At 32.8% G+C, this 71767-nt stretch overlaps 2 protein-coding genes across 3 annotated transcripts; both read left to right on the top strand.

Moving 5' to 3' along the window:
• The first annotated feature begins 45180 nt into the window (after window positions 1-45180).
• LOC149905258 (uncharacterized) lies at window positions 45181-46122 on the top strand. Its single transcript, XM_090106559.1, has one exon. It carries the CDS (start codon window positions 45181-45183, stop codon window positions 46120-46122), a length of 942 nt encoding a protein of 313 aa, XP_089962685.1.
• A 6444-nt stretch (window positions 46123-52566) lies between these two features.
• Window positions 52567-68988, top strand: mAChR-B (muscarinic acetylcholine receptor). Of its 2 annotated transcripts, XM_090106202.1 has the most exons (5): window positions 52594-52673; window positions 55746-55875; window positions 65386-65569; window positions 66899-67938; window positions 68335-68988. In XM_090106202.1, the coding sequence occupies exons 1-5, from the start codon at window positions 52594-52596 to the stop codon at window positions 68986-68988; spliced, it is 2088 nt and encodes a 695-aa protein (XP_089962328.1). The 2 variants fall into 2 exon arrangements, with proteins under 2 accessions (XP_089962327.1, XP_089962328.1); XM_090106201.1 differs by having other exon boundaries at window positions 52567-52673; window positions 55746-55878; window positions 66899-68988.
• Window positions 68989-71767: the final 2779 nt, after the last annotated feature.

Genomic DNA, 71767 nt, shown 5'->3' with positions numbered 1-71767 from the left:
CGATATAATATTTAATCCTAATCTTATCTTGCTTATCAGGTATGGATAAAACTTGTCTTTATTTTTTGATGGGAAAAGTTTGGTTATTCTATATTTTACATTTTTTACGTAAAATTAACTTTTACAAAATAGGATATGGGCTTTGAAAAAATTTTTAATTCATCAATAGACACAAAGTTTTTAATTATAAACACAGTAATCAATTTTCATATTTTTATAGCTTTTTACTTTAATAAAATCTTTATTAAATTATTATATTTGAAAATTCTTTAATTTATTTTATAGCAAGTAGCTTACAACAAACCTTCTAACTTAATCGAAAGTATGGTGTCGCAATTAATTTACAATCTCATTTATTTAATAAAAATTTAATTATAAAAGAAATAGAAAAGTTTTAAAAAGTAAAATTTATTGTTTAGATATTCCAAAAATATAAGGATAATTTCTCTGCTAAAATACACCGAAATCTAAATTTTCATGGGGAATGGATCATTATTAATTATATGTTTAATTTTATAAAATACTAGCGGTCCGCCCCGGCTTCGCCCGTGGTACATATTTACGTTTTCTCTACATAAAAACCATCCTCGTACTTCAAGGAATATAATAAAAAAAGAATTATCGAAATCGGTTCAACCGTTCTCGAGTTATGCGCTTACCAACACATTTTGCGATACATTTTTATATATAAAGATAACTATTAGTTGCATTATTATTAGACACACATAATATATATAGGTAAAAAAAATACTTTACCTGCATTTACGAGTAAACTTAATCTAAACCAAACACTAAATGATCTACTAATTAGGACAATACAATATTTATAATATCTTATCATTGTTTTTCCAAAGTTATCAAAAGGAATGTAGGTATATAAATTTAGCGATTTGATAACGACGATTATTTTTTGGAATCTAACATTTGTTATTATATTTTTTACAATAAAAAAATGTAAATCAAAGTTTTCGTTGTACCTATGACCATGTAATTATCTCAATTTTAGGAACTTTAAAGTTTTTCTGAGCTTTCTTTGTAGATTTGCGGTAAGTTTTATTTTATCTCAACATGAATTAGAGCCCATGAATGTATTGTTGTTATAATATCACAATAATCCAATATTAGTTAAGCAATTATAATCTATATTAATTCTAATACTTACAGGTGCAGAAGTGATGAATGAGCCCTTGTCATTTTTGTCACCCGACGAGTCGACTAAAACTAGAAGTTAAAAAAAATTTGGAAAATCCAAAAGTGCACGCCTCATAATTTTTTTTAATAAATATTTATTAATTATTATTTTTGTTTATTTAATAACAATTAAACCACATCGAATCAGACCCTGAAAAATGAAAGGGTTCTATTCCTGAGCATACTCAAGCGTAAGAGAAAAAAAAAGACTCGATTAGTAAAGTATTTCGGTCGCTATCGTGTTAACAAGAAAAAGGATCCGCACATACAGACACACGGACGTCCAAGACAGAACTTTTTTAAACTGTTTTTTAACTAGTTTAAATAAAAAAAATGACATCAAAAATATCATGAACGTTAAAAATAGTGTTTTTTCTTAATATGTGTGTGTATGTATTATCTTACAAGTGCAATGTATGATACATAAAGACATTTTAAGTTTGAAAAATCAGATGTTTTGCGCGAAGTGACAGTAGTACCCACCTCAACGCTTCGCTTATGAGGCGTGCAATAATAATTTGATGGTTTTACTTCCATTAAAGATAAGGTACATTTATTAACTTAAAATGCTTATTACTGTACTTTTAAAACTAATTTTAGTATATAACTAACAGACAAATATCTGTATACAGACAAATATTATGTGTATCATATAATATACAGTGCCCCGTATCAAATACAAAATCTCACAATTTGATCCTTTAGGTACAAAATATTTTGAAACACGCTCTAATCTGAATTTAGAAGTGACTACAAGTTTGCGCTATGTTTTTTTTAAATAAAGCGGCATTTAGTTTTTATAACGAATAACTGGTGCTATATCAGCCTCACTACGCGCAATAATATATATATAATATTATGTTTTATTGTCGAAATAATTAACTTTCAACATATAAATATATCAATATATTCCAATCACTTACAACCAATACAAACATAACAACCAATTCGGATTAATTCGATTCTTATCAATTATTATTCAGCTTTAAGTGAAATGTGCTAATCCTAAATAATCTTTATAGATATTATTATTATATTATGTAGCAAGAAAAGGTCAAAAGTGCATGTTATTAAAACGGCACACAGCTTATTGATATAACAAAACCTCAAAGAAAAATTGTACCCATTCAGTTAGGAAGTTTTCTTTACGATTTAGATCTTACTCTGCTTTAAACTTTCCAACTAGGTATTCCTAGGATCGACTTAGCGCCATAATTTGACGTCACTATTTATAGTAACACTAGCGAAAAGCTTATTATGGAAACAGATGGTGCCGTATGAAAAATTATGTCAATGTCCTGAAATTAGTTGAAATTAACTACTTACACATTAATGTAAAATGGAATTCAATTGAGTTGAGTTATTTACAATGACGTTCGTTGATACAAGAAGCAATTTTCGTGAAAATTATTATTATTTTTTGGCTAAAATTCACTTGAATTATACTTAAAAATGATGTTATTTTCTACTAGTATGCTACTGTGACGTTTTTGAAGATAAATACGATTATTCATTATCAATAATACGTAAGTTTTTTAATCGTTAGATTATTATGTCCTTAGATTAAATATTATTATTACATCTTATTAATCTCTGCTGTTGTCTTCAAGGTTGGGACTTCTTTTTACGGCCACTATTCTAAGTTCTACTAATAATATTTTAAATCCAAGATAAATAGAAGATTATAAGATATGGCGATAATGGTTATTTTACTTTCTAACCACGTGTAGAACGGTAGAACCGTGGTTCTACCGTTCTCAGATCGTGATCTGTAGAGGTTAAATCTGGTTTTGTATGCAATTAATCTTAACTTTACTTTGTCGTATAACACAACACTAACTAGCTTATTAATGTGAAAATAAAAAATGTATTATTTTTAAATTGATAGTGTTATATTTTTTGTATCCTTACTTATGAGTTACTTGCTATTCCATTCCTCATAAATTTTATATTACATAGGTAAACCTACTGAACAAATAGCTGTGTTTTACCTGAAAATAAAACACATATTAAATACTTACCTATATTTGAAGCTTACTTCATTGGAGAAGGTACCTAGCTTTTTCCGCCTATTTTTCCCTCTCTTTCCGTTGTATATATGCTATCTCTCTCGCACACCTCTCCACCAGGTGGCGGGGCGCACGATAATGTCGGGCGCTGGATGTTTTTCATTGAGTCGAAATCCACAACAGGTGGACGTTAAGTGTAAGCTTCAAATATAGGTAAGTATTTAATATGTGTTTTATTTTCAGGTAAAACACAGCTATTAAACACTTGACCGTAATTTGAAGCTTACTTCATTGAGACCTGTTTGTTACCCACCTGGTGTACAATATATGGACGCCAATGTGAATTTGAATACAAAAGTAATTACTTATTTCTTTATTTGAAAGAGTAAGGTGTGCAGATAGTATACCTACCAATAAATCACACAAATTTTTATATTATATAATATATTAACAATCCCAGATGAAAAGTTAATCAAATAAGAACCAAAAAGTTAATCATAATGATTAAAAGTATTAGAACTTATGAGATTGGTTCAAGCGTACCTTAGTTAACCTTTTGGGCTTGAAAAGTTAAAGTTACTACAATTTTCACTATCTTTAGCGTAAATCTGCGAAAGCGCCAGTAACGACTTTCAATTACGCATTTAGATGTTACTTACAAAATGAAGCAACAGCTGATCCCGACGAGGCAAAAATACCTCAAACTCAAACCTTTATTTATTCAATTAGAACTCTGTAGAAGCACAATTGAATCATCTTTACATAGAATTACCACCTGTCTCAACTCACACAGTTTTAACCCAACCTGCTACAAGCGGACAAGAAGAGAACTTGGTCCTTACTTTTGGGGTCAGAAATAAATTTAAAAGGTCACCCCTTGAATAAGGCAATAAAATATCAAAACAGGTAAACGGTTTTAATTATAATACAGATTTTTAACATCAAACCAAACCGTGCGGTATCTATTAATGTTTAGAGCCAACGCCACCAATCATAATCTAAACATGGCTAGTACTTTCAGTACAATGCATGAATTATTTATTTAAAACTGATAGGTCATAAACTCTGTACTGGAAACAAATATACTGAACTTAACTCTTAAGAGACTAAAATGATAAGGAGCTTATCTGTGTCCCAAAACTGCAATTACTACAGCCAAGTACGTTACTTTTAATCAATTCGGTTTTAAGATATAATTATGATTTACATAAGAACTTATATACCGAAAGCCTCGGGACTACATAACGTGACTTATCTTCTTATATATAAAAATGAATCGCAAAATGTGTTGGTAAGCGCATAACTCGAGAACGGCTGAACCGATTTCGATAATTCTTTTATTATATTCCTTGAAGTACGAGGATGGTTTTTATGTAGAGAAAACGTAAGTACCACGAGCGAAGCCGGGGTGGACCGCTAGTTTATAATAATAGTGTTTGTGCACAACACTAGGCAGTCAACAGCTATATGAACGTCAGATAGGAAAAGAGCCAAATTTATCCAGTCAGTAACAAAGGATTTTAACTATAGTTACTTTATTCTAATTCAACCAACTACTACTAGCTACTCCGTATGTCTTTTGGATAGACGGAGGCAAATAGGATTTTTATTCCAACTATATCATTTGATATTTTGAAAATGTACTCCACATTTTCATACCGTCAGAGTCATTTTGCAGATTATAGTGGTGCAGCACTGAACACTGTCTATTAGGTGGCTGATGCTGCTGACCGGGCCTTCAGTTCCGCTTTCCAGAATACCTTCACCCTTCTAGGTGTTACTACCTACTACTGAAATAGCGGTACTCTATCGCGTCGTTCAGGTCTCTAACTGACTAGGATTTCTCATATTATCGTAACAACCCTCGCTCGTTCTAACGAGGATAAATTATCGCCAAGGAATTCTGCTGCAGGATAATGGCAAGAGAGATTATAAGCTTAACTATGCAATATTATGTTAAGGAATATGGTGGGTTTTGAATATTATCGTCGTCTGAAAGTATCTCCTTTCGATTAACTGCATTAAGGATGCAGATCTGATCCCATCTTTGTTCCGTAGGAATGCTACGACAGTCTAAACGTTACACTGAACAAAGAAAATTGCCCTGAATATAGTCGGTTGTTCCAACATCCGTAATATGGCTAGCCTAAGGTTAGTTATCCCTTGATTGTAACTGCTACCAATGGAGGCATTGCTCTTGTGTTGTCCACAGTTGTGCGAGTGCAAAAATGAAGAACTGAGCTCGTGGGGAGCTATGTCGAATGAATCTGTGTTAAGATTATGACAGTATAGGACAGTTAGCTGTGGATGCGAAGACAGGACATTACTTTATTCATCCGTAAACACGCGAGGCAGCCACGGACAGCGATATAGTAAGAACTAAACTAGCAAAGTTTAGTTCGCTTACCAGACTTTGTCATGTTTTAAATGCAGTATATCCTCTGAATAGCATTGCATTTATGACTATTGATAAACTTAATTCACCCGTAAACACGAGAAGCAGGCACGGATAGCGATATAGCAAGAACTAAACCAGCAAAGTTTAGTTCGCTTACCAGACTTATATTTTAAAAGCCGTATAGCCTGTACATTTCATTTATTGCCCCCCCCCCCCCCCTCAAAGCAAAGAAATGAGAAGTCATTTGGCAGAGCTTTCTCGTTAAGGGTAGGGGTTCCAAGTAATATCTAATAATAAGAGGCTTTTGTTTGGAAAGATTGACTTTCCGTTATTTATCCTCTATCCTATGTAACTCAACAGTCAGTATTCTCAGCATTCGTTGAGTACTTAAACGTTTTACGTTAATAGTTGTATATAACTTTATTATACAATATAATAATCCTGGTGGGATGACAAAAAACTTGTCTAACAAACGATTATCCTAAGTAATCCCTCAGCGATTTATTGTTTGAGCCCCGAAGAAAAATCTCATGGGTGCAATAATGAGGTCAAATGGGTTGAAAAACGAGTCAAATAAATTGCCTACAAGACCGGGCAACTAAAATAGGCCTATGAGAGGTCAACTATACGTAATCAATCGTCATATGTTACATTCAATCGCTTTGCGATTAAAAAATCTCTTCCGATGTTTGTATATGTAAATTGGTCGGCTAGTGCCATTTAATTACGATACCAAACATACCGTTGACACAAGGCTTGGTGACAATCCTCGAAACCACCGCCACAAATCATCTGCGAGATGATATTTGATCCGACTCGCCTTCCTTTGTTGTGATTAGGCTTTGCATTGGTAAATACAATTTGTTCAATTCCAATTTCCATAATTGGTAAACCAATGGTGGTTTCCTGATTCCTGAAGCGTAAACTTTTAGGATACGAAGTATCAATTTCATGCGCCCATTATTTGACGTATCTAACCTTTATTGTATTTATTAGGTCATTTACTATACTGCCCACTGTGAAGTAGATTTCAAAACCTTTTTCTACCTACCTTAGAAGAGTGAAGATCCGATACGGTCATATCCAAAACTTCTTTCGTGGGTCCTCGTTGACAAAAGCAAATATCTATGATCATTTTAATGATCAATCCTTTGTATATTTGCACCAATCGCCATTAAAGCCCCGCGAGGGCTGATATATATTTGCACCATTTCCCCGTGGGGACGGTTGTTATCAAAGCCCCGCGAAGGCTGATATATATTTGCACCATGTCTCCGTGAGGTACTGTTGTAATCAAAGCCCCGCGAGGGCTGATATATATTTGCACCATTTCTCCATGAGGGACGGTTGTAATCAAAGCCCCGCGAGGGCTGATATATATTCGCACCATCTTTTCCGCGAGGGACGATTGTAATCAAAGCCCCGCGAGGGCCGATATATATTTGCACCATTTCCCTGCGAGCGACAGCTGCGCGAGGGATGTTTGTAACTAGAAATAAGTAGGGCCTGCCAAAAAATGCTTAAGAGACACCCTGCGAGGGTGAATTTGACCTGGCTAACCCCTGCGAGGAGTAGTGGCCACATTTATGTATTCTGCTTCGAGCAAGAATACACCTTAGTGCTAATATAAAAATAGCAGTAAATAATCATTTAAATAATATAGCAATTAACAAGGTCCTTTAACTTATTTTCCAATGTTAGCGACATTTAATAAATTCATAATTCAAATCAATTCACTAAATTTTAAAATGAACTTCGATTCATATTTATTTTTGTTCATGCAATCGATGTAACATTTAGTTGCTTTATATCCGTTAACATTCCTTACGAACGCAACCATACCGTCGTAGGACGTTATATTTAATTGCACAAAATAATCTCCACTCACCCGCAATTTTTTACTTTTTGTCAAGGTGTACAAGTTTATAATATTATTCTAAAACGTTAGAAGTGAATTGTAAATCCTTTGAAATAAGTGTATCTAAATCTAATTTATATTAAGATATGTCGATAATTATTATACGATAACCCTTTCAGCACAAGTTCAGTAAACCAAAGAATTTAATTGTAAAATTTTGGTACTTACTCGTTTTAACAAAAAAGTTGCATCATTTGAACATAGGAAACGTAATTTTCAATCAAATTAGCCGTGTGTAATATGTCTATTTTCACATAAAAACGGATCAGAATAATACTCATAAAAGGACACGTATAGACTACGGATAGTTTTGAATGTGTGGAACATTCATGGTACGTATCTACTATACATGAGCGAATTCCATCATTATTCAGTTGAGCGGTAACTCCCGTACGATTTATAAAATAAAATCACAACATGTTCTGACATGTCGTGACTTCTTGGAGCTGACTCATCTCGTTCGATAATTTTTAGTAATAAACTATGATAGGAATTCCGAACCGTTCCTAGCGATAACGACAATGTAATAAAGTCGTAGCAATGGATTGTATGCCTGTAAAGCTTTGAGTTGGCTCATATCCATACTAAGTATTAATTGTAATTTTTCCACGAAAAATTCACTTGTACCCTTGTAATAAAAACACATTATTAAAAATGAAATAAAATATTAAAAATATCTATATACAAGAGAGGGTATTTGATATATCTAGTAATATCAAATAATCACAAAAGTAATATTAACGATTCGAGTAAAGCCGAACGGTAACACCGTTAAAATAGCTTTACTCACAGTATTAAAAATTCAAATATTAATTAGTACATATTGCATAATGAAATATTTCAAAAGAAAAGTTACTATTTCAAGTAAAATGTAACGGTTGTATCGTTAATTTTAAATATCTTTATTCATGCTATTAAGTATTTAAGCATATTGAAAAATAAACTATTGCTGAAGGATTCATTAAAAACCTCAGCATTTTAAATAAAGTCCAACGATTATACCGTTGACTTTAAAGATTTTTACTCATTTTTAAGTAAAATATTATTAGAATAGATGTAAAAATAACTCACTGTACCGATCCGACGGGATACACTTTTTAACACTTTTAGCACTTGCTTTAAGCAATACTTAATACTTAATAGCACCAAGGTTGTAGTCTTGTAGACAACCTTCTCGCGGCGGAAGCTAGACGCCAATGAAAAACATCCAGCGCCCGACATTATCGTGCGCCCCGCCACCTGGTGGAGAGGTGTGCGAGAGAGATAGCATATATACAACGGAAAGAGAGGGAAAAATAGGCGGAAAAAGCTAGGTACCTTCTCCAATGAAGTAAGCTTCAAATTACGGTCAAGTGTTTAATTTTATGTTACAGTTTTAAGGTATGCAATTCGATTTTGAGTAATCAACATCGCATTTGACACGCGTCTGCTAAAATAATCTTTAGTTAATCGATAAGATTTAAAATAATATATTATCATATCATAATAATTTTTTGGTTGTACAAAATATCTGAAAATACAGAATGAAAAACATAACACTAACCCATATTACGACATAATTATAAGTACCTATTATTATGGGCCGATTTTTCAATCTTCAGTTAAAAATTATACTTCGAATATCTTATTGTACAACCATTTCAAAAATGTGGGGCTTACCCGTATTTTGGCAGTTTATTTTATATTATTTTTATATTGTTGTGTGATACTTTATTGGACAGATAAGTTTTAACCAATGATTGAAAAATCGGCCCTAAAATAACTTATCACCCACAAGCGGTTGCGTAACTTTACCATTTACTTTTTAAATTAACAAAAATTGATAGTACTCAATACTTAGCAGTTTCATTGATAGTACTCAATACTTAGCAGTTTCATTGCAAAAAATATGAATTAACCAAATGACGGTTCAAAGGTAGAAAGATTTAAGAGGGCTGTAAATTTAACCCCACATTCATTGTGAAACGGGTGATACTGACAGCTAATTTACATTATTTATTAAACTAGAGCAGACGCGATTCTTATGTCGAGCCTCTTATGTAATTTGTACGAGAGAAAAATTGGTTAAATAACTCCGAGTTGATACAAATTAACATTAAGTTTGGTAGAACCACAGACTAATAATAATATACTAAGTAGAACCTATCAATAATCAAAATATCACATGTACAGCAGAAAGGTAATATCTGAAAGTGAAAAATAAATAAATGAACAACTTCAAACAGACATATAAAATCGAAAGAATAGAATCAATTCGATCGCTTTGGCGGGTCACGAGTGGCCTAGTTGGTTAGGCATCCGCCCCGGATTGGCGTGAAGTTGGCGTAAGGTTGGAGTCCTGCTTCGAGATCGATTTTTTTCTGTTCTTTATAAATTTAAACTTCATAGTACAATTTAGATGTATCATAAAAATCCTATGCGACTAGGTGATAAATCTTCCTTCCAAGTTATGACAAGAGAAAAGCTAATTAATATAATAAGAAAAATGTGTGTATGCGTGTGTGTGTAGGTATTAACTAATAATATGTGTTTTAAAGGGTACATGCTCGAAAATATATGAAATGCCTGTATTTCCGAGCATGATTACTCCCTATAACCAAATAAAAAATGTAATATGAATTACCATTTCATAATAATAAAAAAAAATTAAGGTTATTTCACGTATGAACCTAGGTAGTACGTAAGTAAACTGTAGCAAAATATTACGAAAAATGTCAATTTTTGTAATTTTTTTTATACTAAGTGGTTTTAGTACATCAGTAGTTACTAAATATTATTGTTATTGATGTAAATGTAGATATTTTAAATTTTATGTTGATAATATATGTAACAGCACGATAATATGATAACTCACGTGTTTAGCAAAATTATTAATCAAATTACCTAATTAGTAATAGTCTGGAGATTTCATTCTAAAAGATAGTTAATCTATGTTTTGTTGATAATATCGTCACAAACTATTGCTATCGACTAATTGATTTAATCATAATTCGACAAAAAATACTGCTTATGCAGAGTAAAGATAAGGAATTCTTATTTCTTAGTATAATATAATTTCATATTTTCATTGTAAATATTCAAAATACGATAATGTTTGCTTTGATTTAATAACCCAGTAAAATAATAATCTTGTTATTTATTATTAACTAGCGAAACAAAGATCGAAGATATAGAACAAAGTCGTGGGCGGAACCCACGACTTTGTTCGTGCATCCCCGTTTTTCCCCGTTCCCGCAATAATTTCGGAAAATCCTTTCTTAGCGGATGCCTAACATCTACCTGCATGCCAAATTTCAGGCCGATACGTCCAGTGGTTTGGGCTGTGCGTTGATAGATCACTATATCAGTCACCTTTGAGTTTTATATATGTTACGGCTAAAGGTAGGTGAGAACATAAACTTAAGATTAGCCGGCTAAACTTAGGTTTATTTTCGACGAGGTGTTAATGTTAGTTTGTTCTATCTTTAGCCGGCTAAACTTAAGTGTAACCGCAGGCCCGTGGCTAAAAATGTCGGGGTGGGTAGATTTGGTTACTATAATACATGTAAGGAACAGGGCGAGTGTTTTCTGGCACTTCGCCGGCTGCTGCCGCAGCACGCTCGCTGCGCTCGCTCGGCTCGTGCGGGTCTTAAGAGTTCTAACCTAACCTAACCTAGCCACCAGCTTTCTGCCCTGAGTCGGGGTGGGTAGATTTGGTTACTATAATACATGTAAGGAACAGGGCGAGTGTTTTCTGGCACTGTGCGGGCCCCTCAAGCCCTCCACCGGCCCGGCGCTAACCAAATCTACCCACCCCGACATTTTTAGCCACGGGCCTGCGGTTACACTTAAGTTTAGCCGGCTAAAGATAGAACAAACTAACATTAACACCTCGTCGAAAATAAACCTAAGTTTAGCCGGCTAATCTTAAGTTTATGTTCTCACCTACCTTTAGCCGTGACATATATATAGATAAATAGGTACTCCCTTTCCGCACGCGGTTTCGCCCGCTCTGTCGAAAACCTAATAAATTATATACCTACTAAAACCTTCCTCTTAAATCGATTAAAAGATAGCTGATATCTATTAAGATATCTACTATAGATAAGATTTATTTATTTTATTTATATATTTTTATTTATTATAGATAAGATATCTATTAAAAAAAACTGCATCAAAATCCGTTGCGTAGTTTTAAAGATTTAAAAGCATTCATAGGGACAGAGAAAGCGACTTTGTTTTATACTATGTAGTGATCTTTCTAGTCAATTAAAATCATCAAAGTATTTTTGGCAGCTATATAATTATATTATACATATATGTATATAGCTAAAAAAACTTACTGAAAAACACACACAACCACCACAAATTTTACTAATTGCAGTACTCATTAAATTAAAACATATTCTTATTATTTTAGTATGCAAAGGGAGGACTCAGTAGATATTTTGACATATACCATTTTTTCCCTCAAGAGGCAATCTTGTTGCGAGGTCGTGTGTGAATTTCCGAGTGCTCTACAAATATCTACGTTTCAAATATTACATTAAATAATTTTAGAGATCCTCGTGTTTTATTAAAAGGAAAAAAATTAAATTTTCTTCTTCACTAATAAAAATTATCCTACTGATATTATAAACGCGAATTTTTGTAATATGTATAGATGTATGTTTGTTATTCTTTCACGTAAAAACAGCTGATTGGATTTTCATGAAAATATAGTTAAATTTAAAACAACGACTGTACATAACAGCTGGTTGAAAAAACACTTTAAAAATATATTAAAACTAAACCATAATTATTAACAATATAATGAGGCTTTGAAGTAGCTCTTTATATTTGTGTCTGAACTATATACACAACTAAGGTTGGTTTTAGGTTAGCCAGAGTAAATTAATTTAAATTCAAATGTTTACAGAAAGCGCTGTATGCGAAAGGAAGAAAAATATTGTCGTGACGTGATTTGAATTATTCACTTATGTTTTCTCTCTTCCATCCTTATGTAGCATAGTATTATTAAATTAATATCTATGTCTTCATAAATGATATACATTTTTTTAAATTTCTAATTTACCCATATAAAATGAGTGGTGAACTAAACTATATTCAGTTGAAACTTTGCTTAGTTTGAAACTAGATGGCGCTACTGTCTAAGACTGTTTAGTTATGTAAAGCTGTAGGCTGTTGCATTTTGCTTGTGAGCGTCTATAGAATATCCTCAAAGGGACTCCACAAAGCCAAGCTATCCAACGACACGTTGTACATCCTTATACATTATGAACTTATCGCTTAAAGCGCTTTACTAGCAATTGTGCTATCTGTAATCATGCTAGCAAAGCTTCTGGTGCTCATAAGACTTACTGACTGTAACTAACTAGAACAATTCACGAACGTTGATACGTATATAGATCAATAAAAATCCAACTAATGTTATAAATGCGAAAGTTTGTGAGTATAGATGGATGCTCGTTATTCTTTCTCGAAAAAATTGCTGGACGGATTAGGATGAAACTTAACAGTAAAGTTATATATTTATGTTATACATGAGCTATAGAAATACATGAATTTGACCGCGGGATCTTCCGCGCGGTACAGCTAGTATTTAATAAAATCCACATCGCACCCGCTCTAGAGTTAATTAAATTATCCTCAATAAAAGTAAATAAGACAATATTCAAAAAAATATATTTTTATTTCGGACTTAAATTTTCGCTTCGGTCTTATTTTAATTAATTTTAATGTAACTCAACATTTTTAAGAGCTTGATATAAAAACGACGAGGTGTTATAATTTTGACGTGATTGTGTGTTTTTAAGGGTATGTATTCATGTGCTATCTATAATCATGCTATATGTGGCATCGTAGCTCCTGACAAAGATAGTCGCCTCCACAAAAATGGCGAACTAAATATTTTTTATCCTCATATGATTTCAAATAAAGAGGCAAAGACAAAATGTTTTTTTATCTAATTTTCCAGTTAACAGTAAGAATATTCGTATTGCAATAGATTTTTAAGAGACAAAACGAACTACCAATAATATACTAACATAACATAACACAACAATAGAACGATCTATAATAAAGGGTCACTATCCAATCAGTAATCGTGATCATACAGTTTACTATCAAATTAATCCGTGTACTAAATAAATTTACCCGCCACTGCAATTTAAGCTTCACTTAAGAACTTAAATAAACATTCTAGTTGATTTAGTTTAGTGGGAGTGCTCTTGGACACTAATTTTTCTCTAGCCCTGTATATAATACGCTTCTTTTAACTGTATAGACTTGTGTCTGCGGTTTGTAACTAGTCATTTAGGTTATCTAAATATGATGTTTTTCTTTGTAATGGATAACATTAATGTATAGAATTAATCAACCGTTTTTTAAAACCATTCAACAGTATAAGCGGATTACATTTCTATTTAATACCTATAGCTCTTTGAATAAGTAGACAAGAGCTTTATTAATATTAAACTACAAGCGAATAAAGACAAAATCTATATAAATAAACTACACTGTTTATTCAGGAATACCCAAATGATTGTAACTTTTTATGATTGTTTAAATTACCATTTACATTATTTCCACTAAACTTTTCAGCTAAAACGTAATATGAGTCACTTCCTACATATTATTATTTTATCGAATATATTGTTTTACTTACCTATTAATTTATGTACTCGTATGTTAGTAATTTGGGAGAAACCAGTGCGTAAAATATTATTAGATACGATTTGGTTTGATATACACCTTTGTGAGATAATTCTGTCTCGCCTCTACGTAGAACACGATATCACCTGTTTAAAGGTTAATTACACACATAAATTAAGTCTATCCAATTTTCAGACTATCTCCAATTTTGTCACTTTTAAAATATTTTGTTCTATCTATATCTTTAACTTGTAAACACTTTTTATTTAAAAATACTCTTTTCCAATTATAAATATAAATAAATAAAAAATAAATAACGTGTAAGTACTATTTAATCATAAGCGACGGACATTACCGTCATTATCCCACTTTAGTAATAAAACTTATGTCATTATCCCACTTTAGTAACGATTAGGGCTATTATAAATTGCACAAGAGAATATTATATTCATATAAGGTCCATCCAAACTTATAAATTGATCGGTAGCTATTCGATTTATGCATTAGAACACTTTAAATCACCTCGAGATAGTTGTTTCTCGTTACTTGAGATGTAACAAAACTTAGAAACTTCTGCTCAACTACAAATGATAATATATTATTTTCAAAGAAATTCCCGCGAGTCAAATAAAATCTTAGAAAATCAGTGAGAATTTCAACATAAAATATAAATTGGCAATTTATAGATTGACATTCGCAATGAACCGATTTAGATGAAATTTAGTACAATGATAGTTTAACACCTGAGAAATGATATAGGATACGTTTAATTCTGGAACTATGCGGGTTATCATTCGACTATTCGAGCGAAACCACTGACAGAGTTAGTCAAGAATAAATATATATATTTCCGAATATTATCAGCCGATAACATCAGTCATATGATAAGATAGTTTATTTTAACACATAATATGTCACTCCTACTTTCGCAATTTGATTTGATAATGTTTATTATAATTCTGATTGCAAACATAAAACTATGCATTATGAATAACTTCAGCTCTCTACGGCCAATCCTTCTTTTCAAGACTTCAACATTCAACAATTTTCTTCAACATGGTGTGATTTTGTTATGCTATACTTATAAATTTACGCGCGAGAGAAAAACACATACTTGATACATACTTCAGTCTTTATTACATTTATTGTTTTTTTTATCGTATCTGCTCCTAATAAAAAAGGTGAAACATACAATTAATAACATGTAACAAAAAGCAACTTTTGAAACGAAAAAATATAATAGAAATTCACATTAATATCGGATTATCCGCTCTCCCTTGTTACAAATAGACAAAAGACAGAAGGCTGAAATGCTGTTTTTTCTTTTTTTAAACGAGAGATTAAAGGCATAGAGGAAAGTCACCAAATATGGAATAGTATCCTAATATGGAATTCCTTCATTTCTCTAAGACTATAAGTATGAATCGCAACATTCGACCATCTTCTGTTTCATTTGGTGTACTAATTATCGCACTAACACCATCGAGTTAGTTGCGTGAACGGTTTCCGTGTGGCAGGGGTGTTTTGTTTTGTTGCCATGCAGAAATTTTTTAAGGTAAGTAATAAATGAGTATTTACCGGCTATTATGTTTGTTTATATAAGTGTTATACTATTTAGTATATCGGTATTATGTTTATTTCACCATTTTGTGATCTTTTGTCTTTAAAATATTGTGAATTGAGAAAATATTTAGAAGAGTTTGAACGAGTATAAAAATCCAAATATGGACAGTCGTCGGTGTCTAATTATGGAATACTATAAACTTGCTATTATTTTTTTAAAACTGTATTTAATGTTTATTTTTAGAATGTCCGGTTCACAATCAACCTAACGAAAAATCTGGGATGAAGAAAAAACGGCACAATCTATAAAATTCGTCCGAGAAAAGAAAATGGGGTATTTGAAAGCGGCACAGGATTTCCAAGTCCCTAGGACAACTTTTTTTCATCATTATATTTAAATTTTAACTTTATTATGAGAAACAAACAATCGAAGAAAAATAAGGATGATAGTGAAGAAGAAAGACTCTGAGGAACTAGACGCTATCCAGTTTGATGAAGGTAGTGGAACATGATGAGTTGATGGACCAAGTGCCTTCTGACTCTGCAGATGCAGAATGTAACATACATGCATCAGCAGAGTCCGGAGGTTCTGTTCAAGACTTTTTTCCATGGATGAAAGTGGAGAAAGTTGAATTAAATGCTTCATGTATGGGCTCTGAACACATTATGATGTGCTGGTCCAGATGGATCTGGATTTGTGACTTTTGCAAGTAATTACGTAACTTCTTCCATTTTTCACAATATGTTACATTCATTTAATTGATCTCAAAGATATTACATTACATTTTTGTTATTGTTATGTTGATTTATGCTTATATTCCATATATGGGTACCTATTCCATATTTGGTTACTCATTTGGGATTTTGTTTTTTGTGTAAGATTTTAATTTGATTACTGATATATTTCGTTAAATGCTGTTAATTATTACTTATAGATGTATAACTGACCAGTAAAAACAATAAACTGATTTAATTTATGCATAGTTTTATTTTTATATCCCAAAAACAAAATGGTATTCCATATTTGGTTACTTTCCTCTAATATTTTAATCTCTGACTGTAAAACTGTCAGCAAACTAGACCGCTTCACTTCGATAGAAAAAGCGCTCGACATAGCCTGTTGCGTGGTGCTACGCCGTAGCCGCCGTAGCCGCAGTAGTTACTCCTGAGACGCCGTAGCCGCCACTCGTAGCGGTTCCATCGCGTAGTTCTGTAAACGTAATCTTTTTAAATGAACTAATTATAGATAATTTATGGAACCATTAAACTTTTTTTTGTTCTTAAATTTAGTTTTGCAATTTTTTAAGTGACGTAAATAATGTGTTTTGGAAAGTTTGTCATTTTGGAGGTAAGGAGTGCAGTAAGTTTTGAAAGTTAAATTATAATTAAAATTAGTTTACAGTCTAACATAAATTATGGTATTTCAATTATTTTAAAAAATTGCTTTTATTTAAATATTAGTTGAAGTTTTTCTAAAACAAAAACTTTACGCAAGTTACATAATCTGTTTTTTATTTATTAACGGAATAATATTTTACGATGATAATAAATTTTTACGTATTTAATGACGACAAATATTTAATTAAAACTTAAACTAGGTACTTTAAAATAATAACTACCAATATTATGTAAAATTCCAAAAAATTTAAGACATGTACATACATTTCGGAGTTATTGCTAAATTTATACACTTTTTAAATGAATTTCATTTTCGTTATTTTATAATATGATAAAATAATATTAATAATTGTTTGTAGAATAATAATTGAAATGTATAGAAATGAATTATCCACGAAGAACAAGAGTTAGGAAGGTAAGAAACTGTTTTGTATTTTTGTTGCTTCGTAAATTTTCCCTGCTATATTACAAAAAATAAAACAACAAATAAAACATAATTTTACGTATTTTATTTCAATATACATATTAAACATCTTATATATCTACAATCCATGCTTAATATTATAAATGCGAAAGTAACTCTGTCTGTCTGTCTGTTACTCAATCACGGCTCAACTACTGAACCAATTTGCATGAAATTTGGTATAGAGATATTTTGATATCCGAGAAAGGACATAGGCAATAGGACAATTTTTATCCCGGGAAATAGGATAGGTTTTATCCCGGAAATCCCACGGGAACGGGAACGGGAACTATGCGGGTTTTTCTTTGACTGCGCGGGCGAAGCTGCGGGTGGAAAGCTAGTTACTCATAAAACCTTAAATATGACGCATTAGAAACTAAACTTTATTTTGGGAAAACGTTTTTACCAACAAATGGTTTTAAACACATTTTTATACGCTGCGCTATTATTTTCATGCATGTCAATCCTATCTCTCAGTAACAAAATAAAGTTAAAGAGGAGACAGAAATAATCGAAACAAATGTTTAAAAAATCTTAAAATTATTCAAAATCATCAATCAAAGAAATTCGTGTTAGTTACACACGTTACACTGTTAATAACCAAAGAATGGCTGAACTGATTTGGCTGAAAATTGGAAAAACAACTAGGAGAAGGACGATTAATTTATATTCCGAAAAATTTGAAAAGAAAAATTACAACTGGAGCAGAGCCGGGCGAATATCTGCCGTAAGGACGTCAATCCAACTTTTATAACTGTATTCTTATGGAAGTCATGTTTTTATAAACATGTTAAATTCAAACATTAAATTCATTGTTTCTTTATGTACAATCGAAATAAAAGAGATAACAACACTTTTCAGGGTGTTGAAAATAATAAATTGAAATAAAATAGAAAATAACTCCGTTCAGGGTGTTGAAAATAATCAATTGAAATAAAATAGAAAATAACTCCGTTTTACAATGTTGAAAATATTTTTTTACAAATTACAATGTAATGAATGTATTGTGATTTGTATGGGATGGAACAAATGTTTTTCAGTTCACTGATCATTTTAACGCGAATGGAAAAACATATTTTGTAAGACCTTACATTACATTTACTTAGAAGGTATAAATCACATGTGAAAATACAAATAGGCATTCCTTGAAATGAAAAGCAGACGTAATTTAATTTGGGATCAATAGAATCATACACTTATGATTTCAATTCAATTGTAGCAATATTCATACTTTCTTTTAAAAAAATCATAATTCTAAAAAAAATTTTAAATCATCTTTAGCGAATGCGAACTTCCATTTTAAAATGTTATTTAATACATATTAAAAAAGTAAACAATGCAGCATGTTAAAAAATATTATAAACACATCTTTATGGGTCCATAATATATTTTTTTTCATTTTACTATCGCTAAATAATGTTCAGCGTATACGTTTATAATAATAGGGGAGACCGAGGGGTTTTGAAACAAAGGTGAGTTGAAACAGTCTCGATTTCTCCTAACTTAAAACTGTTAGCGATCTGGCAACATCTTTTTTAACCAACTCCCGCCACCAGCTATCGCGTCAGTTCATGCCGATGACGTCAGTTGTGCAGTTGTGTAGTTCTGAATGACATGTGCCAAAAATCGTAAAAAGTAAGTATTCCATGATTTTTTACGATGCTCGTACTTTAATATTGGTATTGTTTTTTGGGTTGAGTTATATACGTTTTAAAAACTTATTATCTATTGATTCTTGAAATATACTTGGTAAATTTGATTTCTGTGTATTTACTGCTTGGTCGTGATTTGAATAAAAATTGGGAGGTTTTTTCTCACCGAGGTGATTTGAAACAGACTGTTTCAACTCTCCTTGTTTTCAATTTAATATCTGATTATAGCTAAAAAGTACGAAGATTATCGGATTTTAATGTTGATTTAATGTGTTTATTTGTTTAAGCATGCCTACTGGATGAACTAAAGCAAGAATAAGTTTAAAACCAGGCTGTAAAACTAAAAAGGTTAAGGTTGTCAAGAAACGAAGATAGTGATGAAGAAGAAGAGGAATCCTGCTGTATTTGCTGTATGGAATCATTTTCAAATAACAGATCCAAAGAAAAGTGGGCGCAATGTCTGAAATGCCAATTGTGGGCTCATGAAACTTGTGCTGGTGGAGAACTTTGTCTTTGACATTTTGTAGATTATTGTTCCTTAAATAGTTTATAGTAGGTACTGATTGTAATACATACTTAAAAAACGACTGATTATTAACTATTTTATGTCAAAGATTTAGTTTTATAAATATGTAAAACATTTTGTTGATTTGACTGATTATAATTGATGTTACGCATGTTAATTTTTGGTTATTTAGGTGTTTATTATTTGTATTAGACCTACTTGACTGAAATGTCATTAAAATGTTACTTATAAAAGTCGTTGATTACTTGAAAATATAAGTTTTAATTAAAACCTTTGAATTAAATCATCATTTTTATTTTGCAGCTCCTATTACTCCCCAAAATCATTATGTTTCAACTCTCCTCGACCTCTGTTTCATCTTACCTCGGTATGAGGGGAATTGAAACAAGTTGACTTGTTACGATTAAGTCAATTTTTAACCACCATCTTTAACGCTTACCGTTTATTTATGCTAACCATTCGGAAGTTTATAGAATAACCTATCGATTGATACCAGTACCATCAGATTTCTGATAATAGTATGAGTTATATCAAACAAAACGTGAAAATTGTTTCAACTCCCCTCGGTCTCCCCTATAGTGCGATCCATAAATCTTTTATAACAGAAGCTCATGTTCGAACCGATATAGTAAACCTAAGGTATGCATACCTTTTAGCATTTATGAACTTTCATAGATACCGTCGATCATCCATTCTGAATATATATTTTGTTATGTTATGTCGATATAGAAAAGTATTATTGAATAATCAAGGTTGAAGTATGCGATTTAAATTCTTAACCATCCATCCATCAAATGCATGTATATTATGAATTTTAATTTTAAATATATTAATACGTATCTTATGTGCGTGTTAATTAGATTAAAATCTATATAAATCAAATCTTCTTGGTGTATGTAAGCGCAATGTTTTGGAACGTTTACAAAAAATTGAAAACGAAACTCTCTTTATAGAGTAAGAAAAGAAAATCTCAAAAAAAATTTTGGGCGGAATCGTAGCGTACTGCTGGTTGATTTTGTATCAAATGTGGCAAAATAAATATGAAATATTTAACGATAATTTTAAAACAACTACTACAACTAAAATATGCATTTATCTGTGTTTTAGTTCCTGATTTAAAATTCCTCTATTTTGAATATCTGTCCATACAAAAACAATGAATTATTTATGAATACACCTATTGTGAAATGTCAATAACGGCGAATAGAAATTGAAATTCAAACTATTGCAAATGCATGTACACAGATTTAAAACAGTAAACAAAGATACTTTTAACAGAAAAAAGTGTTTTAGATTTAAGATAAAACGATATAAAAATAAGAATTTTATACCACCGTCTTGGAATACTACTTACCAAAAAGAATAAGTAGGTAATCTAAAAGCTGGATTAACCTGCTTAACAGTTTACAAGTGTGTTTAAAAAAATGTTAGGTAATATTGTATACTTTTATGTAAAACATAGTTACCATTCTTCTGAAAAAATCCACATGGAAATGTCCAAAACAAAGTACCTACTCGTGTTCAAATTGAACCCAAGAGGTTAAACATTACCGAAGTTATTCCCCTTTACGACATTTGGCCATAATTACGCAATATCATTTAAGGAAGACAAATATGAGTGAGAATGGTTCATAATTAGATAGGGAAGATATAAATTATATAATTCAAATTAGATGCGGTTCAGTATAATTAATTATGTCATATTTATGTAGATCACTTTATGAATTAGCATAATTTTGAACAGTAGGTATTTTAAATGTATAATGAAGAGACCCTTTTTTAAACACGGGATATAAAACATTAAAAATCTATGTCAGCGTATGTAGCTTCTTAAAATTGATAAAACCATTATCTCCCATGCTTCGTAAAACACGATTTTTAACAGCGTAAGTATTAAAAATAGCAATTTTCGCAATAAAATTATGTCACTGAAAACTCGTCTTCCTTCCGTTAAAATTCGTGAATATCGCTGCATATCCGAGGTAGAGAACATTCGTTGCCATACCTGTATAATAGGTAGCTTTAAAATCCGTACAAAGCTTTATAAAGATGGTTTCTTTGTAATAAATTTTAATTAAAGTGGTCCAGTTCCGAGGCTCTCGCATTTCTGATTATGTTCACTTTATAACTATCAGGCTTTAAATGGTAGTTGTGTCGATGAAGTATTTCAAAAGATTTTAATAAAAATATTTTTCTCGATAAGAGTGAGAATTGGGTCGCGTTGTGCGCGGAAGTTCTGACAGTGTTATATTTACAGTATCACGATTATTTTGATGTGAAGAAGGGCTATATGAATTCTCTTGCAATCATGTAGTAAATAACAGCACTATTATGCCTTTTTTTTTAAGTGGGGAAATCTTGCATAGATACCCACGGCCTCCGGGGAAGGGGCCGTGGGTTATGTCGGATTCCTACCGACCAAAACCCCACTGTGTTCCGTCAAGCCGCATCAACGACGGGGTCACGGGTATGGTAGAATTCTCAACCCATATGCCTAGTCATTCAGTAGCAATAAAATGCACACGTATTTCATTGATAAGTTAAATGTGATAAAGTGCTACTAAAGCCTTAAGTTTTTCGTTAACTAACAATCCAATTCGCAACCTGATTGGTTGAAACGTTGTAAGTAAAACAATTATTTTCTTCAAAACAGCTACAAATTTTGAAATTTACTAAGTATTGAAGTATTTTTTACCCTAACATACTTTTAGGCTATTTTGTACTTTCCGAATTAATTCCACATCACTACGAATATTAAGTTCTGAACCATCCCCACACATGTTTATGACAAAATGTTCATGTCTAAATTGTACAAACCTTTTTTGTACATAGTTAATTAAACGCAAAAAATTTAGAATATGTACTTTTCGTCACATTTCGGTTCAAACAAGATCTCATTTAAGTTGTAACAGGAACTGTAAAAACATTATAACTCGAACAAACTTTGCCGCTACGTTATAAGATAAAGTTGAATATTCCTAATTTCCTGTCTTCAGATACCTCTATTAAGATCCTCCTCAAAGCATGTTATGAAATCTTATCCCAGGAATATAATTAAGGAAGTTAAGACTTTACTTTTTGACATATTTTTTTAATCTTTATTAACAGAGTATATTTCGAAACTAAAGAAATAGGAATATTTTTCTATTCTAAGCAATTCTTTGTGACACTGGATTGTGACGTAACGTGATTGTAGAAGTATTATTTTTTTTTTCATATAAAAGACCGTAACCGTTTTCGGTTATGTAAGAAATGTGAGAGTTGATATTCTATATTTAAATATTAACCCAAACTTTATTTAAATAAAGGTCCAATCCAAACCCTCATCATATTAGGGAAATCAATAATCCCTCATGAAATGTCGTCCATATAGAAATTTAGTTTTTATAAAATACATATAATGCTTGACCCATCCAACACCAAAAAGAGCATACGAGGCGAATGCACCGGAATTACGTAATGAACTCACATAAATGCCGTTTTATATTATTTTTCCACTTAAAAACTAGGCAATGAAGGCGTTCTATTCAAAACTTTTAATCCAGAAAGTTTGAACGTTTTTCGCTTTCCTTTTAGTGTAATTAAAAATTTATCCGTGGAAGTTTGTTGAGCGGTCTAATGAAGATAACTCGTGAAATGCGAAAACAATATTATAAACAAATGCTCAATTCAATTTTCTTAACAACTTCTTCTATTTATTAACATAATCCTATTTTTATTAGTTCTACCCAGGAGATATAAATAAATAAAGTTTATTAAGCAATTAAATGAATTATGAAAATAGTTATTCTGAAGCAATCAAAAGTTTTATTGACTTAAAACTAAACTAATTCAAATATAAAATGTAAATCTGTTAGATATAGCGGATTATAAGACCAGGATAAGTGGCCTTTCATCCTTTAAGCCTGTTTAGAGTGGATCCTACAAACGAAACATTATCTTTGTGTTGATCATCTAAGTGGATAAAATCGGAAATAAACCGGTAAAGGTTAACCGGACCCACACCCTGGTACCTACCTATATTATTATCACTTTTTTACAACCTTTGCCCACAGTCTTTTATATCACGTACGCACACGCACACACATACTCACCCACACATACATGTTGAAATGGGTTTGCATTTGATTTGTTTAGAATTTGCTCTATTTTGTGCTTGTACACTTACGTACGCTGTGTACACTTATGCTTTAGACTCAGATTTATTCATATAATGATATTTATCATGACTAAAATATGTCATCATCATCATCATCAGTAGGTATGGTTATTATTTATCTATGTAATGTAAGATAGGTTATGTTATAATACTGTTATTTGTTAGTAGTATCCCTTCTTTTCAGCTTAAGTTAATCTAATAGAAAAGAAGCTAGATTGACACATAATACTATTTTTATTACGGTCCAACCCAAGTGGCATAGATAGATTTACGACCAAAGAGTACGATTTTTCAACCGCACATTTGGGGCTACCGCTAAAGTGAGTTTTTACGAACTTGTTTAACTTGACTGCGGTTTTTTACCTACTAATATCTCTATATTTTGATAATCTTTCCTCGTGTACTTCAGGGGCCGTGAATAGAACTGAATGAAAAATTCATATTATTGCATCATATTATGAATTTTCCAGTCAGTTCAAATTTCAATTTCAATTTCAATCCAGGGCGTAAACTGTCTGGAAATAAGAGGTCATAATACGGCCCTAGATGGTTTAAACACTGATTTGCTATTCATATTCATACCACCGTTATTATAATATAGACATTCCAATTTATTATAATCTCTAGGCAACATAAGCCGGGCTTAATACACGGAAAGAGCATAAGCAGTCGATAGAGATTTAGTTATGTTTGCAGAATTTAATGCAAAGCTTAACGTAATTGTTTCGTTATATTATGGTAATTCTGAGTTTTGATATAATTAATGTGATTTTTTTCATATTATAAGCGTTCTTTACCAACAACCGGTAAGGGTTTTATTCATAAAATGTCAATTAGATTGGTCTGATTCTTAAAATCTAGCACGACGTTATGTTTCCTTTCTATCAAGAGTTTACAATTAAAATACACTGCCTCTTTTTTAAGTGAGGAAATCTTGCAACCCACGGCCTCCAAAATACACTACCTACCTATTGTGATGGTTTAAGTTTAAGATATAATGTATATCTCGTGTTCAGGATACGATTGCGTAAAATAGTTATACCTAGTGTTAATACCTCAGCACCGTGATTATATTTCTGGAATTTTCCTTTGATACCCAAGATATTGAAGGTATTATTGAACCTATTTATTTATCAATTAGAATTCTACAATTTATGGTATTTTATTTTCATCCTGTCTTCCTTCTGTCTTCATTATTAAATTTCCATGGTTTTTTCTACGTCAAGATAATTTAAGCCAAATTGCCAAAATAAGATGATTTTGCATGTTCGATCTAAATTCAAATAAGAAAAATATAACATGCTATTTACGTTTGATTGCTTACTTAGTCAATATCCGATTTATTCTGATTTGTACATAATTGGATATGGGACTGATGTGCGAAATTCCATCCAATACTGTGATTGGCTTGTAACTTTATTTGAGTTATTATGAAAGGTATGAGAGCTTGTATATTTATAGAAATGTATCTTTCTATTAAAAACCTACATAATATACATTTAAACAAGTATTATTATTTAAATATCAATATGTAAACAAATATTAACCCATAAAGCTAAAAAACCAATATTATTGCGATAAATTGATGCTGTCTGTGTATTAGTAACCATACAATTTCTAACGTTACAATGGTATAAGTAATAATACCTATTATACATACGTTAGTTTCCCTTTTCGCCTTGTAATTCTAAGCCTCATGAGAGGGATTATCCTTGATTACATCGGTCACAATATCCGCAATTTGTAATAGATTGAACGTAAAATTAAGCCCATAAAACTATAGGAAATATCTAATGTGAAATATCAAGAGTCGCTAAAATCTAAGTTTAAAATTTTGTTAATAATCATCCTCATCATAATCAACACACACTTAAGTATTTCATTTTCACAATATAATACAGTGTTTAATACTGGTGTCCCATAAAATTTCAGGTCAAAATTCCAACCTTTTCAACTCCAAACAAACAATTCAGATAACATTCTTTTGAAATATATTGTTGTCATTTAATACATCCATAGATCATTACTCTGTGTCATTATTACGAAAAATATTAACATAATACATATTATACAATACATCCATTATTAATTTCCGTCATTAAGGTCGGAAAAATGTGGCTCATTTGTAGAGCCTGTAATTAATGAATTGGAAAAGGTATCCAGTGACGTCATTGGCGATTTATAACATGTCAACCAAGTCAGAATAATTATGTCGCTTAAGGCTTCAAGAAAAAACATAATATCATTATTAGATACTAGCTTTCCAATGCTCGCCTCATATGTTATCTACTGTATTGCTTAGTTCCTGTTCTCATCAAAACCATCCCATATTCTTTCTCAGGTTACAAACTACATTACCTTTTACCTACGTACCAAATTTTATCCAAATTGGTTGAGAGGTGAAGGCTTGAAGAAGATACAAACGGACAGAGTTAAAATCGAATTTTTAATATTAGTAGGGAAGGAAGTGTCATGTAGAAAAGACAGCAAGTTTTTTCCAAAGAGGAGTAATTTTCATCGAGATATAGAATATTTATTTCGTATTTCATAACGCACCAGTAATAAACCAATTCGCTTGGGGCAAGGTTAGAAGATTAAAATCAGCCTGTCTCGTGTTTCCTACCCTCAATATTAATCACTGTAGCATTTACTTACATATTTTCTCGTAGTTAAATAAATAAAATAAAAAATAAAAAAGTTGTTAAATAAGTATGCGTTTTACATTTCAAGTGTTCTTATATGTTGATTTATACAATGAAAAAAAATAAAGTAATTTATTCTAAGTTAAACAGCTAATATATAGATTTATTTATTATTTATTTTTTATTTGATTTTTTCGTAGTAAACGATAAGTTATTTTTGTGTGGGATGGAATAAAAACGAACGGTAGGATGTAAGACTTTTTCCATTAATTTCTGTCTCTGTAATATTCTAACAGACATATAATAACTTTTCGAGGGTAGGAGCAAAAAAGAGACACACGTTTTTTCGTAAGCTGTTATATTTAAAATTTGATTTTATATACAAACTCATAGTATTACTTTACCTATATGTGTTAATTTTGTGCCTTTACCTACCAGTTAAATCTCCATATATAAATATCCAACATTCACACACTAAAACTATTACTTCACTTTGAAACCACACAATGGAATCTGTCAAACAATCTATGACTGACATGGCAGCCTTGTTCAATGCAAAAATGGCTGAATTTCAGCGGGACCTGCACAATGTTAATAACACCAATAATTCCCAACCTGCTTCTACCAGCCCCACTTCAAAATTAGCAGCAGAGTTCAACACCTTCCGCTCTTTTGTTGTATCTTCTCTGCATACTTTGCAATCGCAGATTGAGTTCCTCTCAAATCAGTTTATTAGATGGGAGATGAGAAGTCGGAGGAAAATGTTATTATTGCATGGATTACCAGAAGCTTCAAAAGAAAATTCTGCAGAGTTGGTGTCTAAAGTGGTGACGGATCACATAAAAGTTTCTCAATTTCAAAAGGAATCTATTTCCCGGTGCCATCGTTTGGGTTCAGCAAAGTCAGATAAGCCCAGGCCCATTATAATTAAATTTAAAGATGTTTCTTTAAGAGATACCATCTGGTTTTCTAAGACTGCTCTGAAGGGTACTGGATACACACTGTCAGAATTTCTTATGAAGGAAAGACATGATGTTTTCATTTCTGCAAGAACCCGCTTCGGTATAGCCAATTGTTGGACCAAGGATGGTTATATCATTGTTCAAGCTTCTGACGGCTCAAGACATAAGGTCACAACGATGGCTGAACTTGAATCCATTCCTTCAACTGCCGGGTGCTCAGCTTCAACTTCCACTAATTTGCCACAACAAGTCAATAACTCAAAGCCGTTGTCAAATGTTAGACCGAAGAGGCTCGGCAAAGTTAAGTAAGCATTCAATGCATGTTTATTTCAATTGTATGTTTTGCCCATATATGATTTAGTAATTTAGTTTCCTGTCATATGAGTTATCACTGTGTATCTCTTCTAACTTCTTTCAATTACTATGCTGCTTTTTATTTTTAAGTGTTGTAAGTTCTTATTTTAAAGTTGATTGTAGTTTTATATTTTATCTCTTCACTTTATCTTTAGTTGATTATAGTAATTAATACTACCCTTTTATTGTATTAATGTATTGCTTGATACCCGATTATTTATACGATCATACTTTGGTCTTTGACAAACTGTCAATTGTCAAATGTCAAATTTGTGCATTAATTTTTTTTTTTTTATATAATCTATTAGTGTCATTTGTGTGGATACTAGCATATTTGAAATTTCACAGTTAGTAATCGTTTTAATTTTGTGTTCTTTTGTTGTAATTTTAATTTTCTTTTTTTTAATGTAACTGGTGGTTAAGGTAATGTTTGAGCGTTACATATTTTTAATTTTTTATTAGTAGCTAATTAAATATATATTCGTAGTACATTTATTATATTATATATTTTATATTATGACTTTAAATTGTAGCACAGACAATGAAAGTTTCATTACACTAAATAATTCTAACAATGATTTATCAGATGACGACAGTTTCCATAGTTTAACCTGTTCTCCTTCTCCTTGCATTTCTTCTCTCTTTTCTAATTTTAAAAACAACTTAAATATAGTACATATTAATGCGCAGAGTATCCCGGCACACTATCCTGATCTCCTTGCTACTTTCGACTCCAACTCTGTTCATGCTATTTTAGTATCCGAGTCCTGGTTAAAGCCCTGTCTTCCTTCCTCTTCTTATAGTATTCCAGGATTTAATCTGATAAGAAATGATCGGATCGGCCGAACGGGGGGAGGGGTGGCTATATACTTGCGCTCACAAATTCCTTACTCCATTATAAGCCTATCTCCTCAGCCCCCGCCTGGTGATGCTGCCGAACATCTTCTTATTGAGATTACTTCCTCGAATACTAAAATCCTTCTTGGTGTTTTTTATTCCCCTAGCCTTACAGTTAACTATTTCCCGTCCTTTGATCACATCCTTGAATCCTTCTCGCCACTTTATAAGCATATCATCTTGTTAGGAGACTTTAACACTTGCTTACTCAAGGGTGATCAACGCAGTAAAAGGCTACTATCTATTGTAGATTCTTATAATCTAAAAGTCCTTCCTTCACAAGCTACCCATACCGCTCCTAACTGTATTCCTTCCCTCCTTGACCTGGTCATTGTTTCCTCTCCTGAGCATGTCACCGAGCACGGACAGTGTTCGGCTGATATGTTTTCCTTACATGACCTTATTTTCCTTTCGTATAAGATAAAGCCCCCTAAGTTAAAACCAAAAGTTGCCATGCATCGTAATTTTGCTAAAATGAATACTGAACTACTTTGTGAAGACGCAAGTAACATTGACTGGTCGGTTGTTTTCTCTGCCGATACTATCGATGAGAAAGTGTCTTTATTTAATTCGTTGATTATCCAACTTTACGATGCACATGCCCCACTCCGCCCTGTTAAGTTAAAACACTTACCAGCCCCGTGGATGACAGATGACCTTAAAAAACTGTTACGAAAGAAGGCGCGGGCAAAGTCTAAATTAAAATTGTCAAATTCGGAGTCCAATCGGGAAAAATTTATTTTGATTCGAAATCGCTGCAATACGCTATGTAGGGATGCACAACGCCAGTACTTTGCCAAATCTATTGATAACGGTGACCCGTCGAAAATGTGGAAATTCTTCAGATCCCTTGGACTTGGCAAATCTCCCCTTAATCCTGTTCCTAGTACAGTCCATGTCAATGACCTTATTTCTCACTTTTCTAATCCCTCTTCTGATTTCCTTCCCACCTTAAAATCTAGTACCCTAAACTGTCTTAACACCTTACCTCTTCCCAGCTCTCCTTCTTTCGTATTCCGTCAGTTCACCGAGTGCAGTGTTAAGAAGAGCGTGTTGTCAATCACCTCGAAGGCTGTTGGTAGTGACTGTATTGGTCGAAGCATGATCATTCCAATCCTTACCATCATTAATCCTGTCATTACCCATATCCTAAATTCCTCCATTTCTACAGGAAAGTTTCCTAGTGATTGGAAAAATGCCCATATTCTCCCTCTCCCTAAAAACCCGAATCCTTCGACTCCGTCTGATTTCCGCCCCATAGCTATCCTCCCTTTCCTATCCAAGGTTCTCGAGCGGTTGGTTCAAGAACAACTGAGCATTTTCCTAAATCATCACCAACTCCTAAATCCTTTCCAGTCTGGATTTCGACCAGGACACAGCACGACCACTGCCTTAATTAAAATTACTGACGACATCCGACGAGGTTTCGACAACAAAAAGCTCACCATACTCACGCTGATTGATTTCAGTAACGCGTTCAATAGCGTCGATCATGACGTACTGCTGGCAGTGCTGCGCTCTCTTAACTTATCCTCCTCGGCTACTGACTGGTTACAAAGCTACTTAGAGGGACGTCGGCAGCGTGTACTAATTGAGGAAGTTTCTTCAACATGGTGCAATGTTTCTGCTGGCGTTCCTCAAGGTGGCGTATTGTCTCCCCTCCTTTTTTCCATTTTTATAAACTCCATTTCCAAGGACATTGTGTCATCTTACCACATGTATGCGGACGATTTCCAATTATATAAACACGCGTCACTTCTTGAACTACCTGAAGCGATTTTCCAAGTTAACGCTGACCTCGCAGCAATAGTCAGATGGAGCAAAAGTCATGGTTTAACAGTTAATCCAATTAAAACCAAGGTTATCATATTCGGAAGTAGGCAATTAGTCTCAAAAATTGACTGGACCAATTTACCGAACGTTGTCGTTGATGGTGTTCTCATCCCTTATAGTACTCAGGTAAAAAATCTTGGTCTAACTCTGGATCAAACTTTTTCCTGGGATGAACAAATAAAGCAGGTACAAAAAAGGGTTTTTTCTTCTGCCTTTTCTTTACGGCGCTTGCGCAACTTTCTTCCAGTCACATCCAAAATTACCTTAGCTCAATCCCTTCTCCTTCCTCTCCTTGACTTTTCTGACTCCTGCTATCCTGATATTCGTCAATATCAACTTGACACCCTTGAGAAGCTCCAAAATTTCTGTATCAGATTCATATTCGGACTCCGTAAATTTGACCATGTCTCTGAATACAGGAAAAGGCTTAAGTGGCTTCCTATCCGTTATCGCCGGGATACCCATCTGCTGCATCTTCTATACTGTATTCTGTTTAGCCCTAAGACACCTTCTTACTTAAAGGATAACTTCGATTATTTAAGCTCTAGTCATACTCTCTCTCTTCGTTCTTCCAACTTGTTATTGCTCAGCACCCCTTTCCATCATTCTAAATTTTTTAACAATTCTTTCACAGTCCGGGCTATTCAACTATGGAATACTTTACCAGAAAGTATTAGACGTGCTCAAACGCTCAGCTCTTTTAAAGTATTGCTAAAAGATCACTACTTTTCCTTGCTATAGTTTTTTTTATTATCATCCTTTTTTTCCTTACTTTATGTTTTGCTTGCTGACGTCATCAAATATTGTTTTTTATAAATTTATTGTCTTTGTGCTATAGTATATATGTATGTTTATGTATTCTATTTATATAATATGTATTTATATATCATATGTAACTATGTATATGTGTATTTTATTTATTTGTAGTATAATTTATGTACATATAAGTAGGTATATTTGATACTTAAATAATTTTATTTATTTATTAGGTATAATTATTATCATTATTTTTTTTTCTCTTCTTTTTGCACTATCCCATTAACATCATACATTTCCTTTCCCATCAGGTTGCCTGGTAGAGATTGCTGCTTAGCAATAAGGCCGCCTCTTGTACAAACTATGCCTTCCTTTTGTATTTTAATGTTATTTTTGTCCTAACTTTGTTTGTGCAATAAAGTGTTATAAATAAATAAATAAATAAATAAATAACGCTTGAGTAATATGTGATTATGTATGTGTTTACATTTCCTTTTAAAGTGAAACTTTTTGGTCTCTGTAAACCCACACAACATTTTTATTATGAGTTTCTAAATCCTATGAATGATATGCGTATCAGTCATACCTTGATCTCTCTTCATTTTTTTTTGCCTGCAATGCGTAGGCCTGTGGTAGAATGGCCGTATATGTACCAGAATAATCATAAGTAATGTAAACTAAAGATTTTGAGTATTCAGAGCTAAAATCATATTTTATATTTATATAATACTAGCTTTCCGCCCGCGGCTTCGCCCGCTTTGTCTAAAACATAATAAATTATATATTAAAATTTAAAACCCTCCTCTTGAATCACTCTATCTATTAAAAAAACCGCATCAAAATCCGTTGCGTAGTTTTAAAGATTTAAGCATACATAGGGACGGAGAAAGCCACTTTGTTTTATACTATGTAGTGAAGTTATATGGTTAATGACACAAACAATTTAAGACTCTATTGAATTTAATTTTATATTAATTTTATGTAGACCACGAGTTTGTTTGCAGAATATCTATGAATGCTCGATGAATCCACGTGTGGAAATATTGCTAAGTTAATCGAATATCGTCTATAATTGCTAGCGGCGGATATAATCTAATAAACGATACACATTATTCAAGTTACTAGACGCTTGGAATTTTCCATTTGTTTTCAATATTAAAATTAAAGTCTAGGGTATTGACTATTGAATACCTATATCAATATCAGAGGTGATTGTTATTTAGGTTATCGACTTACAAATCAAATATATTACTTGATTGGCATTTATATTTTGAAGCGTAGGTATATTTTTATTGATTCATACATTTTTATTGCTACAAGCATCCTAGGGGAAATAACATCTAAATATGTACCTGAATAAGTAAGAAAAAGGATTGATTTTTGGATTTATTCTTGCTTGAATATGGATAGTAAGTATATAAATTTGAATATCTTAAAAATAGTAGTTTACCCGGCTGCAGTCGGAGTGACATAGTTTTAACACAAAACAGTACCTAATGTATTACCTAAACAATGGTTCGCAAACAAAAAGTTTCAGTGTAGGTAGTGCAAAAGTGCAAGCTAACGCTGCCATATTAAAATTAGATTGTCGACAATCTTCTTGAAAATAACGATTACATAACAACTTGGCTGGATTTTACCTACATCGGGAAATTTTAAGCTTAACATAATTTAAAACGTATCATAATTATTTTTATCGGCATTATGGTAATATTTTAATGTCTACCAAGTTTTAAAATTATGATTTTTTACTTTAGTCTTTACCCTTATAAACATGCAATTTAACCTAATGTGGTTTTATAAGTAGAAAAGGAAATGATAAAATGTTTTTATGGATTTTTTATTAGATAAATTTATTTTAAAATTAACGGTTTAGGTACAGCTAAAATAAAAAAAAAATATCTGTATTTTTTTAAATATCTGTTTTTTTTTAAAGCATACAGCCTGTGCTTATTCACACAGGCTTTAAAGTGTTCGAAACATCGGATTAAACGAAATAACACATTTAAATCCGTTGCAGTTTTCAATATTGTATGAAAGTATTTTAAATCCATAATATTATATTATAATATAATATTATAAATGCGAAAGTAACTCTGTCTGTCTGTCTGTCTGTTACTCAATCACGCCTGAACTACAGAACCAATTTGCATGAAATTTGTTATAGATATATTTTGATACCCAAGAAAGGACATAGGATAGGTTTTATCCCGGAAATTCTACGGGAACGGGTTTTTCTCTGAAAACGCGGGCGAAGCCGCGGGCTGAAAGCTAGTTTTAAATAAATTATTTAATAGAAACATATCCGACATCATGAATAAACACATGTTATATTTTATTCACTGCGTTAATCATGTTTATCTCTTTTCTATAGAAACTGTTAAACGAATAAGTAGAAGCTCATTTTTTGCAATAAGAGGATTTAGAAACTGTTCTAAAATATATATTGATCGCTAATGTTTATTGTTTACTTGTTTAGAGATAAAATGCTCTTAGTAACTTAATCTAATACACACCTTACTCTAAAAATAACAAGCAATAAAATACTTAAAATTAGAGCTAGAAATAAAGATAAAAATTAACAAAAACAAAGTCAAATTATACGTCTTATGAATAGGCAACAGATCCTACATTATACTAGCATATATATTTTGAAATCTACGAGATTATAACCTTATTTAACGTACGGTATGTTATCAAATCTCACAATGTTGTTGAGTACACTAAATATAAATGGAACACCACGCCGCTTAGGTAGGCAACGAAGCGTGGACTCGAAAAAGGGTTGACAAGGACACCCTTCAAAGGCGCGAAACAATCGATTTAAATAGATTTATTGAATATTATGTCGAGTATGTGAAGTGAAAGTTATTTGTGTATGAATTGTATTGGATTATAGTAAACTAGAGGTCCGCCCCGGCTTCGCCCGTGGTACATATTATTTCGCAATAAAAGGTAGCCTATGTTCTTTCTCGGGTATCAAAATATCTTCATACCAAATTTCATGCAAATTGGTTCAGTAGTTTAGGCGTGATTGAGTAACAGACAGACAGACAGAGTTACTTTCGCATTTATAATATTAGTATGGATGTCGAGTATGTGAAGTGAAAGTTATTTGTGTCTACACTTAAAAGTAGTATGAATTGTATTGGGTTATAGTAAATAACGTAAAAGTTATTTAATACGAAGAAAAAACAGAGAGCAAAAATTTTACGAAAAAACCAACTAGGTGTTGCGTTTGTACCTTACGTTTTTTTACGAATAATAGATGGATCTATTATGTAATTCCTTATTAGTGCCCAATTTAACCAACACGTGGCTTGTGTTTAAATAAACCAATTTAACCAACAGATGCCCTGTTTATTTTAACACAAGTTAATTTCCAAGTCAAAGGACAGTATGTTTTATCACCAACATTTATTTGAGGGAAAAACTATTAGTAACATAATCGTTTACGCAGCTCACGCAACGGAAGCACTCAAAAAGATATATTTTCCCACTTTTGTAACATATTTCATAGTTCCGCTTCTATTGGTTGTAGCGTGAAGCTATATATAATAGTTCCTTACCTCCTTGATAAATGGAATATCGATCATACAAAAATCCAGCAGATTCAACCATATTGCAAACAAATTATTCCGTTTTGAGTATAGATTTTATAATGTTCTATTTATAAGAACATGAAGATACTTTAAGAAGATTTTTATTAAATTTATCAACTTAACTGTCCAATGAGAGTAACAGCGATTTTTTTGTACCAAGTTAGACTTTTGCGTAAAGGAGAGTGAAAGAATGCTAGTTGGTCCGAAATATCTATACCTTTTGCTTCATTATAGTCTATTATAACGTCGGGTTCATCAAATTCGGTTCGTCGGGTCATCAATCAAGTTTTATTGTCTATACTTGATGGGTACACATATGACTCATTGAACTTGGAAATAAAAATCTTTTATCCCACGCTCATGCTCATATATGAGGCTTAAATATAAATTGAATAAAATAAATAAAAACAATAACTATTTTTATAAAATATAATTTACTAAGACAATGTGAATGTTTTTTACCCTAATAGAAAAAAAAAACTGATGGACGTGGGCTAGTGTTATTTTGTATTGTATGGGGACAGTTAAGTTGTTATACATAGGTACCTATTTCAAATATATTAAGCAGCTTGAATTTATTAATTGGAACTTATTGAATTTGAGTCTCTCTAATAAAAAAAAGATTATTTGTTTTTTTTATTATGGTCGTTATGACATAGATGCTATCATTCATATCCTAAATTATTCGTGTAAAATAAAAGTGAAATGTTACAAAAATTGAGAACTTTATTTTGAAAAGTTTAAAACTAACTGCCGTTTCAAAGAACTTCTTTAGAAATGTGCCACAGTATTACACTTCAACAAACGCTCAACTTTTCAAAATGTTAACTATTACTTCAGAAATAAAGTAAACAATGAATTATTTCTTACGACTGTTGGCTTGTTGTTAAAATAAATAACACTATCAATTATTTTCATAAGGAAACATACTATTAGTACCGTAATCAGTAAATAGTAGTAGGTAATGTGAAGCAAATTATTTCTGCTTCACGAATCCCTAATTCACTAAGTAGTAGTCTTAATTACATAGAAGTTAATAAATATAACGTTGTATATAATAATTTTCCTGTACACTTATCTCTAATCTCTGTACGTGATGTCTTTCCAATGTACACTCAATGTACCCTTGACCTGAAGCATAATCAGAAACAATATACTAATATTATTTGCATATTCAGCGTAGCATGGGACTAATTACACGTGCCCCTCTACGTCTTTCTGTGGATCAATAAATAGAAATTCTAAATTCAAATTGCGCTCCAATTTTTATTTTTATTTTGACCAGCCATAAAAAGTTAATTTCGTAATTCGAATAATCGATTTAAATTCTTTTTATTTCAAATTCGAACGGGCACACTGCCACTTAATAATTCAGAATTAAAAATATAAAACACAACTTATATTATCTGTGAAACTATTAATGTAATGTCACACACATTCCAAGTGAACGGTTTGATACGGCAAGTTTTATTCCTAGTTAGAGAACTTAAAAACTTTGTTTATACTTTCTTTCTTATTACTTACGGCATATACAATATAAAGTTTTATTTAAATACTAGATAATATATTTCAGAACCGCACTAAGTCTCAACTCGTTTAAAGTTTTCTTTTTTCTCTCTCTTCCAATATCATCTAGGTACACGTTTTATGCTTCAGCAGTCTTAGTAACGAGAAAATATAATAATGAAAGCGTTTGAAAAACAATGAACAAAGGAACGTGCATATTCAGCCAAAAAATCACCATAAATAACAAAGTTCATGGTTTCCCATTGTTAGTAGACTATAGACTATAGAGTATAGAGCAAGGTTCAAAGGGGAACATGGGTGTTCAACTACCATAGAGAAAATGTATTCATAGACAATAGAAAATGCAAATAACATTGCAGTCGGGATCGGTAACTATCCTTCACTTGAAACCGTTTAGGTCATTGAAAAGCAGTACTGTATTGCGCACAGCATTTCACTAACTGGCACTTTTGGCAATTGCTGCAATTAAAACCGATCTAGTTACTTGGTTATTTTATGGTTTTAACCAATCATAATAATATTATATCCTTATGTTTAATAAATTAAAGCCTCATAACGGTGTTTTAAATAATTATGAAAAAATTTGCGCATTTATTCATTAAAAAATATATTTTATTCTATAGATTAAACATATTCTTTAAAATATAGAGGCTCAACACATTTTTTGTTTGGTGATACAAAAGGGAAATGGCAACAGAAATAAGTTTTCTTGTTAAAAATTCTATCAATAGTTGCATTATACATGAGGTCAACAGTGTTCAGCTCTGATATTATGCATAGAGAATATTTATACGTATATAACCCATTGTGCTACGAATACAGTTTTTATTTAACAGGCTAGTACCTATACACATGAATCAGTACAATAACGGTCCGCCCCGGCTTCACCCGTGGTACATATTTCGCAATAAAAGGTAGCCTATGTTCTTTCTCAGGGTCTAAAGATTGTCTGTGCCAAATTTCATCAAAATCGGTCCAGTAGTTTATGCGTGAAAACCATACATACATACATAATTACAAACCTTTCCTCTTTATAATATTAGTATAGACTAGCTTTCCGCCCGTGGCTTCAACCGCGTTTGCCGTATCAAACCGTTCACTTGGAATGTGTGTGACATTACATTAATAGTTTCACAGATAATATAAGTTATTATATACCTTTATTTTTGTATATTATAACTTAATGAGACGTATCAAAGATGAATACAAATAATAAAATAAAACAATATAATTATCACTACCTTTATACACTTTGTCAAACAAAAAACATCGTTTTCTAGAATAATTTGTTTTCACGAGACAAGCTTTGTAAAATAATGATTATGGTTAGGGAGCCAGGTGCAAATTTGGTTAACTATTTCCTCTCAAGAGATAATTCGTCAGACGCATGAGAGTATAGTATTATAAAGCCTCGTGAACGTCAGCTGGCGCTCGGTTGGGGGGGTGAGCGGTTGTAACTTGTAGCCTCCCACGCACATAGGAAAAAAAATACATTCATTCATTCATTTCCTCTCAGCTAAAAATTTGTCAAATTGTAGCTAACCCAATATCTCAACGAAAAAAAATAGTCAGCTGGTTACAACATGGTGTATTATACGTCAGCTGGTGTCTCGAACATGAAAGTTAAATTTAAAGAAAAATTTATTTTCCGTTATTTCCTCTCAAACAAAAATTTTCCTGATGATAGCTTATATGTAACTGTGGATAAATATATATGTCAGCTGGCTGTATCTTGGTGGAAAAACCGTCAGCTGATACGGGAGGCTACAACCGCTCTTCCCCCCAACCGAGCTCCAGCTGACGTTCACGAGGCTTCATAATACTATACTTTGATGCATTTTACTAATTACCGCTTGAGAGGAACTTGGTCATAAAATCTGCTGCTGGCTCCCGGACCATTACTTAGTAATTGACTGGTAACTTTAATAAAAAGGTTTCATATGTAGCTAATGATACGTTGTTTCATTACGTTTGCGTCATTGGTGAGATAAATTAGAAACATTTGTAATATAAATATGAAGCGTTTGATCACAAAGCACCGAGCCAAGGCCTTCCGCAGGCCCACACATACACACACCCTCGCACACCACCCACGGGGATCTATAAATCGGAACGGTTAGGTATTTACGTATAATTATTTACACTACATTTGACAATTTATTAAGAGCTTGGCTACATTGTGACGTTGAGGTTACTACAACGTCACTACAATTTTTTTAGACATATTGTAACTGTCTTGTGGTTTATTGTATACTAGCGGTCCGCCCCGGCTTCGCCTGTGGTACATATTTCGCAATAAAAGGTAGCCTATGTTCTTTCTCAGGGTCTAAAGATTGTCTGTGCCAAATTTCATCAAAATCGGTCCAGTAGTTTATGCGTGAAAACCATACATACATACATAATTACAAACCTTTCCTCTGTATAATATTAGTATAGACTAGCTTTCCGCCCGTGGCTTCAACCGCGTTTGCAAAGGAAATCTCGCATTGTTCCTGTTCCCCAAATATTGCCGCGATAGACCTTCATGTCCCTTTTTATGGTTCCGTAGTCCGATAAGGGACTCAAACTATCTTTGTACGAAATTTCATCCAAATTAGTTTTGTGGTTTGGGCGCGAATAAGCGATAGATAGATAGATAAAGACACAGACAGATTGAGTTATTTTCTCTATAAATTAATTATTATACAAGTGGGGATGCTAAGCTGTGTTTGTTATACAAGATTATACGTTTCCAACGGTCAACATACGTGATCTGTGTACGTCGGCAGAATTAGTCAGACGAATTTGTGTTTGCAAATATAATATGTTTGTTATTCTAGTGAATAAAGATGTTTGTATAATTGTGTTGATTTAATAAACGTTATTATACTATATAAATATAGTTTCAAAAACAGGCTTTACATAATATTATTTACCGTATTAACATTATTGTATTTACACCGATCTTTGATAAGTGTACAAAGTTCGGATTAAAGTGGGTAATAACATGTCTAAAGTAGTCCATTGCATACAAACTTTTACATAATTTTCTTTGGATTCTTATGAATATTATTTATAAGTATAATCGAGACCTATCCGTGGTTATGTGGCCATGTTATTCCCTTGTTCGATGATACGCATACTGTGCTTATTGGTTCAATATTCCGCGCAATGTTTCCTATTCATGTCACACAGAAATACACATTTATATACTTACGTAAACGCAAAAGTCTCATAATACAAATTGCCTTTGGAACCATTATTTTCGTGTTTGATGAAATGCAAGAATTTACTTACTAAAACATTTGTATAAGTAGCTATAACGTTTCTACATGAAATAAAAATAATAATGTTTACGATATGTTTTAATATAATACGATGAATACATCATAACTACTCTCTTATTTTTACGGAGTCAGCATAAATTGGAGACATGTACTATTTTTTATGAAGAGGTGGGTGAAGCATAATGAGCGTAAAGTGCAGATTTTTTTTAATATTTAAACATAAATCAATCGATAATAAGCTTGAAAGCTGCAGATAGGTTGCCATGATACTATTGTATTTGATCATTATCTTTTGTTATTTTAATGAGGTGTATCGTTCGAAGTATTATTAGTTCAAATTAGAGTTTCACATTCTGATATGGCGTATCATAAGTTGATATAGGTATTCAGTTGTAAAAAATAACATACCTCTCAAAGATAAATGGTATCGACATGTGCAATTAGTCAGGTGTGTTGTTGCATTTATTACCTGAAAGGGTCTCGTCTCAGCCTTGACACAATAATCACACTATCTCGATTGATGTCCACACCTTATGAAGGCTTACCTTGTACACTACACTTTGTTATAAGTGACAGTTCATTTCATCAGGCTAGAATTGCTAATTATTGGTATGTTTTATCCTTGAGGATTAGATAGGTGTTTTCTGTTATTGGTTAATACCTACGTGTATTCTGGTTCATAATTAAACGAATTCCTAATATGGAATTTGATGATGCAATTTTGCGAATAAGGAAATGATGTATGAAGGACACCATAGTGTCTTCTACGAATGTATTCTTATATTATAAAGCTGAAGTGTTTGTTTGGTAGAACGCGCTAATCCCAGGAACTACGTTACCGATTTGTTAAATAATTTCATTGTTCATTTATCAAGGAAAGGAAGGCTATAGGCCATATTATAAGGTATATTAGCGCGCTAAGACTACCTAATAGGAGCGGAGCAATGCAGGTAAAACTGCGGGGCAGTAGTTAAGTAAAGGCCGACTCTTCAATGCTTGGATAAAACTTATTCGTCGAATAATGTATAAAACTACCATTTTAAAAACGTATTCTAATTGCCCGTATTTGACAGTTTACATGACATTTTAATATTATCGTGTTTATTGGACGGATAAGTTTAATCCAAGCATTGAAAAATCGGCCCTAAATAAAATAAATATAACAAACAAACAATAATATCACAAACATATCCGTTTGGCTGTGACTTTTCACATTTCCTGATAATTTCCTTCGAAATAGCATCAATAACATAAGACAAAGGTAGCCTCCATTTAATTCCACCCCACTGCGTGAATCAGTGAACTGAAAACGGCTGTAGATACAACTTCCGATTAATTTTCAACTTTATTTCTATTGGAATAAATGTTATATATTATGTGTATAATAGGCTCGATGACCCTTCAATGGTCAGTTAAAATATAAGGGATTCTTGAAACAAATCTATGAAATTAATTATTTCAAAGCGTTTTGTATATCAATTCTTTTTCAATATTTTAGAAAAATAATTTTCATCCATATAATTATCTGTTATTTAAGTAACATAATAATAAAATAAATGACACTTTTAACTAAAAGTGTCATTTATTACTATAAAGTCCGTAGTCAACTATTTTTTGTAATATGTTATTGTATTACAAATAATAGACACGAATCTAGTTTCCAAAACATAAAAAGAGGGTATTCAAAATGCGTGATCCACAAAATTTTAGCCTTTGATACATGTTGCATTTTACTTTGGTTAACATATTTCGGCATATTAAACACTGAAATAGGTCATCGCTTAGAGCATAATCCGTCACAAATTGTAACATAGTACGAGTCACCCGGCGCGGGCTGAATACAGATTAGTTTAAACCCTCTGTAATATCTTGCGATTACTCTATGTTTAAACTTTGCTGTATATTTATTTTTAACATATTACCATGATTTATACTAACGAAACACAAATCATGTACAACTAGCATTTGCCCACGGCTACACCCGCGTTGTCGAAGGAAATTCTCATGGATAAGTTTGGTTAAAAGTAGCTTATACAACTCTCTAGCTTCTAAACTATCTCCAGTAATAAACATTATACATACGTATAAAATTTAGCCATATAGCGACGTGCAAGAAAGGCAAACAAACTTTCGCATTAATAATATTTGAGGCTGTACCACAGAATATACATATAATATATAATAGTACTACGCTGTACGCTTGATTCGCGTAGCATTCAAAAATAAATTTGTGAACACAGTTCTATCTAACTAAATTCATATCATTTAAATTTTTGAATGTTTCTCCATATACACATTGAGATAACAATACAAACCTCTATTAGAAAAGGGTAGGTAATAACATCTAGTCTTTCGATTTCATAAACCTAAACACAAAAATATACTTAAGTCCCATAAGAATAAAACGCAAAATTGCACGATCCGATATTCTCTGTTTGGTTAGACATATTGTGTTCTCTTGTACATGTTGCTAGCTATATTTAAGTACCTTATTGTAATAGGGGATGAAACTTGCTATAATACAGACACAATTGCAATATCCAAAAACATCTGAGAAAATCAATCTAATACAGACACAATTGCAATATCCAAAATATAATACAGACACAATTGCAATATTGCAATCAATCTAATACAGACACAATTGCAATATCCAAAATATAATACAGACACAATTGCAATATCCAAAAACATCTGAGAAATCATAGAACACAGATAATGTTTAAACTATTTACTTTCTATTTAAACTAATATATGCGTATACATTTTACAGTGTTTTCTAGTATTTTATATGTATGTAATTATATACTAATTTTATAATTATTTATGTATTTTACACTCCTTACCTACCTCCTCGTTTATACTATCACCACAGTTAATATAATACTAGCTTTTGCTCTACACAGCTGGTTGCATGGTAGAGATCATTCTTGATAAGGCTGCCTCCTATGATGGACTAGTTTTAAGTTTTAATTTTAAGGATCTATTTGCACAATAGATGTAAATAAATACAATAAAATATTATATTATACTAAAGAGAAGAAAGACCCAACCCGACTCAGACCAAGCTCTCGATTGAAGTGTTTAGTAAATAACAGCTTACGAAAATGTACAAAACAAAATAAAATAAAGGATCAGTAAATGTTTCGGTAAGGTCGGAATAAATAATTTTTCAAGTGTTTTGCAAAGGCTTTCATTACAGAAAGTGGGTTAACTTATATTTTAGAAAATACTGCTTTCTATTTGTAAAATACGTAAAAAATATTTTTTTTTTGAATTAATTAGGTATATTTTACATTATTATGTATTATTATACATAATTGATAATATATACATTATGATACTACAATAATGATGGGAAAAGACTGGAATAACTCGATAATATTACGTCATGCATAAATGTCGCTACAATTATCACAATGCAATAAAGTACGCCTATATGCATTTCGATTATAAATTATGACGATAGCACAGAAATATAATATGAATAATTTAATAATATATCAATGAATTGTTAACTATTAAAGATTTTAGCGTATTCTTATTTTGACAAAAAGCATAAAATTTAATACGGTTATAACAGGATTGTATTTTTTCTATTTATTAAATCTATACTTATAATAAATCTGTAGAGAGGCCAATTCTGTACATGAAATATATTTAAAAATAAAACCGGCCAAGTGCGAGTCGGGCTCGCGCACAAAGGGTTCCGTAGCAGCAAATATAATAAATTACAGTTAAATCAACCTATCTCAAAAACTATAAGAGATACTTTGATCAAACCAAAAATCGTTGAAAGAGTTAATTAGCATGCATCACCTCTATTTTTTTTAGAATTTTATACCCCGTAGTTATAAAAATAGAGGGGGGGGGACATACTTTTTACGACTTTGAGAGCTGATATCTCAAAAACCGTTCACTTTAAGAAAAATGTTTTTTAGAAAACTTTATATCATTTTAAAAGACCTTTCCATTGATACCCCACACGGGTATGTACATCGAAAAAAAAAATTTCATCCCTCAGTTACATGTATGGGGGGCCCCACCCCCAATTCTTTTTTTTACTATTTAGTGTCATATTTTTGTAGCGGTTCATACAACACATATTCCCATCAAATTTCATCACTGTAGTACTTATAGTTTCCGAGTAAATCGGCTGTGACAGACGGACAGACGGACAGACGGACAGACGGACATGACGAAACTATAAGGGTTCCGTTTTTGCCATTTTGGCTACGGAACCCTAAAAAACTATGAAGGGGTGATAAGGGAGCGCTACTGATGCCAAAAATGCAATCAGTAAAATTTTTGTCTGTCTGTCTGTCTGTCTGTCTGTCTGTCTGTATATTCGCTATAGAAACAGAAACTACACGACGGATTTTAACCAAATTTGGCACAATTATTCTTCATACTCCTGGGCAGGTTATAGTAAAAGAATCATGTAAATCGGTGTAGAAACACCAAAGTTATACATGAAATACGCAAGTAATCGCGCGTGAATACAGAATCATGCCATAAGGATTATTTTTGTGTATCAGTTGCCGCGTTCGACGCGCTTCGCGGCGGGAGCTATAAAAAGGCGGTGGGTCTGCACCCGTTTCGCGTTGTCACGGCATCACGTGTGAACGGCTGAACCGATTTCGATAATTCTTTTCTATTATATTCCTTGAAGTACGAGGATGGTTCTTATGTAGAGAAAACGTAAATATGTTCCACGGGCGAAGCCGGGGCGGACCGCTAGTAGATAATAAATTATTCCATACTTATAAAATACTACTAGTCGAAACAATACTGGTAGAAGTGTAACTGATTAAAACCTTCCCAAAACTTATAACTTGGTAGAGCCGGGGCCGAATATAATATTGTATAAAATAAATTATAAATTTGTATTCGTTCCCAAAATATAAAATACTACATAACAAAAGCTGAAAGAATTGAAGACCTATCAGTCACTATCCATCCACTATACTATCACTTCCCTCGCGGCGCTTGTCACGCACGTACGTCTTTTTAGTTGGTGCAAGTTAATTAATCATAATTTATAATCTTAACTTCGTGATCTAATAAATCTGTGACTTGAAATAGTTGTTGTGCTAAATATTAATAAATAACAAGAATAATTCAAATCGTAAGAACCAAGAAAACAGTGTTAAAATAAGTGAACAAAAGTGATTAGTGAAACAAAGAAATCTGCAAGTCATTTCAACTGTCGCTAAGTCGTAAGATCAATGACCTTGAAGTTAATCAGTAATCACGTAATTAATAAAGTAAATTACGGACTTAAAATTCGCACAATACCACAACGAACGCTTGGCAGTACTTTGAACCATACAGACCGCGTTACCCAACAACCCGAGTGTCCGAGATTCGATTCCAACTGGTCACCAGATTTTTTTTTTTTTTTTTTTTTCTCTCCTAACCACAATTCAACATGCAACGTACTCCACCGCAAAATAATGCCTCTTGCCTCTCTGAAACAGAAGTTTTAAAGGCACAAGTCCTAGATAAAAGGAAGAACTTAACGAAGAGACAAAAGAGAAGAAGAGGATCACAAGAAGAAGACTCCTGTAAGGAAACTGATGTTCATTTTAAGGAGGAGATATTCGCAAAGATTGAATCTTGGAAAGCAGACCAGGAAGCAATATTAAAGAAGTTATGCGATGATATAAATGAAGTTAAATTACAAAATACATCTATCCAAAAAGCAAATGCTGAAATGAAAAATTCTTATGGCGAAATAGAAAAATCACTAAATTTTATTTCCCAAAGATATGAAGAATTGAATAATGTTGTATCCGCTCTGCAAAAGGAAAAAAGAGAGACAATGGACTATGTTAGATCCCTAGAGGAACAAATTGAAGATTTGCACAAAAATCAACGCTCAACCATGTTGGAATTTCGTAACATACCCTCTAGTCTAACTAAATCGCAATCAGATTGTATTGATATTGTTACTAAATCCTGCGATGCTATACAAGAACCTATTAAACCATCTGATATCAAAAATATAATACGAATTTCTGGCAAACAAAATAAAGAATCAAGTACCATTTTAGTAGATTTTCCATCAACCATTTTTAAAAACAAAATTCTAGAAAAATTGAAGAACTTTAATAGAAATAAAACTTCTCACAACAAATTTAATTCGAGTCATATTGGACTGGCCTGTTCAACTACTCCCATCTATATAGCAGAAAGTCTAACACCAAAAACTAGGAAGCTTTTCTTTCTTACGCGTACATTTGCAAATGAATATCACTATAAATATTGTTGGACATCCAACGGAAGAGTATTTTTAAGAAAAGAAGACAACGCTAAACAAGCTCTTATTAAAAATGAGCATCAGCTGCTTTCACTTAAAAATTCATTGTGACTAGATTTTAATTTTAGTTTTCGAATAAGCTTTACTAACCACTACACATCAATTTATACACTTTTACCACTACATTTAAGAAATATAAACTTCAGCACACGCACAGATTTTTACACTGTTATTAATAAAAAATATATTCTAAAAATAAAAAAAAATGTCGTTCTTGTCTACACCATAAGGTATGTGTCATGTTTCTAAATGTCTTCTTTTTCTTAAATATTATTAACATTCGATAAGCTCAACTCCAATTTAATTAAAGATCTTGATTCTTCATGCGCTATAAGTTGTGTATCTTGCAATTTATTAGAATTTGAGAGTCATAAGAGAACACAAATAAGGGATGATCATTTCTTAATTCTCACTGTCAATATAAGAAGCGTACATAAAAACTTCGATTCATTAGTAGTTTTTATGGAGAGTTTGGGAGTGGATACGGATATAGTAATTCTCACAGAATGCTGGATTAATAAGGATAGCTTAATACCTCCCATAGACAATTACCGTTCAACACATACACTTAATAGCTATAATCAAAATGATGGTGTTATTGCTTATATTAAAAAAGATATAGAATTTACAAGCGAAGAACCCTTACTGACGGTAACTGCCTTATTTTAAAAGTATCTGATAACACCACCATTGTGTGCTCATATAGACCACCATCTTTTTCAAACCCTAGCAATTACATTAAATCAATCTGTGATCTTTTATCCTCAATTAAATCTGATAATGTTATATTCACTGGTGACATAAACATAGACATTTTATCATCGAACTTATCTAACCATGCATGTGAATACCTAAACGTAATGTGTTATCAAGGATTTCGACAAGCTATCGATAAACCTACTAGACTGCTTACATGTATTGACCATTTTATGGTCAAAACAAAGAAATCTTGCCAAACGTATGTATTTGAAGCATTAACGGACCACTCCCCTATTTTACTAGTATTAAACAAAACTCAGTTACATAAACATAAACCAGAAGCTTACAAAACAATATACGACAAACAAATAATATCAAATATTATCAATGAAACAGATTGGCAACATTTTTATGAAATTACAGATCCAAATAGTGCAGCTAATTTTCTAACACTCACAATAAGTAGAGCTATCGAAAGAAGTCAATGTTTAAAAAGAATACCCAATCGTAAACGCCCTTTGAAGCCTTGGATTACACGAGGACTGATTAAAAGCATAAGAATAAGAAACAAATTACACGCTAAAACTAAAAAATCACCGTGCGATGAAGAAATCATAAAAAAATATAGGAATTATAGAAACTTATGTAACAAACTAATTAAGACAGCAAAGAATACTTACTATAAACACAAACTTGAACAGCAGACTGGCAATATAAAAGAAACTTGGAAAATTATCAAAGAAGCATGCCATATTACCAAAATTAACAACAATTGTACAAAGTTACTAAGTATTAACCCTTGCCCTACCAAATCTCTTAATGCTGTTAATCAATACTTTGTCTCAATCGGATCAGCTCTAGCCAATGAAAGTCTCAAGAAACTCAACAAATCAGAAGTTGAACTAGCTATTCTAGCCAGAGACAATGATAGTCCAACCAATTCATTTGCATTTACACCCACAGATAAATATGAAGTAAGCACTATCATCATCTTCGGGACATGACAATATACCCACACCTATAATTCAGACTTTCAAAGATATTCTTTCGGAACCTATAGCCCACTTGTGTAACTTAAGCCTCTCAAGCGGAAAATTTCCTGATGTATTCAAGAAAGCCATAGTTTGCCCAATATATAAAACCGGGGACAAAGCTCTTCCTTCAAACTATAGACCAATATCATTGCTTTGCACCCTTTCCAAAATACTAGAAAAATGCGTCAATAAAAGACTCATGAGATACCTGGAGTCACATAAATTACTTCACTCTAACCAATTTGGCTTCAGAAGCGCCAAGTCTACTGAAGACGCAACCTTACGAGTAACATCAATGGTCACCTCGTATCTTGACTCGAATAAGAAATGTATTGGGGTCTTTCTTGATTTACAGAAAGCCTTTGACACAGTTTCTATACCTATTCTGCTAAGTAGGCTGGAAAATGTAGGTGTTAGAGGTATTGCCAAAGACTGGTTCCAAAGCTATCTTAGCGATAGAACCCAAAGAGTAAGAGTTGACAACAATCTTAGTGCAGAGTATAAGTGTACGTACGGAGTACCGCAGGGCAGTACGTTAGGACCTACTCTGTTCTTGATTTATGTCAACGAATTATGTAAACTCAATATTGGATGTGGACAAGTTACTATGTTTGCTGATGACACTGTTGTTCTCTTTAATGCAAAGACTTGGTCTGAAGCCATTGATAGAACTGAAAATGGACTTCGATGCATAAGCAAATGGTTAGAAAACAGTCTATTGACTTTAAATACGGGGAAAACTAATTATATTTGCTTTAGCAAAACCTCATCTATGCAGCCAAGGGGGAACGTCAATGTTAAATTACATATCTTTCCATGTAACCGCCATAACAAATCTAGCGTATGCTCTTGCCCAATACTGAATAGGACCGTCAATATGAAATACCTGGGTATCTGGATTGATGAGAAACTAAACTGGAAAGAACAAATTATTAGCACGTCGAGCAGGCTCAGACAACTTATAGTTATTTTTAAAACCCTAAGAGACATTGCAACCCAAGAGTTAATTATTAGAACATACAAAGCACTGGGTGAATGTGTGATCTCATATTGTATTGTTAACTGGGGTGGAGCTGCGAAAACATACATGATACAAGTAGAACGTGCGCTTAGAGCTCTGCTCAAAGTATCGCTCAAACTACCGTTCCAATTTCCAACATCGCTGCTATTCAAGAGGGCTAATGTATTGAGTGTTCGTAAGATTTTTGTGCTTCAAATAATTAAACGGTTTCACCGCACTGAGGTACCGAAAAATAATAATCCCTTGAATACTAAAAGAACCTATCGTGTACCAGTACCTTACACTAAGACTCGTTTTGCACAAAGGCAGTTTTATTATCTAGCACCCATTCTTTATAATCGTTTCAGTTTATATATTAAAAATGCTTTTGCTCTCACTAATCATAAAATATTACAAAAACTAAAAGAATGGCTTTTACCACTCGATTATTCTGAAATAGAGCACCTTTTAATGCCCACATATACAAAATAATTACCAAATATACCTATAAATTATCTTATTTTATTTTTTTATTTTCTTTAATTTTATTTATCTACCTATAATGATAAGTTTAAAATATGTTTTTTTTTTTTAACTATATCAGCTTTCTTTTATGTTTTAAAAACGACATTGGAACACGTTCACACACATACATACGCACATACAAACACACACACACACACACACACACACACACACACACACACACACACACACTACTTGCACTACGTCTTCAAAATACACTTTTTTTTAATCTTTAATTACTTCGTTTATTATAAATGATACTAATCAAATAATTATTTTAATTGTATTAATTATTTTAATTGTATTTATTATTTAATTGCTAAACAGTAAATATTGTGGAACTAAATATTATGTTATGAAATGTAAATTGTTTTAAATATTTTAATTTATTAATTTTTTTTTAAATATTATGATTTATAAATTTTCTTCTTGTGTCAACTTTAAGTAAAATTTTCTTTGTAACTAATTACTATTTTAATGTTTTTTATTGAACTATTCTAATGTACTGTATCGGGAAGGCACAGACTCCTGAAACACAGCGAAAGCTATATTGGGAGTCTGGGGTCTATATTTTGATGTAAGGAACCTTGTTCAATAAATGATTTTTATTTTATTTTTATTATCAGAAAATAAAGTATATGAGTGTTCACTGTGTGAATTTTTATATCATCGTCAGTTTTCCTTATTCCCCTTGTGAAGGATCTGTTATGGTCTGGTAATTTTGTCACGTATTGACTAAAAAGATATTTATTGTTGATACATGTCACTTTATTGTAAAGGAGGGCACCACTGAGCTGATTGCATCTTTGCCCAAAAATAATATAATCAAACAGAACCAGTGGCATTTGAAACACATTCATGTCGCCCTCAACTTTTTACATCCTCAATTTTATAAATCGATTTCATTAAAAAAAATGTGCATTTATATGGTTTAAAATATTTTTCTCTGTCTCAAATAATGCAATAGGATTCATCACATTCTTATCAAACTTATAGTTCTTGATTCATCCAACTTTCTTAAAATATGTTGTTACAATTTTAAGATGTGAATAAAACAAATAAGACTTAAGAGACACTTTTACTTGTTATCTTTAATATAAATGGAACAGAATGTAGATGAACTAGATCTAAACAATAATAAAAGAAGTATTATCTTACTTCACAATGGGCAATGAAGTCACAATAAACTTTGCGACTTAATACAGTACTTTATATTTTATGCTTCATATAAACTATCTCCTAAAACTATAGGTTAAATTTTTACAGACTTATTGCTTTAATTTTATTTTTCTTTCTTGTGTACAATAATTATTGATGAAAAATATTATGATTATGATCTAAATGCAGTAGGCCAGTTAAAGTAGTACGTAGTACCTATTTAGTAATCTGTGGTAGTTAAAAAAATAGGCCAATGACTAATTAAAAGCCACTGCTCTCAATTCGTCATCAGCCTATTTGCTCAGTCAAAGAGTATCAGCGTCAAAGATTCTAACTAGCTTTCAAAAGTAGGGAATAGATTACATTACCTGCAGAAAATATACTCATAGGTACTCAAAATTTCAATATAATATCTGAACTAAGCAACATACACACAGATATTCATTAAATACAATTATTGTCAAAGGAAAGGAAAAAAGTATTGAAAATTAATGTCGTAGAACGGCCCTTCGCTCATGGAGCTACTCAAAAATGACTGAACTAATCAGTAATTACGATTACAAACCAGTTACAAATTGTATCTCGCATACAACGCTACTCAAGTTATAAGGTTTCAGTCACTTCTGTTATTTCTTCGTTCATTTTTATCATATAAAACAAAGAAACTCGGGAAACCAGTAGCGTGGAGACCGGCACGACGCGTCGCGCGTGATTGGTTGCTAACGCGTTACTCACCAGTTAGTAACTAGTCGCGTCGTGTGCGAATCTCCATAGAACATGTATGGGCTGTGACGCTCAGGCAACTCGTTAGTAATTTGAGTTTGTGACTAGTTCTTTTTGAGTAGCTCCATGAGCGAAGGGCCGAGTTTTGTGGTATCGACGTGTAGCAGCTCGCACTTGTCCAGCATGTTGTTCTGAAACTGTTTCAATACTGAAAATAAAATACAAAATATATTGTGAAATTCATAATCTTAAAATATTATTATGCATCTGGTCTACCATATTGCATACATTAATAAAATTTGTTTATTAAATGTAACAGATGTTTAAGAATGAAAATAACAATATGACAGAAACAGATGTTTTTGATGTTTTGTTTGTTTGTTTTGTTTTGTTTTTTTTGTTTTTTAATGTATTTGTTTATTAATGTAACTACTAAACAAAATTGCTTTAGTATAAATGGATAAAAAATGTAAATATTTTTAAACAATACTTTAATTTCAAGTAAGATGTAAAAATCGATTATCGAAGAGTATCGAACCAACAACACACCTAAAAGTAGGTACGGTACACAAATACAGCCAAATATAACGCAGGTTTCAATTTCAGGTGAAATAAGGCCACATATGCATGGAGCGCGCGGAGGTATCAGGCCGGCACCGGACGCGCACAGTGTACCGCCAGCCTTATCTGTAATGGTGAGCGAAATTATGTCTTTTAGACTTGTAGCACGTACGGTGTACGGATGTACGGTGTCGCTTGGGCTTGTGAAAATATGTATAATTTTAGTTTTAGTATGAAAAAAACATTGTAATACTTCTGCTCTAGGCAGTTTTGAAAGGGTTAAAATGAACGCTTACAACCTGTATTATACATGCTTTGCGATCAAAGAAATTTGAAACATATATATATATATATGTATTTCTCGCATTTTTTTATGTTTACGATTGAATACATACATAAAATATTGATTTTTATTTTTTTACATTTCATTCTAGATAATGTGTAACCTTTATCTGATATTTTGAACTCATTTTAACTATACACCCTGTGTCTACACCTATTGTTTACAATTCCTTTAATAATATCCAATAGGGCGGATTCCCATCCGATTCCAGTCCATTCACACTGACCGAGCCGCTTCGTACCGCAATTATTGCTTCGCGAGGCTCTGAGCTCTGTGTGGACCCGCCTTATGCATGTTGCAATCCATTTTTAATATTGAAAGAATTTGGTGATATTTTAAAAATACATCGAATTCAATATATAGATTGAATATGTTTCGGTTTTTGTAGAAATGTTAAAACAAGCATTTTCAAAGCTACCATTTTCTCTAGATGCAGTAGTCGAACATTTGGGATGAATAGTGCCGGCGAAGGAACAATAATGAATGCTACAGAGACGAACCTTGATTTCAATAGATCGACGCCTATATTTACTATTGGGACCAACTTCATTACTCAGTGGTGAGTCTTGATGTTTATAGAGCTTCAGTTTTCTTATATTTTTCTTTCAAAAACACGGGATGATGAGGGATTTTTTGTGTTGTTTGGGATACGATAAAGCCTTTAAGATATTTCGATATTTTATAAGATATTTCGTGATGAACAAACCTAAAACGGGAGTAATACCTGAATTGAAATGATTAGTTTAGTCATAATTAATACCTTTATATGAATATATTTATCGTATCCAAAACAAATCAAAACTAAGTCACATAAAAACGTTTTGGATACAAAAACCCCAGTCATGCCAAGTTTTGTTTAACGTTTTTGTATTGGAAATGGAAATTGATTGAGTTACGATTGAATACTCTAATTATTAATTAAAATACCAATCTTATAGAGATTTTAGTTCAATTTAAAATGAAAATTTATTGAATTTAAGTAGTGCATCTACCTAAACACTGTATTTTATAGCCTGTTCAAAAAGAATAATTTAAAAAATTTCTTAATGTAACGATTCAAAAAATTTTGTTTCCAATATACATAAAATTCTCAAGGCTCAAGATCAATATTTACAATTGCACGCCTCATAAGCGAAGCGTTGAGGTGGGTACTACTGTCACTTCGCGCAAAACATCTGATTTTTCAAACTTAAAATGTCTTTATGTATCATACATTGCACTTGTAAGATAATACATACACACACATATTAAGAAAAAACACTATTTTTAACGTTCATGATATTTTTGATGTCATTTTTGTTATTTAAACTAGTTAAAAAACAGTTTAAAAAAGTTCTGTCTTGGACGTCCGTGTGTCTGTATGTGCGGATCCTTTTTCTTGTTAACACGATAGCGACCGAAATACTTTACTAATCGAGTCTTTTTTTTTCTCTTACGCTTGAGTATGCTCAGGAATAGAACCCTTTCATTTTTCAGGGTCTGATTCGATGTGGTTTAATTGTTATTAAATAAACAAAAATAATAATTAATAAATATTTATTAAAAAAAAATTATGAGGCGTGCACTTTTGGATTTTCCAAATTATTTTTTGTCTGCATTCGCTAGATCTGAGTATAAGTCGTAATCTATTTATCCCCTCAAAATAACCTAAAGTCCTGGCACAACATAGTTTGCCGCATCAGCTATACCGTCATTCAGGTCAAAAGTCATGTTCCAAAATAAATATCTACAAACATACAGAACATGTTCCAGAGATTCAATCTAAGAGTCAAAGGAAATAGTTGCGAGCGTCTACGCTCGATCCAAAGACATGTGCGCCAAAAAGCTATTGAACGTGAAATGTAAGCACCCTTACACTGTCCTGACGTGCATTCATTTTTGATGAACTAATTTCCTCGTGATGGGAGTTTATTTTCATGCAATTTTGAGCTGCATTTTTCTATACGGTCATGTCTGCGTATTGGGGAAGCTATGTTATAGAGAGTTTTATACAAATGTGATATTATGTAGAGTTTAAACTTGATAGTAATAACAATTTTGTTGGGTTTTTATGACGCACTAGCTGCCCCAGCAGAAGTTTGTTCTGGTCTTTTCTCGTGTTTTCTCTTCATAAGAATCTACCTTGTGCCTTTAACACGTTCGCTGCGGCACAGATATATCTGTACTTTCCATTACTGCGTTACGGGTCGTTTTAAACCTTGTCCTATACCAGAGATTGTGGCGGCACGAGGCATATTAAACCCCACCGCCCGTAGGAGACCAAAATCCTTTTTTTGGCGCCAAATAAGACAAAGTGTGCGGCTTTTGTCGTGATTATTATTAACAATGAGTTCATTAACCTAAATCTACCGCCGCCCGTGGTTAGATTAGTTAGTTTAGATTCTATGGGTAAAATAAAATGTGGGGTCTGATGTACCCCATACCGCACTGAACAATAGCAGTTTTTCTTATAATTTAGTGATGGGAAAAGAAATATCGATTTTATTTAATTGTATTTATTTATCAAACTTATGGATGTTTTTTATTAAAACAGGCCAAACCAGAATATTGTTTGCAACCAGTGCATTCTGTGAGAATTTCTTTTACTTTTTTGTCGGCCTTACGACTTGTTAAGAAGGTGCGGAGTTTTTCGTAACATCCTACACATCTCCTCTTCTTTGATCCCTTTAAGAGATGATGTGCCTTGTTTGTTGGCTTGTTGACTTAGGCAAGAGTTAAATTTTGATGAGCCATACACCGATTGCCGGGTATTTTGGATTTGCCGCTAGTTGATTCAATGAACAAACACACTAATAGTAATCATGATTATCAACCTATTTGTAGAAAGTTACTCAACATGTCACATTCACGTTTCTATTGACGATATTACTAGAGGTCCGCCCCGGCTTCGCCCGTGGTACATATTTCGCAATAAAAGGTAGCCTATGTCCTTTCTCGGGTATCAAAATATCTCCATACCACATTTCATGCAAATTGGTTCAATAGTTTAGGCGTGATTGAGTAACAGACAGACAGACAGAGTTACTTTCGCATTTATAATATTAAGTATGGATAACGAGTAGTTAGGATGTTTGAAAATTACCTGTATCCACATTCAGGTCCTTCTTTGTAAAAGCTTCAATAAGTTGTTCCACAAATAGTCTCGAATGCGTTGCACAACACTAACCGCGTGAAGCTAGCTTAAGGTGCGGTACGAGGTGCGCGGTGGTACGAGGTGTTCGCAACCTCGTTCCGCACTGTGTTAGAATTTTTATTTGTTCAGTGCGGCACGAGGTCTAAGAAACCCGGTATTAAGGTCGGTATACCATTGAACTAGGAATCAATAGCACATCTCAGATATATAGATATCACTTTCCTACACTGAACCAGATGGAAGTTATGCCTCCCGCACGACAGAGAAGATTAAGTTTTTTCCTACCGCTATAACGACGAGACACGGACAGGGTGTTTCAAGCCCTGTTTCGCAGCGAACGTGTTAAAAAACGTTAAAAAATAGCCAAATTATTGTACCTATTCACACTAACAAGATTGTAGTAATTTTACATATATAATTTTCGTAAGTGTCATTTTGAAGTTCTGAAAGTAACGCAAAATTTTTATTGTTTTGATCAGGCGTATTTTTCTTCATCAGGAAACTTCAAAAGTTCAAGCAGCGTCCATGTATATCCAGTTTCTCTGAATGCGAAGACTTCATCAGCAATGTTACTAACTTCACTGATGGCTACTACTTTAACTCTTCCATCGAAGATGCACCGAATCAAGTGGTGAGATATTTGTTTCATTTTTTGTTTATTATTATAATATGACAATAGTTAATTTCTGGCACAGCCATCTGGTTGATTCCGTTATTCATTGAATGACGACATTTAATTGAATTACTAAAGTACATCTCGTCAAATTGTTGAATGTAACGTTCAACGTCTTCACTGAATGTAATTTAACATAGTCTACGCGCTAGTCATTCAATCAAAAAGCAGATTCAACTAGATGATGGCGACATTTCAATATAGTAGTATCCGCGTGGTTCCACCCCAGACGAAACAGCGAGCAAATCAAGTAATTCTATAGCTATTACTACAGCTAGTTAATTAAAAACTTCATCCAAATCCGTACTGTGGCGTTTTTATGAAAGAGTTACAAACATACATACATCCACACAAACTAATGCACTCATAATATAAGTAGGATTACATGTTCAATATAGTATGGATATTTTGTACTATTGTATGCTTTTAACGTCTACCATAACGTTTGCAACATACATATACAAGCTCTTATCGAACGGCGCCTTCTAGTGGCGTGAGACGCTTACCAATGTTGCAATTTATCCTTTAACTATTAAAACTGAATTGAGAACCGTACAAAAGACGTACGTTTGGTATGTTATAACAGGATTTTTTAAAAATAAGAAACCAGAAAAAAGATTTTGATCTTGAGACCCTGAGAAAGAACTTATGCTATATTTTATCAAAACACCACGTGGGCGAAGCCGCGGGCGGAAGCTAGTAAAACATAATCCTCCTTCTTTCACAGTTGATTAAAAATAAAAAGAACATCATCATGGACGGTAATTTTTTGTAGTAAAAGAACATGAAATTCTAGAGATTAGACAGCGCTCTATTTTACGACAGGCCTTTTAATGGCGCATTAAAATGTTTTCTTAGCCCGCGATTATTCTGTGCGACCCTAAAGTGGAATTTTATTCAGCCCTTAATGTTAAGTGTTATTTAAACCCACGTAAGGTTTAACGACAGGTTTACGGTGTAAGAATCTGTATTAACCTCGAGAGGTTTACAATGTTTTAACAGCGATTACTGAATGATTAATTTCTTAGTGAATCAATAAATAAAAATAATTTCGTTCTATAAATTTTAGTTGACTTCCATCTCAGTAATAGGTACATAAATAATTTAGAAATAATGTGAGATTAGGTGCAATTTTTTTTTTTTTTTTTTTTTTTATCTTTTTTTATTGAGCTTAGTCGGAAGTCGATTATGTCGCTCCGTATGTCCTCAAAAACATGTAATTAGCTCTGATTTAAATACACATTACATAGCTTATATAGCTGTCTTGCATTGTCCGACATCGGGAATGCTAGACAGCTATTACAAAATCCAACCTTAGTTAAATAGTCATCTGGTAGGGCTCTTTTCCGTTCAGTTTGGTTCCGGACACACTCCATCAAGACATGATAAACATCCTCAACCACTCCACACTGTGCACAATTCATTGTATTCGATTTACGCATAAGATATTTAAACTGATTCAATGGAATGTGCCCGGAGCGAAGACGTAAAGCAATCACAATTTCGGGTCTTTTAAAATCACATTTACAGATCCAAGGACATCTTAAAGGTTCCGACTGCATGGTTCTATACCAGATACCCTTCTCTCTAGATCTACGATCAAAGTAATCTTTCCACAAATTCTGAATCGTTCCTTGTAGGTATGGTAGATACTCTGTAAAGAAAGGTATAATATTCAAAACCATGCCGTCAGAAGCACCTAATCTCGCTAATTCATCCGCCTTATCGTTGCCTATAATGTTCGTATGAGATGGAATCCACTGCAAAATGACTTCTCTTTTACTTAATTGAAAATTATAGATTATTTTCAAAGCCTCATAGGCTGCAGGGAGACCTCTTGCTGAAGAGGTGCATTGAGCCAAGTGGTATAAGGCACTCTTTGAATCAGTGTATATAACCGTTTTTTTAGTATTAAGAGAGTAGACATAGGACAGGGCTTCAACAATGGCGAGTAACTCTAGATGCATGGTTGAAATATTAACATTATCTATCACAGCTATTCTAAACTTCATAAACTCTAGAGTCTGCTCATCATAAAAGGCGGCACCAAGACCATAATTGTGTTTGGATGCATCCGTATACACCTTATAATAATTCGTATACCCCCCACTAATAAAATCATTACAAATGGTAGACAAAATATTTCTATCTATTTTATTTTTCGGTCTGCTTACAGATGGAATGTGAGTTTTAATAGCATCAACTAGATTAATATGATTTATCCAAGTATCCAGACTATATCGCCCTAAGACATCGCTAGAAAACATCACCTTATCCTTAAACAATGTATAAGATTCTATCAATAGTGGTTTATACTTCCTACGCCAAAGATTATTATTGTCTGAACATGCAATCGATAATTCGTTTAAAATATCCAATAGATTATCATTTCTAGATTTAATTTTTAATAAAGTTTTACCAGATAAATATTGACGCCGTATATGCAATGGTTGTAAACCAAGTTCACTTTCCATTACATGGATAGGTGTGCTTCTAATAAATCCTCCAATAATGCGCATAACTAAATTTTGAATTTTTTCCAACTTATACAGGTTGGATCTACAACCATCCCCATACAAGAAGCTAGCATAATCTAAGCGACTCCTTATCAGTGAAATGTATAATGTACGTAGATATTTTGGATGTACACCCCAGCTACTGCCTGCCAGAACTTTAAATAATTGAACAAATCTGGACACTTTACTGATAGTTTCATTAATGTGTTTATTCCATCTTAATGACTGATCAAGCCATAAGCCCAAATATTTAACTTCTTTAACCAGCGGCACGTTAAATTGATCAATATTAATAGAAATAGATTTCTTATTACACCCCTTACTAAACACACAAATCTTACTTTTATTTGGTGATATTTCCAGGTCTATATCATAAAACATTGAAATAACACTATTTAGAACACTCTGTAATTTGGACTTAGCAATATCTATATTTTTCTCCGTAATATAAAGTACAAAGTCATCGGCAAATTGGGACATATGAACACTATTGAGCACCTGACAAATACCTAATGTGTAAACGTTAAATAATAATGGGGATAATGAATCCCCTTGAGCTAAACCTTGGCTGGTTTTACGTTTTATAAAAGAATCATCCACTTTCACAACTAAATTCCTGGAATTAAGAAAATACCATAAGTAATTACATATTTTTGATCCCACCCCTATTTGATCTAATTTTTTTGTCAAAATTGCTAAATTTACATTATTATAGGCACTGTCAATATCCAAAAAACAACCAATCGTTACTTGATTTTTCGTAAAACCTAACTGAATTTGGGATGCAAGCTTAGAAAGACAGTCTAAGGTTGATCTGGACTTCCTGAAACCAATTGTATCATCTGAAAAACATCTCTTTTTTTCAAGAAACCACTCTATTCTATTATTTAAAATGGTATGAAATATTTTACACAAGCAAGATATAAGTGATATAGGGCGTAAAGCATTCAGATCATTCAGGTCTCTTCCAGGCTTAAGTATGGGTATTAATAGAATATCTTTCCATTGTTGAGGAGTAATACTGGAAGATAAAATTTTATTGTAAATATTAACTAAAATTTCTTTTCCCCTTTTTGGCAAATATTTTATCATAGAATATGACACTTCATCGTGACCTGGAGCAGTATCCTTAACCTTAATAGATTTTTCAAACTCATGTAAAGATATTTCTGCTTCAATTTTTTCATTAAAGGAAGAGAAATCTGGTTTATCTGGGCTAACAAAATAGGGGCACAATACATTTAAAAGATTTTCAGCTTTCTGTGAGTCAACATGGGTTATCTTGGCTGGAATACCTTTATACCATTTCATTCTATTCCACATATCACGTGCTGAACAAACGTCATCAAAAGAAGAACAAAATTTCTTCCAATGCTCGTTTTGTGCATTCCTGATGAGTTGTTGTGATATTCTTATTTCATTGTTTAAAACATCCAAGTTGCTTGGTGTCGGATTACGCCTAAATTTAGAAAGGGCTAGACGCCTAGAAGCAACTGCCTTCGATAGCTCCGGGCTCCAGTATGGTTTGGGAACGAATTTAGATTGTGGTTTAAAGCAAATTTTAGTAAACGGTATAAATTTATCTGCAGCTACATTGACTGTTTTTGTAAATAGATTATATAATTGTTGTACATCATAATCAATATTAAAATCAAAATTCAAAAATTCATTCCTCAAAAAATTTGTGTAACCCGGCCAATTAGCCAATTTAAAATTTCTACGCTTAATATTTTTAGGTACATATGATATGACGGCTTTTATTTTAATTATTAAATGATCACTTCCCATACATTCATTCGTTACATTCCAAGAAAAATTCAAATAAATATCATTCGAAACAAGTGTAACATCAGGTGAAGATTCTCGTAAAACATTCTCAACCAATTGAAATCTAGTAGCTCTTCCATCATTCAGAATACCTAAATTATTATCAATCAAAGAATCAAACAGTCTTACGCCCCTCATATCGGTCTTATTCGACCAAGCGGAATGATGCGCGTTGAAATCGCCCATTACGATAGACTTATAATTCATCCTAGCGAATAACAACTCCCAATCATTTTGTGAAATAGTAACATTACTCGGGCAGTATAAGGAATAAATATTTTCAACGATAGAACAGTTCTTAATTTTAACATGTATTATTTCTAAACCCAACGGAACATCAGTAATAGGTACCTGGTATGCATCTATTGACTTATGCGTTAAAATAGCTACGCCCCCATAAGATGAGTCCCTGTCCTGCCGAAACATATTATAGTTAGTCACTTTGCATAGGCTTCCAGGCTGTAGCCATGATTCACATAACGCTACAATATGTACATTTTCTTGAATTAACAATAACTCCAGGGACTTAAGCTTAGATCTTAAACTTCTAGAATTCCACTGAAATAGATTCAATGTTACATTGTTTGGTAAGCTATCCATTTTTAACAAACATATTGCAAATATTCTTAAATATTGATAAATCCGAAAAAAAGTCTACTACTACTAAAGTCAGCCACTCAATCACAGTCTTAATTACACACTTAATTTTATCAGATAAACTATTTCTTTGATTAAAAATTATCGTTTTAATTTTAGTAATAAGCTCTCTAAAAAGGCTTTTATCCTTTGATGTACCTTCACCGTCCTTATGATTTTTTGAATTATTAATGCTACACTCGTTTAAACTGTCAGACTCAAATTGATTCCAGTCGAAAACCTCCTTTTCTTCTTCTACTTCCTGTACATCCATAATATCAATATTTTTATAAGATGATTTTCCTTTTTTATTATTAATATTATGTTTCGGTGTTTGAAGAGCTTCCGCATAACTTTTATTTGACTTATTAGCGGACGACGCCACATACTCGTCATTTTTCAGATTAATTGTAACCGAATCATCCAGTTTGTCTTTATGCGTGTCGTCAATTTTTTTATAATCCACTCTATGGATAGGCGTAGGAGGGACATACATAGTTAAAGCCTTTCTATAAGTGACGTTAAATTCAGACATTAATTCTCTCACCCGCTTTTCTCTCGCGTAGGTAGGACATATTCTAGAGAACGCCGTATGACTTCCCCTGCAATTAGAACACTTGAAGATAGTAGTATCACAATTTTCATGATGATCTGCACACTTTGGGCATATTATTCTATTTGAAGGACAAAATTTTTTTGTATGTCCGAACCTCCAACAATGCGTACACTGAGTCACAGGAAATATATACGTATCCACTTTTACTCTCAACTCGTATATGTAAATAAAAGGCGGAAGCGTAGGGCCCTCAAACCCAATTCTAACACATTCACTGGGGATCCACTCATCACCAGACCTCCGGTTTAATCGCCTGATGTTAGCTATTTTAACCGGGCTATCTATTGATTTAAGTAGGTCTTCATCTGGTAAATCAGCGTCAATGTCCTTTACAACTCCATACGAAAACCCAACCTCCCACACTTTCGACGAGCTCCATCCCATCTCAACAAATGCTTCACAGCTCAAAAATTTTTCTGCACAAGTCTCCGTAGAGAAGGTAATTATAATTTTGTACGGATTCGTGTATTTTATTCGTAAAATACCATTAATGCAGTTATCTTTAAATATATTCGCTAATGCATACTGCTTGGGAAATTTCTCCTTGCACGTAACGCTAATTTGTATGTCCTCTAATGCTTTTTTTTTAATTTTTCTCGAAACTTGGGTCCATTCTTCCTCTTGTTCATTGTCTGATTCTCTTCCACGCTTTGTCGGTTGTAATAAAACCACATTCCTCTCGTCGTTCGATTGGTGTAAGTCCTCAATAGCAAACATATTATTCAACTCATAATTCTCATTACTAGGTAGGTCAACATTGCATTCTGTGCTCTCCGCCATGATTCATAAGGCGCATAATGCCACTCGCGCACAACGCGAATCTCGCGCACAACGCGAATCTCGCCCGAACGCGGTAATTAGTTATCACAGAAATACGTATAATACAATAGTACAATTCACACGTGCACTCAGAAAGAGATAAACGCTCGAACTGAGGTGCAATTTTATTCCTCATGCTCGTGTTTCTTTTTTTCATCAGGCTTTTTGCCTAGTGCCTATTATAACGTGATAATTTTATGTATCTATTTTCTACTTTTATTTGCACCTTTTATAATGCTTCGCTATACTCCTTCTAACTAAAGATAGAAGATAATGAAGATAGAAAGAAAGAAGAAGATAAAGATATCGAAGATATCGCTTCTTAGCGATAAGGCCGCCTATTTGTACCGCTCCAGTGTATATTATTTTTGTTTGATTTTATTTTGTTTTGTGTGTGCAAATAAAGTGTTTTTTTTCTGTTAGTAAAAAATCATTACATAAATACAAGACAGTAAATATGATAAGCAAAATATGCAAACAAAACGCAATAGCTTCAGAATAAATTATGTTTCTTAAAACTTTTCTATGAAATCTAATCTGTTTGTCAAATTCCTTATAATAAACACAAAAGTAATCAATCAGAGAACTGTTTACTTTGACTTAAAATCAATTAACATTAGACTGATTATATTTAACTTGGATAATGTATAGTCCATTTGAAATTAAAATAAATTATTGTCAACTCATTAACGATAACAGTAGGTAAATGTAGAATTAACTTATTAAAGACACACACAATCAAAGTCTTTTTTGAAGTGAAACTTCTTTATTGGGGTTGGAAAAAAATTTAGAGTAACGTTTTTTCGTTACGCGTGACATTTTTCCGTTACGCACCATCTTTTTCTTATCCCTACCACGCGTGATTCGACGTAGGTATTTCTGTAAAGTTGCATATAGTAAATTATTTTTTGATTTGACTTTCAATTCTTAGTGCAGGTCCACACTGCGAGCCTAGCGCGGTTGCGACGGCGGGCGCGAAATATCAAACGTATGAAACGCGCCTTTGCGTCCACATTGAAATGACTATGGCGGAAGCCTAGTGCGACGGTAATGAGCGAGCCAGCGCGCGTAGTTTTCAAACTCTCCTATCCGCGCGTTCTGGCCACACTACGGGCCTAGTCAGCGAGCGACCCAATGCGCGGACGGCGGGGGTATCAAACCAGTTCGGTCTTGTCGCTCGACTTCTTATATTATATCCTTTATTGTTTTTCGTAAAATAGCGGTAAATACTTAATTGTTGAAGTGAAACTTCTTTATTTATAAGTGCGATTCAATCTAAAACGCTTATATATACACCACAGTAATTTTGTAGGGTATAATCTCAATTCTTCATATAAGATTCACCCGTTATTCCTCTGTTTTATTTATTTCGTGTACAACTTCTATAATAATCTCATCTCAAAATCGGAATGTTAAGTAAAAATAGCAAATCGTCCAAAGTTTGCAACACCCGAAAAACGTCGAACCGCTACTTGAGCTCGCGCGTCGGTGTGGCCACCGCGAGCGCCCGCTCGTCGCGCCCGCCTAGGCCGCCGCCACCGCGCATTCAGTGTGGACGCACACTTACGTGTGTACACTAGTGTCTAGTACACGCATACATTTGTTTCTTAATTAACTTTAGCACGAACCTTTTGAAGTAAAGCTTATTTAGGCGCGTTGACAGTAAAATTTCAAGTCCGCGTCATGGCAATACCGTCACGACATGGAGTAAGGCGACGATTTTGGTATTTTTAAATCTTGCCAAAGAAGTCCTGACACGTGTGCCGATACGCTCTTTTCTTCCACAATTCACACAAAGTGAATGTTTCTTTAAACTTATACATTGGCACTTCGTTACATAAGTCATAGTCCATAGTATTTAAAAGCCAGTACGGTGATAGGCTTATGTGATAGGTAATCGATGCAGTTGATGTCACGGCCGAAGCAGTCACATAGTAGAAACTGCATAGTCATTTCGAATCGATTCGCTTCCACATTGAATGTCAACAGATGAACAGATTGAAATTGTAGAAGGTAAAAGCTGGACAATTGTGGATTGAGGTTCCAAAATATTGGCGCAACGGATGCTGCGAAATCCAATTAATTTGTTGTTTACTGCATCGCTATGGTAGTTGAGTAAATTATAACAAAAGTAGATGGTCCATATTGTCCTATCCATTGAATAATTTATATAACCACAGTTAATATAACACTATTAGTGTTAAATGTAACGAAATATTTGTATAGAAAGTTATTAAATTACTCTTATCTAACTAAGCAAATTAAACCATTTCAACTGTATAACAAATACAAAAACCTTTTTCAGGAATTGAGGTAACAAACATAATGTAAAAATGTTCACGACACCAAGTTTATTATAAACTTTATATTTGTAGAAAATAAGCTTTGAAAAAATATATTATGTAAAATTAACCTAAAAAAACATTTCAGCAAAGTGCTTCCTATCTTTAACGGTTTAATTGTAAATAGGTTCAATTATTTACAAGTAAACGAGGCCAAATCCTCTTAATAATAATTAAAACATCTCTCAAATCAGTATTTCGTAACGTTAAATATGATTTATTTCCGAGAACTGTATAATTAACGGAATTTATAGCGCCATCCATCATAATTCTCATACCTTGGAAGTTTAGATACAAATGTCTCACCTTAATTTAATAATGTGTATGTATGAGTTTACTCGCTTTCTGCATGCGCCTCGTTCAGACACGAAATAAACACTTTGAGTAATAATTTTATTACAATTTCTTAATTATAATACCTACTCAACCGCAAAACACAATTCTAATAGAAATTTGAAATTTATGATCACATTTTACCAAACATTTACTCTCTCTCTCACACACACACACACACACATTTATCTACACCGTCATATATCTAGCGATAATAACTTCCAATAACTATCATAAAAAGGCACACGTGTTCTGAAAACTGTTTATTTACCGCGAACTATCTTCTTTGACACAGAATTTTCCTAGCTAGGAAGACAGAACCGCACTCTAAATTGTACAGTATTCATTTGAACTCAATAAAGTTTTTTTTTAACAGCAACCCGTTCTCCCGCCATTTCCCATGTGGCTGGCGTCAATCATAGCCGCATGCTTGATCCTGGTAATCCTTCTGACTGTCAGCGGGAATGTTCTGGTACTCCTTGCGTTTCTTGTGGACAGAACTATTCGTCAACCGAGCAACTATTTCATCGCGTCCCTGGCTGCTACCGATTTATTGATTGGTAAGTGTTTGGTTAAAATGTTAAGGAAATTTAGATATAGGTGGTGTTTTGAAATGTATTGGACAAGTAGATGATGTAGAACTAGATGTTCTAACAGAAAACTGTCTGGCGGTCTGTCTCGGACTGGCGGTCATATGCATAATAAGTATAGTGGAGTTTGATCATTATGCTATTTTCTTAATTTATCAAGTGTATTCTAGTTTTATCAGTTCCAGAAATTCGTAATTATCATTATGCCCGTCGTCAATTACAAATTTTATAAAGTTGTTCAAAAGAATTGTAGGCCTGCCAAATCCAAATTAAACACCTCCTTTGGGATGAGAAACCGAAATTACAACAACCAAAAGGGAATTTTTCCTACAAAAGATTATTAGCATTCGCCTTCTGAAATTCTAAACTACAATAAATAGGGAACTAATATTTTCCAATTAACTTCTGGCTTGCTATTGGTAAAGAAATCAATAGATGAATAGACTAGAAAAATTATCTGACTCATGCTATAAGAACTTTAATGTACCCACAGAGCCACAAAGATGATTTTTCACGCTGCAATAACGCTGTTACGTCTCCGTATTTTTAGATCTGGGTCATGACGGTTATCGTTCAATGTTTGATGAATACCCGCATGAAATGGCGACCGATGTTACATCGTTTCGAATACCCGGTACTTTGAATATAAACCTTAACCAAGTGGTCCAGTTAGTTGTATGTTAACCGCAATTGTGTTTGCTCGCGGTACATTTAAAGTTTTGATGTATATGAATATTTAACTTTGTACGGCGTTTTATCTACAAATAAGTTTAGGAACGCTAAGTAACTTTGTTATACTAGTTATGTTTATTTCTGTTAATGATATTTGTGCTAAATACCGACAAGTTCTTTAAAAAATAATCCATATTACTTATGCTAATATTTTCAGCAATGTTTAAAGTTATGATAATATTATCTCAATGTGTTATCAAACGGTTTATTTAAAAAAAATTGCAATAGTAGATTTAATTATATTATATGTATGTATTAAACAAAATAATGAAGCCCTTGTACTTAAAATTGTAACTATAACGATTATTGAAAGCTACATTTAGATTATCTCGTTTATTGACATTCAGGAGATTAAACTAAATGTAATTAAATAAATGTGTTAAATTGCTAGCAATTAAATCAGGCATTACCACCGCTGGCCGCAGATAGAGGACAATTGATGAACCTCCTGAAATTTTAATCACGAGACTGAATCCAAATAGACTCTATTCATTGAATTTAATTATCACTTAAATGACTTCCAACTCATTTAATTTTTAATTTCAAATGCGTTTCCCTTGTCCCCAGGTACTTTATCGATGCCGTTTTATACAGACTACGTTTTGAAAGGGTACTGGCATTTAGGACCATTATTGTGTGACCTTTGGTTATCCGTCGATTACACCGTTTGCCTTGTGTCACAATACACAGTTCTTTTGATAACGGTCGATAGATTCTGCAGTGTTAAAATAGCGGCACGATACAGAGCATGGCGAACAAAAAATCGAGTTATATGGATGGTCACAGTTACTTGGATAGTGCCAGCATTGCTATTTTTCACTACAATTTTTGGATGGGAACATTTTGTAGGTTATAGAGATCTGCAAGAAGGAGAATGTGCTGTACAATTTCTAAAAGACCCTGTATTCAACACAGCTTTAATTATTGCATATTATTGGACTACACTTGTAGTATTAATAGTACTCTATGCTGGTATTTTTAAAACTGCGTATGACATGCAAAAGAAAAGTGAAGCAAAGCAAAGGAAAATGCAATCGATGGTGGCGCTCAGTGCAGGTGTAATGACAGGCATGGCTGGCAGAGCAGCGGGCATGGCAACACTATCCAAAGCTACGGTATCAAGTGAAGATCAAATCAAGGTATCGGAAACTATCCGTAAAGATTCAACACCAAAAGGGTCTTTAGCTGCACCTCTATTGAATTTAGGTGGTTCTTCGGATTCTAATTCCAGTCAAAAATCTTCCGCTCATAAGAGTAGCGCTACAGCAACAGGTACTACAACAACAGAATCAGAGGCAGACAAGAAAGAGGAAAATGTCGAGCCCGAAAGATCAAGCAGCCCAGCTTTTGATTCAGATGACGAAAGCACTACTCAGACTAACTTAAAGAAACGCTCTTCCGTTGCCAATTTGGTGATGCAAACTAGTACAATGCAATTACTTAGTAATATGCGTCTAAATGGTGGTATGCTCTTGAAACCTGAAACAAAACCATCCCAGCCAATTAAGTATGAAATTGAAAAACAAAAATCTACACTGTCTCAAATATCAGAGAAAAGTATACTCGACATAGAGAATGTTCAATCTCAAAATGGACAAACACCTGCCGTAAGTGTGCCTCTTTCATCCACTAGCAACATGTCGCCTTCATCATCAGGAATAGCTACACCATTAGAGAGAGAAGTATCAACTACAATCGCTCAAAGAATCATTCCCCCTCCATCAGAGTTTCGCTGCAGTCCCACGGTCTCTGAAAGTCCACCATCTCATTCGGAATCATATAGACCTAAGTTCCCTAAACCAGTTAAATGTGATGGAAGTGGGTTCGATATTCTAATAGGTCTTGATGGTGCTGATTTACGATATATGGATGAATGCTCAGTTATTGTTCCCACACCACAAAATGAAAGTCCACCATCTTCTATCACATTTCCAACTGCTACTGAACCATCATCTCCACCCACATTAAATTCTGGTAATATAACAAATACTTCCTTATTGCAGGCTGCTCTTATACGAGCAACAGCTGAAGCACAAGTAACACAACCCAAACCAAATGTAGCACTTCCACAACCACAACCCGTTAAAGTTAATACAGAGGTAAGTTTAACAACCGGCGAACGTCCAAAACCTATCATCACCCTTGTGACGACTTCTTCAAATAATAACGAGACACAGACATCAAAACCGACTGAAAACAAAACTGCTTCAATCAGACTTAATACAGGTTTAAGTCCAGGAATTGAAAATAGTGATATATCAAGTCCAGCAGTAAGCGGGCCATGTCGAGGTGATTCAAGAAAAGAGCTTGTTAAAAGTATAGGAAAAAAATTCAAAGTACGGCGATCAAAACGCGATGGACTATTTCCTGGTATAGGAAGACAAAAGTCTAAATCAGAAAATAGAGCTAGGAAAGCGTTCAGAACCATATCTTTTATTTTAGGCGCGTTTGTTGTTTGTTGGACACCATATCACATATTAGCTTTAGTTGAAGGTTTTTGTCGAAACCCACCTTGCATAAACCAACACTTGTATATGTTTTCCTACTTCCTATGTTATGCAAACAGTCCAATAAATCCTTTTTGCTACGCGCTAGCAAACCAACAATTTAAAAAGACTTTCATGAGACTTTTAAAGGGCGATTTTCATGTCACTTAAGCTGATATGGCTAACGCACACATTAAAATAGGTGTAACAAGATCTTCTATTCTAGGACAATATTATGGTAATAAGGTAGTTAACGCTTTTGATGTATAGAAATTGTGTATACGTAATATAAACGTATTTTTTTAAGTCTAGTTTAATGTACGAGAATACTTCTTTGTAGCTTTAATAATTGTAAATAATAACTGTACTATATTTATAATTGTTACATGTACTTATGTATAATTAATTGTTCGAAACAGACAATAACACTTGTACATATGTTAAAGATAAAAGTCTCTTTATATCTTTAAGGCTACGCTATGAAAACTAGCAATATTTTCAGTATTTTAATGACTTAAGTGTTAACATAATTAGTTGCAGTCCAGTTTTTACAAACTGGTAAAACAATTTTTAATTTCGTTAGAATAGTCCTTAAAATGCTCATTTATATGAAACGCTTTAAAGCTCTTAGCATTGAGCCCAGCTAAAGTTTTTTAGCGTTTAATATTGTCAATTACCTATTTTGTAATTATGTAGTTAAATATAATTTGTAAGTGTTTGTACATTAAGAAAATAGTATTTATGTTAAATCAAATCTTATATATAAAAATGAATCGCAAAATGTGTTGGTAAGCGCATAACTCGAGAACGGCTGAACCGATTTCGATAATTCTTTTTTTATTATATTCCTTGAAGTACGAGGATGGTTTTTATGTAGAGAAAACGTAAATATGTACCACGGGCGAAGCCGGGGCGGACCGCTAGTCTTATATATAAAAATGAATCGCAAAATGTGTTGGTAAGCGCATAATTCGAGAACGGCTGAACCGATTTCGATAATTCTTTTTTTATTATATTCCTTGAAGTACGAGGATGGTTATTATGTAGAGAAAACGTAAATATGTACCACGGGCGAAGCCGGGGCGGACCGCTAGTTTTTAATATAAATTACAACTAAGTTAGAGAATCTATGATGTTATTTGAATTGTCCGTTTTTAGCGTATGTCAACATTATGTTCAGCCTTTGTTATAATCAGATAGTAGACTGAAGTACCACGTTTGCAGTTATGCGTAATGCACGTATTTGTACCACAATTCAGTCTGACGGCCTCCTAACTTGTTATATGGAGCTTTTAACAATATAGACACAGAATACTGAATATATACTCGAAGAACTAGTAATTTTCACTAGACTAAGTTGTCTTAAAAAATTGTATACTTTTTCAGCAATATTCTATGTTAGGTTTGCTTTATTACCACAAAAAGTATCAAGTCTTATTCAGTCCGTAGATTTATGAAACTTCTTAGTCGCAGTCCTTTGTTGTTAGTGAAATTTTATATTCAAGAATGTCTCTCACAATATTATCAAATGGTTATTGAAAATTTTTAGTTTGAGCATTTTTGGTTTGAGTATAATTTCTCAATTTTCTTATGAACATGATAGTTATGCTTAAACTTTTTAATTTATTACGCTGTTATACTTATAACATCATTATTCAGGCGTAGTACGAATCAAACTACCACTTTTATAAGTATCTGTTTAAAAATACAAAAATGAAAGACAAAAGTGAAATATAATTAGATACAATAGTTGAATAGGTTTAAATGTAACTTTGTAAAGTCTCGAATAAAGATATTATTGTATATTATGTTATTTAAAATTACCTACTCACGCACACTAATAATAGTAATAAGGTTTAGTGAACAATGTAGGTACAGTGATGATTGAAATGTAATATAAAAGCTCTTTTAATAAAGATAAAGTTTTATCGCTGGAACGTGTGGTTTGTTATATGGAAGAGTTTAGACGTATGTTACGAAATCTACAAAACCTCGACATATTGTACGAAATTACACACTTTATTTGAAGTAGGTATACAAAATTTCCGATTATTCTCGTATTTCTAATTTTGAAGTGAAAACTTCTTTAGCGGCGTGGAGCACTTTTTCTGTAATGGGTATAAAACCTTAAACTCGCGTCAGGACACGTGACCTTCGAAAAAGCGTAAGACGGATACCATTCCAAAATATCAAACATGCTCAACGTTAATAATCAAGTTTTCACATCTGCCGGCACTCCCGGAGTGCAACCCATCTTTTTTATTTTATTATGCTACTTCAATAATACCTGTAATATGTTTATCTGCTTCAAACAGGGGGCATTTTATTTATGAAGCCCTTCTTTATATATAAAGCTTTCATAAAACGTTTCTTATACTATATTAACATATACCCTGAAATATCAAAAATAATTAATATACACTTATTAAATTATCTATATCTAGCCATTATGGTTTCGATCCCTATTACGGGTATATATTCTGTGATGAATATTTGTGTGAAGTGTCGAATCTGAGTGTTCGTAAGTTATGGGGGGGTTAGCGGTATGTCTCAGAGCAGTACTTATTCCAGTGTGAGAAAGTGACAGCGCTAGCCGACACGTCTAGCTCCGTCACTTTCCCACACTGCACTGGAATAAATACTGCTATAAGACATGGATAACCCCCTGTATTATACCCCCTATATTTAAGTATGTTTATCAATTGTTAGTTGTAATTTAGTTAAAATTTAGATACGACGTATACATAGGTATACGTCGTATCTTTAGAAAAGATATAGAATAAAGAAAATATGAAACTCTCCAGTAAATTCGTGATAATAAATATTTTATGATACTATCGACATTACCACATTATGTGTTCTTATATTTTTAACATAATTTTTAGGTGATTTTCAAATTTAATGAAGTGTTGACAGCATTTCATACTTTTTTATTACTAGTAGTTTCAAC

The sequence above is a fragment of the Colias eurytheme genome, chromosome 10 (assembly GCF_061535395.1).
Source record: "Colias eurytheme isolate Ceu_HAF_F1 chromosome 10, ilColEury1 Martin Lab GWU primary, whole genome shotgun sequence".
NCBI lineage: Eukaryota > Metazoa > Arthropoda > Insecta > Lepidoptera > Pieridae > Colias > Colias eurytheme.
Note: the sequence above shows the minus strand (reverse complement) of the source record. Positions and strands in the feature narration are given on the sequence as shown.

Excerpts from the sequence above, each read along its gene's own strand:
- mAChR-B (XM_090106201.1), top strand. The coding sequence starts at position 52,567 with ATGAATAGTGCCGGCGAAGGAACAATAATGAATGCTACAGAGACGAAC. Across the intron at positions 52,674-55,745 it reads ACCAACTTCATTACTCAGTG|GAAACTTCAAAAGTTCAAGC; the intron begins GTGAGTCTTGAT and ends TTTCTTCATCAG. Across the intron at positions 65,570-66,898 it reads TGCTACCGATTTATTGATTG|GTACTTTATCGATGCCGTTT; the intron begins GTAAGTGTTTGG and ends CCTTGTCCCCAG.
- LOC149905258 (XM_090106559.1), top strand. The coding sequence starts at position 45,181 with ATGCAACGTACTCCACCGCAAAATAATGCCTCTTGCCTCTCTGAAACA.